Source organism: Sinohyriopsis cumingii, chromosome 1, assembly GCF_028554795.1.
Source record: "Sinohyriopsis cumingii isolate HCF-2022 chromosome 1, ASM2855479v2, whole genome shotgun sequence".
NCBI lineage: Eukaryota > Metazoa > Mollusca > Bivalvia > Unionida > Unionidae > Sinohyriopsis > Sinohyriopsis cumingii.
The window spans coordinates 174,573,287-174,645,375 of record NC_142961.1 but is presented as its reverse complement, the minus strand read 5'-3'; the positions used below and the strand labels follow the sequence as shown (position 1 = coordinate 174,645,375).

Sequence of the window (72,089 nt, the reverse complement as noted above, 5' to 3'; positions counted from 1 at the left end):
GACTGTTACTTCTGCTTGGTTCCTCCTCTTTCCGGCGGAATAACGAAGCGAAAGAAGTCGAGAATAGTCTACCCAAACATTCCGTCTGCATTGAGACCAGTTCCACATGGTGAGGGACTTCCTATTCCAGAACCTCCAGCAGAATATTCTCTTGATTCATCTGACGAAGACAAAGGTGAGTCGACCTGTTCTTCTCCTGGTCCATCAGCATGCAGTGATCCAGATTTTCACTGTGGTGCATCATCAACCCCACACAGAATAACACAGGAAGAACTAAATGACCTGATTCGTATTTGGACTTATCAAAGAACAAGGCAGAATTGCTAGGATCAAGACTCCAACAATGGAATCTTCTAGAAGAAGATGTCACAATTACTGCTTATCGAAAGCGCCACCAGCAATTGGAGCCTTTCTTCAGAAAGGAAAGTAATCTGATATTCTGTTCCGATATTGAGGGCCTCATGAATGCTTTAAAAATCACTCATGACCCACAAGAATGGAGACTATTTGTGGACTCTTCGAAACTGAGTCTCAAGGCTGTGCTTTTGCACAATGGAAACATTCTTCCATCTATTCCAGTAGCGTATGCTGTCCACATGAAAGAGACATGATAACTTAAGGCAGCTACTGAATTCCATTGAGTATAACAAGTACAGCTGGCACCTCTGTGGTGATTTGAAGGTAGTTGCCCTTTTAATGGGACTGCAGCAAGGATATACAAAATACATGTGTTTCTTATGCGAGTGGGATAGCCGAGCAAGGGAAATGCACTACATGAGGAAGGAATGGACTCACAGGCAGAATGTAGCCATTGGAGAGAAGAATATCCAACACCCAGCTCTGGTTGAGGCTCAGAAAATCTTGCTACCACCCCTTCACATCAAACTAGGTTTGATGAAGAACTTCGTGAAAGCCATTGACCGGACTTTGCCAGCATTCCGATACCTGCATGAAAAATTCCCTCGACTCAGCGAAGCAAAGATTAAAGAGGGAGTTTTTGTGGGTCCTCAGATTCGAGAGCTTTTCAAAGATGACCGGTTCAACAACTTGCTGGAAGGTGACGCGAAACAAGCATGGAATGCTTTTCGCCTAGTTTCTACAAACTTCCTCGGAATAGTTAGGGCAGAAAACTATAAGGAACTAGTAGAAGACATGTTGATGAAGCATAAGAAACTTGGCTGCAATATGTCTCTAATGATTCACTTCCTTCATTCCCATTTGGATTTCTTTCCTAGCAACTGTGGTATTGTTAGTGATGAACACGGCGAACGTTTTCATCAAGATATCGCAACAATGGAACAAAGATACCAGGGAAAATGGTCCACTACAATGCTGGCTGACTACTGCTGGACACTCCTCAGAGATGCTCCCGAACAGCTGTACAAGAGACAGGCGAAGAAATCTAAGATGTAGTCAATGACTTGATTTTTTATAGGTAGGCTATTACAGTTGACCTTTTACTATTGGAATGCATTTCGTTATGTAAACATTAATTTCTTGCAGATTACAAAAAAACTAGAGCCAATTTTTCAATTTGACTGTCATATTCGTGTTCAGCACATAAAAATTGATAAGAATTGACTAATTTTATTTCAGTAACATGACTTTTGTAAAAATTTGTTGTCCAGTGATACTAGCCATTTGAATATCAAAAAGTAGCCATTTGAATATTGAATCATATCCATTTGAATATCAAAAAGTAGCCATTTGAATATTGAATAATATCCATTTGAATAGTGAATACTAACCATTTGAACATTGAATAGTAGCCATTTGAATAGTGAATAATATCTATTGAATATTGAAAAATAGCCATTTTCTGCTCCATCCTGAATTTTTTTCATACCATGTTTGTCAAATTAGTTGAAGTTTGCTCAGTGGAATCTTTGCTTGTACTGATGGTAGGAACTTTAGAACTAAGGTCAAATGGTACCTTGGAACTAACATCAAATGGGACCTTGGAACTAAAGTCAAATGGGACCTTGGAACTAAAGTCAAATGGGACCTTGGAACTAGAGTTAAATGGGACCTTGGAACTAAAGTCAAATGGAACCTTGGAACTAAAGTCAAATGGGACCTTGGAACTAGAGTCAAATGGGACCTTGGAACTAAAGTCAAATGGGACCTTGGAGCTAAAGTCAAATGGGACCTTGGAACTAAAGTCAAATGGGACCTTGGAACTAAAGTCAAATGGGACCTTGGAACTAAAGTCAAATGGAACCTTGGAACTAAAGTCAAATGGGACCTTGGAACTAAAGTCAAATGGGACCTTGGAACTAAAGTCAAATGGAACCTTGGAACTAAAGTCAAATGGGACCTTGGAACTAGAGTCAAATGGGACCTTGGAACTAAAGTCAAATGGAACCTTGGAGCTAAAGTCAAATGGGACCTTGGAACTAAAGTCAAATGGGACCTTGGAACTAAAGTCAAATGGGACCTTGGAGCTAAAGTCAAATGGGACCTTGGAACTAAAGTCAAATGGGACCTTGGAACTAAAGTCAGATAAGACTTTGGAACTAAAGTCAAATGGGACTTTAAAACTAAGGTCAAATGCTTAGATATTTTAAACAGAATTTCCCTACCTTGATCATCTGGCACTTGGAGCTAATTCTGTGGTATTTCTTTATCAATCTCCCTCTCCCCAAATAATACTGTATTCTGCAACATGTTTTCTACTTGTTTCAAGTGATTTAACATGGTCTAAAATTGATATGTTAATAAGCTAGCTATTCTTGACTTTCATGTCTCACCTGTTTAAGCAGAAAGTTAGGGTCATCATTGTGATTTGTAAACAGTGTTAAAGTTTTGAGTTGAATTTTTTGAACATAACACATATTTTAGATTTAATACTTTGGTATAATATTTAGTTATTATACTCTGGTATAATATTATCAAAGGTCTAAGTTTGTAAGGAGATACTAGGAATTCATGTCTTACCTCTTTAAGCATAAATTATGTTTCAGTATTGTAAATAATCTTAATGTTTAGTGTTGTTATAAGGTAAACATCTTCAAAGCCAATCGCCTTATTCAGTTGAAACTTTATGATAATAGTACTGTATGTCTCAAGATTACATGCAGATATGCAAGGAGTTCCTGTTTTGCCAGTCTCACCTACTTAAGCATTTTAGTCAATCATATTAATGTTTAAGTTTATAAAAGTCATATGCAGAAGTAATAAACTGACAAGGACACAGGTGAGATGGCCAGGATCTGCTAAGTGAGCTGAAATTGTATTTGACGTTAGTTCCTATCATCAGTCCATTTTATACACTATAGTTAGCCAAAATCTGGGATATCACTGATTCCAGACATACCTATAAAAGACAAAGGAAATGTTCTTCCCTTGGCTCTTATTCCTATGAATTCCTATTGGGTATGGGGTCCAACACCTCAAATGAAATGGTTCTTTATACTTTTTTGGACTCTTGAACACTGTACATGGAGTAGAGCTGATGCTGCAACTCATGAATTGCCATCATCCTCTCATCAGGTGGCATCATATAGGAATGCTGAAGGTATTTTGTTATATAAACTGTCCAGGAAAGACCACCATTCTTGTCTTCCTCTAGGAGTTCCTAGTACACAGAGCCACTACTCACCAAGTGGAGTTATGGGCTGTGGCTGCGAGTGTTCCTGTGTCATTTTCACTCCTAATGAACATAGTGAGGTCCATCCTTTTCTTTGTGCATAACACACTAAAAACAATTATGTACTGTCTGTCATCGACTCAGAAGTAAGTCATTGTGCAAGAAGCTTATTTGATGTCACCTTATACTGAGCCTACTATGTCTCTTAAGATGGAATGAAATCTGCTCCTTTGACATGGCAGTAACCTTGGTTTTTACTGCCTCTCACCCATGGAATTGTGTCCAAAACCATCAGGTGCAAAATCTAAGAAGATTTTCTCCAGCTCGGAGAAAATCTCAGACATACAAACCAGATCAGATCTGCTGCTACTTACTCATTCGTTGGCATTGAGAAATTCATCAGGTTTTCTGCTCCCTCTATAAGCTGAGACCTATGGTCTCTGTTTCAAGCTACTGGGTACATTCCCTTAAGTAATCTCTTAAATCTCTCCAATCAGATGCCAGATTGTCTCAAGTGACTATTTCTACTGGAGCCTGGACACTACTTCCAATCAAAATTATCAAAGCTATCGAACAGAACAGTTATATCTTGGTTACCATGGTTCCTCAGGCCAACCTATTCCCAGTTACTTCATTAAGTATGCTAAAGGAAGCCTCGATGAACCCAGCTACAAAACCTTTTGACATGCTTTTTCTGTGTCTATGACTTCGTTTGGCAGGACTTTTGTATATCCATTGTGATGCTGTTTTGGAGTCCTCTAAGGTCTTACTCAGTAATAGATAAGACCTTCTCTGTGCTGCTCCTTTGGAAGCCAAGACCCTCCTTAGAGGACTCATTCCTATTGGTGGCTTCCCAAGATCTAAAGGATCATTAGCACAGATACATTACAACTTCTCCTGGCCCATCACAATCATGCAGGAAGCATGGGAATGGGAATTGCCCTCAAAGGCCCTGTGCTAAGTTCTTTAAAGAAATGAATCCCTTGTCCAATCTGTAACCTCAGGTTAAACACCCTCCTTGATCATTGGCATGTTCTTTTAAGACTCCAATGGAGGAAGTTCACTAATTCTCCTTCCTTGGAGGTGGGGGAAGCCTATTTGACTTGGACCCTCTGCTGCTTTGCACTCCACTCCTCTTCTATGTCTAGTCCTCTTTTCTGATTATATTAGGACTCAACACGTGCATTTGTGGATAAATCAAGAAAGGTTTGTGACTGGGATCCAATAACATGCACCCAAACCCCACTCTTATCTGTCTGCAGATGCTTCAGTTTCCAGTTGGGGTGCTCATTTTTATTCCACATCAACATTCTAGAAATGAAGGCTGTATTTTTAGCTCTGCAAGGGTACATAAGCAGAGTTATGGGTAGATAGATCAAAAGATGTTGATACATCAAAGTCTCCTCCAACGAATCATTCATCATAGCACATCTCCAGTGTCAAAAAGGCACACATGACCCTTTTCTTTGTGAGGTCTGGAACATCCTCTGCTAGGCAATCTTGGCAATCCAAGTTTGCCACACTCAGAACAAGAAAAATGTATTAGCAGACAGTCTGTTCAACACAGGCAAATTAGTCCCCATGGAATGGTGTCTACTCTCTGTAACTGAGTCACTTAAAACACCATGAGGAAACATCTAATGGATTTGATTGTGACCTCGCTAAACAACTGATTTCCCTTTGATATTTCTCCAGTCATAGACCAGAGGGCATAGGCAGTGGATATATTCAGTTTCTCATGGGATCGTCTTTTTCCATACATCATCCCACTGTTCTCACTCCTGCCACAGGTTCTACAAAATACCAGCAAAATCCACTGCTGATATCATTCTGATAGTCCCATTGTGGCTCCAACAATTGTAGTTCAATGCTTCTAGACCCGCTGATAGATCAATCCAGGTCACTACCTCATAGGTGGGATCTTCTGTAGCAACATGGGAGTTCCCTCCTATAACAGAGATCTCATATACTTGGCTTATCTCAAGCAGCCTATGTTCCAGAACAATTTTTCTAACTAGGTTATAGATAGCATCATACTGGCCAAGAGAAAATTTAAGTTCAAGGTCAGGTGGAGAATTAGTGCAGTAGGTCATCTCTCTGAGTTGAGTCCATGAATTCCTTTTGTTTCATCTGAGAACACATGATGCTCAGTTTTGACAATCACTGGCTAAATTGCTGCCATTTCCAACACTTAAATTCTCTTGGGTCATGACAATTGGTTCAGATTTGCAAATTGCTAATCTTGTTAAGTATTTTGAACTGCAGAAACCTGTTATCCACTCTTTGATGCCCAGGTGAAATCTAGTTTGAGATTTGTGGTATTTAATGATACTCCTATGAAGCATTGAATGAGGCTTCCTTCCAGGACAGTACACTGAAGATTGTAGTTTTACTTGCCTTGACATCTGTGAGAAGACTGAAGTTTTACTTGCCTTGACCTCTGTGAGAAGATTGAGAAAGCTTCATGCCTTGTCTATCAACATTTAACATCTCTGGTTCAATTGGAACTTTTAATCCATTTCTCTTCTTTGCCAGCTGAGATATTTTTGTAAAAAGTCAGTTACCTTCAGTAATTCATTCCTTGTCCAAATCCCCAGTCTCAAAGAATATTTGCTGGGGATGACCAATATAGGCTTTTATGCCCTGTTAAGGCACTATGTGTCTACCTCAATGTCTCAAAAAGGAAAAGAAAGGGTTGAATAAAGCCTTTTGTTTCATCATAATGGCTGCATTGATATTTTGTCACTGTCATTAAAACAGCTTACTGAAAGAGACCTTTCTTTTATGAAACTATAAGCCCATGAGGTTTGAGCCATCACTGCCTCATGTATAGCCCATGAGGTCTGAGACATCACTGCCTCATGGCTTGCTTAAATCATTCTTGCCAGGAGGATGTCACCAAGGCAGCATTTTGGTGACAATGCCTTTACAAAGAAAGACTACATATACACTTTGGCAAAACAGAGTTCGGGAATTTTTTTTCTCTGGGACCCATAGTTGTTGTACAACTTGTAGCCTGTTGTTACACCAACACATAGTAAAGTGCATTTCTCCCCCCCCCCCCGAGTGTTCATTCTATTTTTTCTGTTTTGATAATTTTCACACATCAACCAAATGTAGATATTTTGGAAGTAAAACTACTTAATTGTGTATTTCCATACTTACTTTTCATTATTACTGATTGCCTTATTCCCACCTTGCTATGATGGCCTCATGTAATCATGGTCCATGAAAAAGATGACAATTTTGCACATGGGCATGTGAGGTGCATGGATGGACTGTAAGTCCTGTTGACAATTCTCCACTCTGTGGGAGGATGTACTGTATTAACATCAAATAGATGAGTTGCTTCATCATGAAATAGAGGAAGCTACACAATATAAATAGGTAAGTATTATTTGAAATTAGTTCCCCTCCTCCCAAAAATTACACTTACCTGTGACATTCACAATGTTTGTTGCATAAGAAGGCAATCATAGGGAAAAGATTAAATGAAAACAAATGATCAGATGACTGATGCAAAAATTCATTCACTAATATATATTCTTAAAAGTTTACCACTTTGGATGAATCTCAGTTTTTGTTTTGACTGGAATAAAGTTCTTCCAGTTTTGTTTTATCCATTTTATTTTGTCAAGAAGTTTAATCCATCTTGAAAAACCTGTGCTTCACTGTTTTACAGTTTGCACCAACAACTTCATGGGACAATTTAACAGAAATTCTGCATGATATTGAAAATAGGAATACTGGTTTATTTGTAAAGCTGGAATTTCTGAACAGGAATTCTGGTTTATTTTTTAAGCTGGAATTTCTGAACAGGAATCCTGGTTTATTTTTTAAGCTGGAATTTCTGAACAGGAATCCTGGTTTATTTGTATATCTGGAATTTCTGAACAGGAATCCTGGTTTATTTGTAAAGCTGAAATTTCTGAACAGGAATCCTAGTTTATTTGTAAAGCTGGAATTTCTGAACAGGAATCCTGCTAAACTGATTTCAGTATTTTGCCTTTTTTCTGGTTTTATTCCAGCCAGACTGTTGGTGAAAAACAGTTCAGCAGAAATCATCATACTTTTCTGTATAAGGAATTTTTTTCCAGGTGAAAAATGCATATTTTCTAGCAGGATTCCTTGTCAAGTACAGCTGAATTTTCTATGCAATGGTTCAAGTAGTTTCTTTACAAAATTAAAGCTGTTGCTAACTTTGCATTTCAAGTAAACAGACAAAAATGAAAATAATGATTTAAAAAAGCTCACATTCCCAGTATTCATTCAGGAAACAGGAAAAAATTAGCCTTCCTTATTCAGAAAGTGGGATAATTTAGACATAAAAATGAGTCAAAATATATCCTTACCTGTTTTTTGTTTATTCAAGAAAATTTAAATGCATGTCAGTACTAGCTTCTCCTGTCACAGGCTTTCTGTATTGGTGTTTTAATTCCTCATGTTGATTAACCTTTCTACTCTAGAATCTAGACTTTATGTTGGACACTCAAGTTTTTATTTTTTTAGTGCTCTACATTTAGTAAGTCAGCTAGAGGGTGTACTTGATTCAATCAGTCTAAAATTCACAAATCATCATTATTTTTGAGGTCTTTATTATGTGCTCTTTGGCCTACCTGATATATACTGATCCATGCACAAGACGCAAATAAAGAAAGAAAAGAAAAAGGAAATAAGACTGTTAAAAAAAATCAGAATTTACTGAAAATTGTTAAATCTACATTAAAAATATTTAAAAAAATAAACAAGCACAATAGGTTACAATAGAATTATACATTTACACTAGGTTACAGTATAAGGATGCACTTGCAATAGGTACAGTAAGATGATACACTTAAAGTAGGTTACAGTATGATGATACACTTATAGCAGGTTACAGTAGGATGATGTACTTATAGTAGGTTACGATAGTACAATACACTTACAGTAGGTTTTTTAGAGCAATACACTTACAGTAGATTGCAATAGGATAATACACTTATGGTAGGTTACAATAGGATGATACACACATAGTAGGTTACAGTAGAATGATACAGTAGGTTACAATAGGATGATACACTTATAGTAGGTTACGATAGTACAATACACTTACAGTAGGTTTTTTAGGGCAATACACTTACAGTAGATTACAGTAGGATAATAGACTTATGGTAGGTTACAATAGGATGATACACTTATAGCAGGTTACAATAGTACAATACACTTACTTGGGTTTTTTTAGGGCAATACACTTACAGTAGATTACAATAGGATAATAGACTTATGGTAGGTTACAATAGGATGATACACACATAGTAGGTTACAGTAGAATGATACAGTAGGTTACAATAGGATGATACACTTATAGTAGGTTACGATAGTACAATACACTTACAGTAGTTTTTTTAGGCCAGTACACTTACAGTAGCTTACATCAGGATAATACACTTGTGGTAGGTTACTGTAGGATGATACAGTAGGTTACAATAGGATGATACACATATAGTAGGTTACAGTAGGATGATACAATTATAGTTACAGTAGAATGATACAGTAGGTTAAAATATGATACATTTATAGTATGTAGTCAATTACAATAGGATAATACACTTATAGTAGGTTACAGTAGGATGATACAGTAGGTTACAATATGATGATACACTTATAGTAGGTTACAGTAGGATGATACACTTACAGTAATTTACAATAGAACAATACACTTGCAGTAGGTTTTTTGGGGCAATACACTTAGTCAATTATAATAGTAAGCAATACACTTAGTCAATTATAATAGTATGATACACTTACAGTAGGTTACAGTAGGATGATACAGTAAGTTACAATGTCATGATACATTTATAGTAGGTGCCATTAGGATGATACTCTTAAAGTAGGTCATAGTAGGATGATGCACACAGTAGGTTACAATAGGATTATACACCTTTTTTTACAGTAGGTTACATTAGGATCATACACTCACAGTAGGGTACAATAGGATGATACACTCACAGTAGCTTACAATACACTTAACAGTCCACCCCATGTGCTGGTACCTTGTAGTAGTGTGGAGGCTTAAGGATGCAAATAGGTAAAATGCAAAATTGTTGTCCAGCATCATAAATGTAGTGGTTGATATTCCATGTTCAGATACTGAGAATATTCTTTTTTGATGCAAAATAACCACAATAATTCAAATATCTGCATCAGTGACATAAGTACTTGTTTTGGCTTGGTGTTTATGGTATATCAACACAAATAGGCTAAATAGAGTTGAAGCAGTTAGGGTAAGTGTCTTTCTCAAGGACAATCCATAGCAGCTGACATGGATTGATCTCATGGCAGGATTTGAATATGTATAATTCAGTATCGAGTTAGGCACACTAACCAATGAACCATCATAGCTCCAGTCATGAAAGTGAAGGAAGCAGAATGCTTCCAAATGGAGTTTGACCATAGCTTCTCAATATATAGTATGAATTCCAGTGAATGTCTCTATCCAAGAATTGTATCAGAGCACTTTTGTATTTACAGAGAAAATAATCACTTGAATTCAGTAATTTGAAGAAAATAAAATTACAAATTAACAAGTCATCACAATTACAAGATTATATAGTTCTCTACTTGACCTAAGGTCACAATTAGTATTTTCTCAAAAAAACAATTACCTAATGGAAAATAACCTTCTAGAATGATCCTGATGTTTACAAAATCAAAACTGTAACCTGTAAAATTCACTTAGGAAAGTGAAAGTCCAAAACCCTGACCCAAATAAACATTTTTACTTCTTTTGTTAAGAAAGATCCTGATATTAAGCCCATACACATATAATAGTTTAGCTATTTATTAGTTGTTTACATAAAATGAAATTTTAAAAAAGTCAATCAGGTCAAGCAAAAATGAACTAAATTTTGGACAAGGTCAAGTCCAGCATACAATATTACATTACAATACCATGTGATGAAATAAAAATATTTTAAAAACTAACAAACAAACAATTAAATACACTTAACACCAGAAAGGAGACGGACAGTGTGAGAGGGCATGCTTAAGTAGATTGACACCTTGTCGAGATGATGTCGTCAAAGATCAGCAACATTGAACAAACAGAATGATAAAAAATATTCATTAGACATTAGTCATGATACCTTTTCATGTTTTTCACATGTGCTTAATGTGGAGTAATGTGACCCAAGATCGAATTAAGTGGCATGTTCCTAGATGCTTTCATTCAGCCTTGGGCATGAAAAATAAAGTACAAGTTCATAGTAGTGATAAATTCAAATGGCCCCCATATGATGCAGATTGATCATTTTAAGAGATTTCTTTCACATTTACTGGCATCTGATTTTTCATGACTTTTTGGGAAATACAAGTATTTCCTTAAAAGTACAAGCTGCATATTGGCTGCTTATGATTGAGGTCACTGTGACTGAAAAAGTAAAAGACCTTTGTGGATGGCTAACACTTGAAATAAAGGAAAATTCCATTGAGTTTGGGGTCAAACAGTCAAAGATTAAGGTCATTATGACAGGAAAGAGAAATTGGTTTCCATACAAAACATTTCAGTTATCCACATAGAGAAGTATTAAACACAGGGCTGGTGTACATACAGTTCGCAATGCTCTTTTTCTTTCCCTGGTGGAACAATGACCTCAGATATTGAGATTATTGGTGTGGGATGCTCTTCTTTGAAGAATTAAATGGGTTTTATTTTAATCCAGGATTTTCAGATTCTAGATTTTTATAAATTGTTATATTGCATGTCTTAATCTCATTAAAGCCCACTGATGTCTGAAATTAGTTTGAAACTAGCTTTATCTTCATCTTCAACATGCAAAATTGCAGTTTAAACTAGAACTGCTAGGTAGTTGCAATATTAAATAAAAAGTATGCTGAACTGAAGTATTAGAGAGGTCACCATTGTAAGCAATACATTATTTAGGATGTGTTCATCTATGAAACTTGGTTTTTCCTCAATTAAACAAAACCCTCTGAAATATTAATATTTTTATCATTATTTGAATTTAGATTTTATGAAAGAATTTGAAAAGAACTTGGTTTCATGTTTCATGTCATAGGAACTCCAGTGTATTATTTATTGCTAATTAGATGAAATAAAGTGCCCTTCCCAATGACACACCACAGTAGCCATCCAGAGCTGGTCTGATGGCAGGATTCAAACCTGCTGCCTTTCAGTCATGAGTCTGATGGTGGGATTCAAGCCTTTTGGTCACAAGTCTGGCATGCTAACTACTGCATCACTGTGGCTCCTTAAAAATGAAAGTTCAACATGATGGCAGTGTATATGGGAAATTTTGTGGTGCTAGGTTAAAGTATATACTTGCTGGATCTGGCTGTAAACAACACATACCAGTCTGGCATTGCATTATACAGATGAAGATCCTTGCGGTTTGTTCTAATGATTTCTCCTAACAAACTTCATAGACTCAGATCTGCTGGTACATTATGCATGTGCAGATCTGTATCTATGAAATCTGCAGTTGGATTCAACTTATACCTGAGTGTCACAGGATGAAGCCAGGTTGGGACTGGATTAGGGAAGACACCAAAAGCAACTGCGTTTGCAAGATGTTTATTTATGAATGCAAAATAAATATTAGCAAATCTGACACCATTATAAACAAAAAGATAAGGAAAATTATAAAGTTCCTAAGATGGAACTATCAACAACAATTAACTCAACGAGAAAAAACTCAAACATGAATTTAACAAATGGAATTTCAAAACAAACGTGAATAAATTCCTATCACCGATCATCAAAATAAAAGTGATCTACACCCCAATATTAAAGAAAGTCTTGAATGTATCATTCATACAACAATATTGAAATGCAGGTAAATTTGAATATCATTCATATAACATTATTGAAAAGAATGTAAATTTGAACCTATCGATCATAAACCAATATTGAAATAGGAATGAATGAAATTGTGAACCTATCAATCGTAAACAGATATTAAAATATGTGTAATTATGAATGTACCATTCATAAAACTATGTTGGAAAAGGAGTGAATGAAATTATGAACCTATCGATCGTAAACCGATATTGAAATAGTGTAATTATGAACCTATCGATCGTAAACCGATATTGAAAAAAGAATGAATGAAATTATGAACCTATCGATCATAAAATGATATTGAAAAAAGAATGAATGAAATTATGAACCTATCAATCATAAACCGATATTGAAAAAAGAATGAATGAAATTATGAACCCATCGATCGTTCACATAATGATAGAGCAATAGGAATGAGTGAAATTATGAATCTATCAATCGTTCATATAACGATAGGAATGAATGAAATTATGAACCTATCGATCGTTCACATAACGATATTGCAATAGGAATGAATGAAATTATAAGGTGCAGTAGTGGAAATAACATGGAACACTATATATAACTATCGTGGTGCCCATTTGACATCCAAGATGTAACCATGGTTCCACGCACTCTAGTCAATGGCCAGAGAAGCACCCATGCATGGTCCACTCCTCTCAGTCTGTTGAAGGATCCCTCGAAAGCCCTCACATCGCAAACCCGATGGTCACGAAGCCCTGGTCCCCCGCATCGAGAAAACCAGTCCACTCTTCCGATCCAACGTCACCATAACACAGCATATATGTCATACAAAAACCCACAGATTACTGTGACTCCACATCGAACGATGTATAAGGTATGGCAGGCATGTATAAAGCAGCTCTACAGCTGGTGACTCCACATCAAATGATGTATAAGGCATGGCAGGCATGTATAAGGCAGCTCTACAGCTGGTGACTCCATATCAAACCATATTCAAGGCATGGCATAAGGCAGCTCTACAGCTGGTGATTTGCTTCCATAAAGGGGTAAGCTTCCTGACAAGACTTGGCATAATGTAATTTGGTTATAGAGAATTTGCTTTATATGTACACTAGCTGTGACAGATATGCGCAGCTAGGTACTTAGGTTTCCCGCTGCAGGCAATTTGCACATGCAGGGGTCTGAGTTTTGTTCAGGATTTCGAAATAACTAGAGCCGAAAAAAAGTACACCACCCGAGTACATTTTTGACAACATATACATATTGATATAACTCGTACACAATTCTGTGACACTGAGTATATTTGGTACATGTAGTATACAGTGTGATAGATTACCCTAAACATTTTCTTAATCATATTAAAATGACTTCTTACTTTCTTGTTGATAGATTTGTTGCTAGAATACTTTGTTAATGTATATAGAAAAAGTTCTTGACAAGACATGGAGAGACTTTTAAACTTACAATAAAAGGATAGAATATATTATTCATGACAATCAAAATTTACTGACCAAACCCCATTCCAAATAATAAAAGGGAATAGAAATTATTAATAAAAATGATTATGGTAATGCCATTTCAGTAGATAAAGTTCTAAACAGAATTACACTACAATACATTACAGTAATGGCATTTCAATATAAAAAGTTCTAAATGGAATTGGACTAAAATACAGTTCAGTAATGCCATTTCAATATACAAAGTTTTAAATGGAATTACACTGTAATACATTTAAGTAATATCATTTCAGTGCATAAAGTTCTAAATATAATAACACAGTAATATAGTACATGGTCGGATCAGGTGGTGTTTCCAGGGTTTCCAAATCCCCCTCAGGCTACCCCACCCTCCAACAAATAAAATGTACACACACACACACACACACAGACATAGTCACTTGTCACTTGAAATTGGACCATTGTTTTATTTTTGCACACATTTATTGGGTATTATGCACACTTTGAATAAATAGACACATAGACTTTTGCTTTGGTGCCCTTTCGAGGAAAGTCGGGGTCTTTCGAAATCCTCCCCCCATGGCTTGGCCTGATCTGTCCAAGTCATACAATAATGCCAGTTCTGCATATGAAGTTCTAAAGGAAATTGCACTGCAACTAATGCAATAATATCATTTAAGTATTTAAAGTTTTGAAAGGAATTGTATGTTACAGTAATGCCAATTCAGTATATAAAGTGTTGAAAGGAATTGCACATTACAGTAATGCCAATTCATTATATAAAGATTTGAAAGGAATTACACTGCAACTGATACAATAATGTCATTTGAGTATATAAAGTTCTGAATGGAAGTACATAATATAATACAGTAATGTTATTTCAGTTCACATGTATAAAGTTCTAAATGGAATTACACTACAATAAAGTAGTGCTATTTCAGTATATAAAATTTGAATTGGAATTAAAACTACAATAAAGTAGTGCTATTTCAGTATATAAAATTTGAATTGGAATTGAACTACAATATCTGCAAGGAACAGCTCAGGTTAAATCTGGTCATAAACGATGTTCTGTTCAAGTTGGAAATATTTCACTTGAGACCTAATACACACAACTACAAGAAATGTTTTACATTTCCAGGTATGTATTAATATCGTAAGATGGGAAATAATCTTAGGGGTTCCATGTTCAAGGTAAAAGTATGATAGTTAATTGCTATTAATGGGACTTTGTAGATAATTAGGACACCAAAGTGTCCTCTTTATTGTTTTTGACTGAGTACTTTGTTTCCTTTAATTTAGTAGCTATGGGTAGCTTGGGGCTATTTTTAGTTCTTGAAGTAGACGAGAGTATGGGGGGGGGTGTCCACTCAAAAAGCCACTTTTTTAGAAATTTTTATTTTAAATGTTAGGAGCTATAATTAGGGATAATATGTAAGGAAAAAAGAGTTTCAAACATCATGTATTTCACAGATCTTTTGAGTTGTCAGTGTTGTGTAAAGTGCCTCAGAAACTTTTGTAAAAACATCAGAAACTCTTGTAAAAACATAAGAAACTCCTGTAAGAGGGCAGATACATCAGAATGCATTATATCCCATGTGTTAAACTCCAAGTAACTGCTGACCAGTCCTAGAGTTTTATGACATAGTATGGTGTCCTGGGAGGGTATTACTATAAAAATTAGGTCATAGTATTTACAGACCTGATGTCTGATATGTTGTCTTCACATCCAAAGCTGCCTGCTGTTGCCCATCTCCAGAAGGAAGATTACTGAGGCATTAACTATACCTCTGAAAGTTGACACAGTGGTCATGACCCCAACAGTAGTATAGTCTTTTGACTTTCACAGAGTAAAATCAGGTTTCTGGGGGTGAATAAGGATCATAGGTTCTGAAGCAAGAACAATGATTTGAAGGAAAGAAAAGAACAAAATATTCCATGCTATTTTATATCTACAGGTCATTGAGCAGAAGAGCATATGGGATGGATGACATGTTGTCCATCATTCATAGTCCTTATGCTCATTAGCACAAGTTTGTTATGGCTACTCCTTCTAAACTTCTTAGAGGATTACCATAAAACTTACACACACACACACACACACACACCTACACACACACACACACACACACACACACACATGCACACACACACCTACACACACACACACACACAGACACACAGAGACACACAGACACACAGACACACACTTGCACATTAATCCCAAGGTCTAGCTTGTCCTTAAAAAATGGTGTTGCTTGTATATTAGTAATGCATACCATGTACGTTAGTAATACTTACCATGTATATTGGTAATACTTACCATGTACATTAGTAATACTTACCATGCATATTAGTAAAACTTACCATATATATTGGTAATACTTACCATGTACATTAGTAATACTTACCATGCATATTAGTAATACTTACCTTTATATGGGACTGGTTCAGAACGACAGGTGGAGTCAGACAAGGCTGTGTGCTCTCTCCCACACTATTCAACATCTTTCTGGAGAGAATCATGGCAGACATGCTTGATAAGCATACAGGGACAGTCAGCATCGGAGGCAGAACAATCACCAACTTATGTTTTGCTGATGACATTGATGGACTAGCAGGAAATGAGTAAGAATTAGCTAGCTTAGTAGAGAGCCTTGACAAAACATATGCAGCCTATGGCATGGAAATTAGTGCAGAGAAGACCAAAATGATGACCAACAACATCAAGGGCATCAGCACTGACATCAGCATCGAAGGTACAAACCTAGAAACAGTCCTCAGCTTCAAGTATTTAGGGGCAACTGTAACAGATGAAGGATCGAAGCCTGAAATACACTCCAGGATTGCACAGACAGCAGCAGTACTGACAAAACTGAAGCCCATCTGGAAGGACAAGAACATCGCACTCAGCTCAAAAGTCAGAATGATGTACTCACTGGTGATCTCCATATTTCTCTGTGCCTGTGAATCATGGACCATAACAGTGGAACTTTGAGAAAAGGATACGGGCTACAGAGATGAAATGTTTACAAAAGATCCTCGGTGTCACATACAAAGACCATATCACCAATGAAGAAATATGGCAAAGGATCAGACAAGCCATTGGGCCTCATGATGACTCCTGATCTTAGTGAAAAAATGGAAACTGCAGTGGTATGGGTATGTTTCACGATCATCAGGACTTGCCAAGACAATCCTACAAGGCACTGTACAAGGAAGAAGAAAGAGATGCAGGCAAAGAAAGAGGTGGGAAGATAACATTCGAGAGTGGACAGGCTTGACAATGAGCAACTCACTGAGAAAGATGGAAAATCGAGAGGAATGGAAGAAGCTGGTTGTTAGGTCTTGTGCGGTGCCCCAACGGTCTTCCAGACTATGGGACTGATGATGATGATGACTATGTATATTAGTAATACTTACCATGTACATTATTAATACTTACCATGTATATTATTAATACTTACCATGTATATTATTAATACTTACCATGTACATTATTAATACTTACCATGTACATTATTAATACTTACCATGTATATTGGTAATACTTACCATGTACATTAGTAATACTTACCATGTACATTATTAATACTTACCATGTACATTATTAATACTTACCATGTATATTGGTAATACTTACCATATATATTAGTAATACTTACCATGTACATTATTAATACTTACCATGTACATTATTAATACTTATCATGTATATTGGTAATACTGACCACGTACATTATTAATACTTACCATGTATATTGGTAATACTTACTATGTATATTAGTAATACTTACCATGTATATTATTAATACTTACCATGTACATTATTAATACTTACCATGTACATTATTAATACTTACCATGTACATTATTAATACTTACCATGTATATTGGTAATACTTACCATGTACATTAGTAATACTTACCATGTACATTATTAATACTTACCATGTACATTATTAATACTTACCATGTACATTATTAATACTTATCATGTATATTAGTAATACTTACCATGTATATTGGTAATGCTTACTATGTATATTAGTAATACTTACCATGTACATTATTAATACTTACCATGTATATTATTAATACTTACCATGTATATTATTAATACTTACCATGTATATTAGTAATACTTACCATATATATTGGTAATACTTACCATGTACATTATTAATACTTACCATGTATATTGGTAATACTTACCATGTATATTATTAATACTTACCATGTACATTAATAATACTTACCATGTATATTGGTAATATGTACCATGTATATTAGTAATACTTACCATGGATATTAGTAATACTTACCATGTATATTGGTAATACTTACCATGTATGTTAATAATACTTACCATGTATATTAGTAATACATATTGTTTATATTAGTAATAATTACCATGTACATTAGTAATACTTACCAAGTATGTTAGTGATACTTACCATGTATGTTAGTAATACATACCATGTACATTAGTAATACTTACCATGTACATTATTAATACTTACCATGTATGTTAGTAATACTTACCATGTACATTAGTAATACGTACCATGTATGTTAGTAATACTTACCATGTACATTAGTAATACTTACCATGTATGTTAGTTTCCAGACTATGAAGTCAGATTAAGGATCATATTTGACATAAATATCTGTCTGTTCTGGAACTCAGTGATCTAGCTATACATCTTTGCTTATGTTACATTTGCATCTGGGGGTTCCACCTAATCCAGGTTGAGGTCTGTCAGTTTTTATCATTCATTGTTAACTATTAAGATCTGAAAACATTATTGGTTTTTATACAATGCCATACTCAGGGTCATAGTACATGTATTTCTTTATGCATGTGGAGTGACAACAATTTAGTACTTGTGATTTATATGTATACATCAACGTATATTCTGGCCAATAATTCTGAACTTACAGTAAAATAAGATCAGGCACTCAAGGGGATGGAAGATATTTAGAATCCCTTGAAGTATAGATTGAACTAGACTAGACATTGAAGAGGTCATGTAATCACTTGCTAACAGCACTGACCTAATGGATGATAAAAAGCACCACCTTTTTTGTGCCTTTGACAACTATAGAAAGTTTTTTTTGTGTTATACTAAAGATTTTAATGAGTAGACCTTTTATTGAGTATCAGAAAGATAATTGCAGTGTTCTTTCATTAGTCTGAATTAACAGGTTTATTCTTCTAATGTATTTATTCCATGTCAGAATTGCAACTATTTATTGTCAGTTGTTTTCTAATCCTGGCAGTGTTCATCTAGCATTTGGATTAGTGAGGTTTTTTTTAAATGAAACTAGATGTATGAAACTTGACTGTAATTGTTCCTCATTTTTGTATGTGAAATTTTAAGAGAATACTGATGTCTGTATGGGCCCAACAATTTCATTGGTTTGAGGGGATTTTCTTTTGACACAGGATAGTTATTTTTTCCTGTATGACAATTAGATAATTTGTAAACTAATACTATGGACATCATCAGTTACTTTATTTTTCAAGTCAGAGCAAGAGTTTATCTAAAGATATTTGGGGGGCCTTAACAAATTGTTCCCTCACCCCCCAAAAAAGAAAATCAGTAACACCTACTTCAGAAAATAATATGGTCGTTTCTTAACAGTTTATGATAAAGGTGTTAAATACTGCATTAAAAATCATGGCAGGAAAAAGGGTTCAAGGTGCAAATAAAAGACAGGTGTTCTATAACTGGCCAATGAATCAGCCATCAATCAACTAGTTGAAGAAACATATAACCTGTTTACTTGTTCTATTGGCACCTATATGTGTATCAAGAACAACTTTTATTTGAAAGGTGAAAGGTTATAGCTAAATTAATGCTTTGGAAATCTTTGAAATTTTATTTTATTCTTCTTGGCACTGAAAGTAAGAAGATTTTAATGCTCCCCCTTTGCGGTGCTTGCTATGGTCAGTAGGGACATCTTAATACTCCCCCCCTTTGCAGTGCTTGCTATGGTCAGTAGGGACATCTGAATGGGATTTTGTCTTAGTCCATCTTAAGATTACAACAAAAATAATGTAGACAAATGAAATTTTGCTTGCATTTTGGTATCCTGTAATGATGACTTTATTAGATTTCCAGGCATTGCAGCAATTTTTCAATTTTTACACATTATAAAACAATTAAGCCAAACCCACCCACATCCACTTGATTTAGACAAAATGAAATTCAGAAGACATGTATTTGTATTCAAATTATCTTAGATTTTCATGCTGTTGGAACAAGTTTTCAATTTCTGATACATTTTTAACTAAAGCCTTGTTATAAAGATTGAATAAAAACCAGTTAAGTTGGACATTGAAATTTAGCAGATTCCTTCATATGTAGAGCTAAATGACTTTGTCAGCTTTCAGTGCTATTATAGTAGTTTTTCAGTGTTTTTCTACATTCTGAAGCTTTGACTTTTTGGGTTGCATTGAGGGCTAACATAATTTACAAAAATAAATCTTATGTTGATTTTTCTGCAACTGAACTTACTTCTTAGGTCATGTTAATTTAAAGAGCTTCATGGCAATTTAAAGAGCTACCTGTTAATTTAAAGAGCTTCATGGTAATTTAAAGTGCTTCATGGTAATTTAAAGAACTTCATGGTAATTTAAAGCGCTACATGTTAATTTAAAGAGCTTCATGGCAATTTAAACCATGTTTAGTCTTTATAATCCACTCGGATGTGAGGTAAAAAGACTAATTTGTTGCAACTAAGATGTGATATTGTAATGCTGGACAAAGACTTAACCATGATTTGTTACAAGTAAGATGTGATATTGTAATGCTGGACAAAGACTTAACCATGATTTGTTACAAGTAAGATGTGATATTGTAATGCTGGACAAAGACTTAACCATGATTTGTTACAAGTAAGATGTGATATTGTAATGCTGAACAAAGACTATGTTCAGCACTTTATATAAAATAAAAGAGAAAATGCTTCACCAAAGATGGACACTAGTCTTTACTCCATCTTCATTCTTGAGAACACACATAAAAAATGCTACAGTCTTTGGTCATAGACCTTTTTGTTGCCTATTGAGCTTTTTCTAAAAATCAATTATGGTTTTAAAAATATTTGGAATGGCATTACTTTGGTCAAACATGAGAATGTGTAATGGTCAAACACTGGAATGTGTAATGGTCAAAAATTGGAATGTTGGGAAGGTCATTACTTTAGTCAAACACTGGAATGTAGTCTATGTTATTACTTGGGTCAAACACTGGAATGTTGGGTTGGTCATTACTTTGGTTAAACACTGGAATGTGTAATGGTCACAAATTGGAATGTTGGGAAGGTCATTACTTTAGTCAAACACTGGAATGTAGGGTATGTTATTACTTTGGTCAAACATTGGAATGTTGGGTTGGTCATTACTTTGGTCAAACACTGGAATGTTTAATGGTCAAAAACTGGAATTTTGGGTAGGTCATTACTTTGGTCAAACATTGGAATGTGTAATGGTCAAAAACTGGAATGTTGGATAGATCATTACTTTGGTGAAACACTGGAATGTAGGGCAGGGCATTGCTGTGGTCAAATACTGGAATATAGGGTAAGGCAATGCTTAGGTCAAACACTCAAATGTAGAATAGTGCATTACATAGAACTTTTAATCTACAAGAGAAAAATGAAAATGGGAATGTAACATTCTCTGTCCAATAATACAATGAATGCTTGCTAAAGAAAGGATCTATGCAGAATTGTAAAGAATAAAATCTTTTAATTTAAATGGAATGTCCCACACAGAATATATTATGCTCAGTTAGAAGAATATTTCCATTGGGAGATTTAATATGACATCAAGAACGTGTGACAGTCTGAACAGAATGCCCCCTATGTATAACTTAAACATAGGATCTTACACAGCAGGTATTTCACTTGACACTTAATTTCTTTATCACCATTCTTTATAATTCTTATCATTGTGGTGAAGTAGTCTTTAATGTGTTTGTTTTTCTTGTTACAATAATCCATCCAAATCTACCGTCGATCCTGAATAATGACTATCTCTAAATTATGGTTTTTGTATCTAAATTCAGATTCCTGTGCTTGGCTGAAAGTGGTTTGTGTATGAATTGACAACACGAACACCAAGTAAATATGAATCTCCATTATCTTGTGTAACCACTATTGCCCATAAGGATAGCACTTGCAGATGTCTTGAGAGAATTTATGGCATGTTTGTCTTTATCAAATGCATTCTAGAGTGTTTTTCAAAACAGCAGAGAACATACTTGAAATATCAAAGAGTATGGCTTGTTTGACTTAGCACTAGATTGACTCTTGTTGTTTTGTCTGTTTCTCTTGTTGTTCCTCATTAGTAGCTATGGTGAGAATAATCCAAGTCAAATACCCAAGAATTAGTCTACCTGTCTACCCTTGCAACGTAATACACTCCTTTGATACTTAAAGAATTAGTCCACCTGTCTACTTTGGCATTGTAATACACTCTTTTTATACTTCAAGAATTAGTTCACATGTCTACCCTTGAATTATAATACACATCTTTTATACTTAAAGAATTAGTCCACCTGTCTATCCTTGCAATGTAATACACTTGTTTTATACTTAAATAATTAGTTCAGCTGTCTACCCATGAATTGTAATACACTAATTTTATACTTAAATAGTGAATCCACCTGTCTAACTTTTCATTATAATTCACTCCTTTTATATGTAAAAAATTAGCGTACCTGCTACCCTTAAATTGTAATACACTCCTTTTTTACTTAAAGAATTAGTTCACCTGTCTACCCTTAAATTGTAATACACTAGTTTTATACATAAATAATTAGTTCACCTGTCTACCCTTGCATTGGAATACACTAGTTTTATGTTTAAATAATTAGTCCACCTGTCTACCATTACTAGTATAAAGGTATTTCATGTGTCAGTATGCATGTGTTGTTGACTGGTATACAGGTATTGCATATGTCAGTATGTATGTGTTGTATACTGGGATAAAGATATTGCATATGTCAGTAGTCATGTGTTGCATAATGGTATGAATTTATTGCACATATCAGTAGGCATGTGTTGTTTACTGGTATATATGTATTACATATGTCAGTATACATGTGTTTTTCTAGTATAATTACTTGAATTCACTCTTTTGAGTCTATGAAAGTTTTCACTTTGGCAGAGAAAACCAGAAGTAAATTTATTGTGTGTGAAAGTTTTGTTACATGAATTAAATTTAAACTATGAATTAATGTGGAATAATTTTTGTTTTGGTCAGCATAAAGATGAAATATATTTTACAGTGGTTTTGGCTATGGTCCTAAAATTCAACTCCAAATGCATTTTGTTCTGGACACTGCTAATAGTTGCACTACTGTGAAGGTGACTTGAAAAAGTAAGGCCATAAGCTGAATCAATACTGATCAATATATACTAAGAGATGATGTCATATGGTGTCATGATGTCATATGGTGTCTTGATGTCATATGGTGTCATGATGTCATATGGTGTCTTGATGTCATATGGTGTCATGATGTCATATGGTATATCTGTAATGTCTGTTTATCGAGGTGAACTAAAAAATATTAACCATTCTGTGAAATTAAATGTGTTGGCAGATTGATATGCAGACTAATCCAGTATTTGAAAGAGCCACTGATATATCAAATAGGAACTCTCATAAAACAAAATCTAGGCTTTCACACACGAGAATAAATTATGCAATGGTTCTAAGTTCAATATATCACAATATTCATTAGGGCTGGTAACCAGTCTCTCATTTGTCCCTGTCAGTGAAAGAAGAGTTTTCTGAGTCAACATTTAATTCTGTCATTCTAGTGACATTTCAGGTTTGTTTGTGTTTCAATAAAGATTTACCTCTAAGAATGATAAGTCAACTTGTGAGAAGATTAGTTACAAATTCTGGAATCCTTTTCAATTTTGTTGCTATACATTACCACATTTTGCATTGCTGACATATGGCTAATACTGCTAGAAATCAAGATTCAAAATGGTGGACCATGCCAATATCAGTTTTGCATAAATAACTGTCTAAATTGGCAAAATGGTATTGGAGAATGATTGTCTAAATATAGCAACAGAATGTCATGAACAAGGTTATTTTTCAAAAATGGAATGATCAGTTGTTTTTAAATTGATGTACAAAAATATGTGCATAACTTGTTTGATCAAGAGCTGGATTTATGGGTTTTGAATGAAATGCCATTGCTTTCATTCTATAGACACTTGAGAGAAAGCGCATGTATTGGAATAAAAAAAATAGTCAGAATGGGAGAGGTTTAAGCTTAAATTATGGTATCATTTTCAAAGCTGCTGCAATGCAGTGTCTTTTTCTATAAAATTTGTTTTGTAAAGTATTTTGGTGATGAAGTTGGACTAAAATGATGGACTTGCTGACTAGATCTGATTCCTTGACCAAACTATACTCTGATACTCATACTCTTTGGAGAGTAACACAGTGGAGATCGGTCAGGGAACCAGACTACTACTGACTTTGTTTTTCTTTCACCTTTATTACGTCTTTCTGCAAATATTAGAAATGAATTGGTTGGTGCTGCAATGTATTATAGAGAAATAACAATTTTGAAACATTGGCATATTCTATAGATGGATAAAAGGGCTCACCAAATATACAATCAATTTCAACTTTTATCAGAGATTGCTTTAAATGGGTCTTTACCACTGTTGGTTCACAAACTCAAACTGAATCATATTTCCATATATGATGTGTACAAATCAATCTTCTGTATAATTTTCTTGCACACATGGATTTATGTGTAGAAAGTCTCTAGTGTACATATGGATTTTTATATGCATAATGTTACTTGACATACTTGTGGATTTATGTGTAGATTGTCATTTTGTGTACAAATGGATTTAAAAGTAGAAAATTGCTTGGGGGTTTATGTGTAGAATGTCACTGTTGTACATATAGAATTTTTTTAAGGTTACTTTATACATATGGATTTATGTGTAGAATGTCACTGGTGTAGATATAGATTTTTATGTAGAAGGTTACTTTATACATATGGATTTATGTGTAGAATGTCACTGTTGTACATATAGATTTTTTTAAGGTTACTTTATACATATGAATTTATGTGTAGAATGTCACTGTTGTACATATAGAATTTTTTAAGGTTACTTTATACAAATGGATTTATGTGTAGAACGTCACTGGTGTAGATATAGATTTTTGTGTAGAAGGTTACTTTGTACATATGGAGTTATGTGTAGAATGTCACTGGTGTTCATATAGATTTTTGTGTAGAAGGTAACTTTATACATATGGATTTATATGTAGGATGTCACAGGTGTACATATAGATTTTTGTGTAGAAGGTTACTTTATACATATTGATTTATGTGTAGAATGTCACTGGTGTACATATAGATTTTTATGTAGAAGGTTACTTTGTACATATGCATTTATGTATAGAAAGTTTCTTGGGTACATATGGATATGTGTATACAAAAAGCATAAGAATTCTTCATTTCAGACTGCATAATTCATACATCTAAATTAAAATATAAAATATAAAAGTATTGTCAACATAAAAGGTATCGTATGTACAAATATACTGACACAGCTACAACTACAGAATGTATCAGGCAATGTTAAGAATAAATTTATGTAAGACATTTAAAAGTAATTTGTTCAAACTATCTATAATCCAACTATTTAAATGAATATCTAAGTTCCATAAAGATTTCAAGATACAATTCTTACTGCCAGATATTCTTGTCATTGTTGAAAGCACCTACTTTATACATTGTAGTTTACATACATGGCACTGAAGACTATTATTATTACCAATAACTAGTTTTTTATGTGTAAAAAGTTACTAGGGTCCACATGAATTTATTTGTAGAAAGTTACTGGGGTCCACATGAATTTGTGTGTAGAAAGTTACTAGGGTCCACATGAATTTATGTGTAGAAAGTCACTTTGTATAGATATGGATACATGTGTAGAAAGTCATTTTGTGTACATATGGATTCATGTGTAGAAAGTCACTTGGGTACATATGGATTTATGTTTAGAAAGTCACTTTGTTTATGTATGGATTTATATATAGAAATTACTTGGATACATTTGGATTTATGTGTAGAAAGTCACTTTGTTTGCATATGAATTTATGTGTAGAAAGTTAATAGGGTCCACATGAATTTATGTGTAGAAAGTCACTTTGTTTGCATATGGATTTATGTGTAGAAAGTCATTTTGTGTACATATGGTTTTATGTGTAGAAAGTTACTAGGGTTCACATGAATTTATGTGTAGAAAGTCACTTTGTTTGCATATGGATTTATGTGTAAAAAGTCATTTTATGTACATATGGATTTATGTGTAGAAAGTTACTAGGTGCCACATGAATTTATGTGTAGAAGTCACTTTGTTTGCATATGGATTTATGTGTAGAAAGTCATTTTGTGTACATATGGTTTTATGTGTAGAAAGTTACTAGGGTTCACATGAATTTATGTGTAGAAAGTCACTTTGTTTGCATATGGATTTATGTGTAGAAAGTCATTTTCTGTACATACGGATTTATGTGTAGAAAGTTACTAGGGTCCATGTGAATTTATATGTAGAAAGTTACTAGGGTCCACATGAATTTATGGGTAGGAAGTTACTAGGGTCCACATGAATTTATTTGTAGAAAGTTACTAGGGTCCACATGAATTTATGTGTAGAAAGTTACTAGGGTCAAATATGAATTTATGTGTAGAAAGTTACTAGGGTCCACATGAATTTATGTGTAGAAAGTTACTAGGGTCAAATATGAATTTATGTGTAGAAAGTTACTAGGGTCCACATGAATTTATGTGTAGAAAGTTACTAGGGTCAAATATGAATTTATGTGTAGAAAGTTACTAGGGTCCACATGAATTTATGTGTAGAAAGTCACTTTGTTAGCATATGGATTTATGTGTAAAAAGTAATTTTGTGTAAATATGGATGAATGTGTAGAAAGCTACTAGGGTCCACATGAATTTATGTGTAGAAAGTCACTTTGTTTGCATATGGATTTTTTTCTAGAAAGTCATTTTGTGTACATATGGTTTTATGTGTAGAAAGTTACTAGGGTTCACATAAATTTATGTGTAGAAAGTCACTTTGTTTGCATATGGATTTATATGTAGAAAGTCATTTTGTGTACATATGGATTTATGTGTAGAAAGTTACTAGGGTCCACGTGAATTTATATGTAGAAAGTTACTAGGGTCCACATGGATTTATGTGTAGAAGTTACTATGGTCCACATGAATTTATGTGTAGAAAGTTACTAGGGTCCACATGAACTCATGGGTAGGAAGTTACTAGGGTCCACATGAATTTATTTGTAGAAAGTTACTAGGGTCCACATGAATTTATTTGTAGAAAGTTACTAGGGTCCACATGAATTTATGTGTAGAAAGTTACTAGGGTCAAATATGAATTTATGTGTAGAAAGTTACTAGGGTCCACATGAATTTATGTGTAGAAAGTCACTTTGTTTGCATATGGATTTTTTTCTAGAAAGTCATTTTGTGTACATATGGTTTTATGTGTAGAAAGTGACCTGGGTACATATGGATTTGTGTTTAAAAAGTCAATTTATTTATGTATGGATTTATGTATAGAAAGTTGCTTGGATACATTTGGATTTATGTCTAGAAAGTACCTTTGTTTACATATGGATTTATGTTTAGAAAGTCACTTTGTTTACATGTTGATTTAGGTATAAAAAGTCACTTAGATACATTTGGATTTATGTGTAGAAAGTCATTTTATTTGCCTATGGATTTATGTATAGAAAGTCACTTGGATACATTTGGATTTATGTGTAGAAAGTCATTTTATTTGCAAATGGATTTATGTATAGAAAGTCACTTGGAAACAGTTGGATTTATGTGTAAAAAGTCACTTTAATTACATATGGAATTATATATATAAAGTCACTCTGTGGTCACATGGATTTATGTGTATAAAGTTGCTTGGATACATTTGGATTGATGAGTAGAAAGTCACTTTGTGTGCATATGGATTTATGTGTAAAAAATCACTTTGTTTAAATATGGATTTATGTGTAGAATATCATCTTGTGTACATGTGTAGAAGTCACTTGGGTACACATAAACTTATGTGTATAAAGTCACTGTGTACATGTGGATTTATGTGTAGAAAGTCACTTGGGTACAAATGGATTTATGTGAAGAAAGTCACTTTGTTTCCATATGGATTTATGTGTAGAATGTCACTTGAGTACATGTAGATTTATGTATAAAAAGTTACTTTGTGTACATATAGATTTATGTGTAGTAAGTCACTGTGTACATATAGATTTATGTGTGAGTATGTGATTTATATTTTTAATGTAGCTTTAGCAATTTTTCAGTTGTATCACTATGATGTCTGCAGAGTGGCAATTTATAGTGATGTCTTATAATACTGGGGCATCATGCCACAGACATGAGGCACCATATCCCACTCAGTTACATTATCCTGACACTGGGCTGACCAGACCTAACACTAACTTCTTAATGCTGAGTGCCTAGTTAGGCATCTGTTCCTATGATTTTTATAGGTCTTTGATATGACTCAGCCAGGGTTAGGTCCATAACCTTCTTTATGTGATGTGGATACTCTAATCATGTGGGTCACCAAGCAGTCCACATTTATGTGTCAAAAGTTACTTGGGTATGTATGGATTTATGTGCAGAAAGTCATTTTGTGTTATATCAATCTACGTGTAGAAAGTCACTTGCGTGCATATGGATTTATGTGCAGAAAGTCACTTTGTGTACATATAGGTTTATGTGTGTATGGATTTTTGTGAAAAAAGTGACTTTGTAGTAATTATCTTCAATTTTATTGATAATTATTATGAAGTAAGCTTGATAAGTGGATATAATATTTCACTAAGCTGTAGATATTTCTATTCAATAAATATGAATAAGACCCATCACCACTTTTCTACTAAATGTCTAAATTTTGTGTATATGAAGCCATGACATATTTAAAAAAATGTCTGACAGTTTTAGTTTTGACTCTATAATAGTATAAACATTATTTTGTAAAGCAGAGGTAGTTGTATGAAACTAAAGTATATAATGAAATTACTGAAGTCTTCATATGAACTAAATTACTGAAGTCTTCATATGAACTAAATTACTGAAGTCTTCATATGAACTAAATTACTGAAATCTTCATATGAACTAAATTACTGAAGTCTTCATATGAACTAAATTATTGAAGTCTTCATATGAACTAAATTATTGAAGCCTTCATATGAACTAAATTATTGAAGCCTTCATATGAACTAAATTATTGAAGTCTTCATATGAACTAAATTATTGAAGTTTTCAAATGAATTATTGAAGTCTTCAAATGAGTTATTGAAGTTTTCAAATGAACTATTGAAGTCTTCAAAGAAACAAAATTATTGAAGTTATATGAACTAAAATATTGAACTTTTCATATGAACTAAAATATTGAAGTCTTATGAACTAAATTAATGAAGTCTTCATAAAAACCAAGTTATTGAAGTCTTCAAATTAACTAAATTATTGAAGCTTTCAAAGAAACTAAATTATTGAAGTTATCAAATGAACTAAATTATTGAAGTTATCATGAACTAAAATATTGAAGTTATCAAATGAACTAAATTATTGAAGTTATCATGAACTAAAATATTGAAGTTATCAAATGAACTAAATTATTGAAGTTATCAAATGAACTAAATTATTGAAGTTATCATGAACTAAAATATTGAAGTCTTCATATGAACTAAATTATTGAAGTCTTATGAACTAAATTAAGTCCTCAAATAAACTAAATTAGTGAAGTCTTCAAATGAATTAAGTTTTAGAAGTCTTCAAATAAACTAAATTAGTGAAGTCTTCATATGAAGTTCTATGACTACAAGGGCTGTGTAATATATGGAATCTTGTGTACAAGTTCTATGACTTCTAAGGCTATGTAAGTCTCTGGTATGTTGTGTACAGGTTCTATGACTACTAAGGCTATGTAAATCTTGTGTAAGTCTCTGGTATGTTGTGTACAAGTTCTATAACTACTAAGGTTAAGTAAAACTGTGGTATATTGTTTGCAAGCTCTTCGACTACAAGGGCTGTGTTTGTTATGGACAGTACATGATACTAGGTTATTTAAAGTATAAAATCCATACATATTTATGCAATTTTTCACATTGAGATCCATAACAACAAAACTTGAAAACTGTTTTTGACATTTCAAGACATTTATATTGTTGTGTTTCAATCTCTAACTTCTGTATACATATTCTCATTATGACCCTCTCTTCAAAGTCTGTGCCATTTAGTGATCATGGTTGTCAATCCATCCGTCTGTCAGCAGTTTGGTTTCACAAGCTAACTTAACTGGGATAAACTAAATTTCAGATAAATTTGGTATGCATCTTTATGCTGAGGAGAACTTGCAGAAGTTGATTTTCAGTATTCCTCATTGAGAGGGTTTATGGCCCAGATTACAAGTCTCCCTGACTTTGGTTTCTGCAGCAAGGAATTGTTGAATTTAACCAAATTCAACATGCTACTTTATATTGTTGCTATTCACAGCCCACCATCTCATCATTTACAGATATTATTGTCCCAGAATGCCCATCCTCCTGACTCTAGTTTCAATAGCATAACTTGACCAAGAGTTTATTTCAATCTTATTTAGCATTCAACTTTATATTATTGAGAAATCAAAAAAGTTTGCATTTCAATGTTCTATGTCATTTCAGTGTTCTGTATCAGTGTTCTCTGTCATCAGTTCTTTGCTCTGTTTCAGTGGTCTGCTTGAATGTTCTATGTCATTTTAGTGTTCTGTGTCATCATTTCATTGTTCTGTTTCAGTGTTCTGTGTGATCATTTCAGTGCTGTAATTCAGTGTTCTGTATCAGTGTTCTCTGTCATCAGTTCTTTGCTCTGTTTCAGTGGTCTGTTTGAATGTTCTATGTCATTTTAGTGTTCTGTGTCATCATTTCATTGTTCTGTTTCAGTGTTCTGTGTGATCATTTCAGTGCTGTAATTCAGTGTTCTGTGTCATCCTTTCAGTGTTCTGTATCAGTGTTCTCTGTCATCGGTTCTTTGCTCTGTTTCAGTGGTCTGTTTGAATGTTCTATGTCATTTTAGTGTTCTGTGCCATGATTTCATTTTTCTGTTTCAGTGTTCTGTGTGATGATTTCAGTGTTGTAATTCAGTGTTCTGTGTCATCCTTTCAGTGTTCTGTATCAGTGTTCTCTGTCATCAGTTCTTTGCTCTGTTCCAGTGTTCTGTTTGAATGTTCTATGTCATTTTAGTGTTCTGTGTCAACATTTCATTGCTCTGTTTCAGTGTTCTGTGTGATCATTTCAGTGCTGTAATTCAGTATTCTCTGTCATCATTTCATGGTATGTTTCAGAGTTCTGTATCATCATTTCATGTTATGTTTCAGTGTTTCAGTGTTAAGTTTCATCATGTCAGTGTTCTAATTCAGTGTTCTGTGTCATCATTTCATGTTATGTTTGAGAGTTTGGTGTCATCATTTCATGTTATGTTTCAGTTTTCTGTGCTATCATTTATAAAACTTTAGTGCCTGTGAGTGTCTGCATACTTCATTTTCTTCAGTATAACAAATATTTTTATTTCTGTGGAATTGAGCATGCATATTTATACTGATTAGACTTTAAATGTCCTATGATTTAAATGAAGTTGCTTTTGATGCTGTATCATTTAAATGAAGTTGCTTTTAATGTCTTATGATTTCAGTTTTGACACAGACTGCCCATCTTCCTAACTTCATTATTAGCAGCAGAACTTTATTAAGGATTCATGGATTTAGTATTGGGTATTGCATAAAATTTCATGATTGATCATAATTTTCTTATAACTGATCCCTGATCAACTTGTAATCTATTTGACTGCTGATTTTTTATTTTTTTATTTTTTCTCCTAATACATGTAATTTCATTAGTCTGAAGCAGCTGGAAATTGACAGAACTGACTTACACCATGACTGATGACAGAACTGACTTTCACCATGACTGATGACAGAACCGACTTTCACCATGACTGATGACAAAATGGATTTTCACCATGACTGATGACAGAATGGACTTTCACCATGACTGATGACAGAACTGACTTTCACTATGACTGATGACAGAATGGACTTTCACCATGACTGATGACAGAACCGACTTGCACCATGACTGATGACAGAACTGACTTTCACCATGACTGATGACAGAACTGACTTTCACCATGACTGATGACAGAATGGACTTTCACCATGACTGATGACAGAATGGATTTTCACCATGACTGATGCCAGAATGGACTTTCACGATGACTGATGACAGATATTATGATATAGTTGTTTACTACTTTATTGAATGTGACTGATGCTCAGCAGACATTTACTGGTAATTCGAATGGCATTTGTTGGATTTGGCATGCAGCTTTATACTTCAGACATTTAATAGAGAATCCTTAATAAAGATCATATACATATAGTACCATATATACTCACTTGTAAGTTGAGTCAAACTGCAAACAACAAAGATCCAGATTTGCCATGTCATATTGCATCTGCAGATAATGATAATAATAATAATAATGAGGACTTTGTATAGCGCCTAATCTTTAGAAGCTCTAAGCGCTTTACAATATTAGACAACACCTATAAGATAAAAAACATATAATGATATGATTACAAAAACAAACACCATGAAATTAGAAAACATTAAAAAACATGGTGATAATATTTAAGGTAGGAAACATTATTAGGTCTTTAAGTTTGCTCTTGCAGTCGAAATAAGTGAGTTTTGAGAGCCCTTTTGAATGTGATCACTGTGTCTTTGTGTCTAAGTTTAGTGGGCAATTCATTCCACCTTGCTGGGCCCTGGTATGCAAAAGAACGCTGTCCATATGACTTTGTTTTCATAGTGGGAATAATGAGTATACGATTTTCAGAAGAGGAGCGTAAGTATCTTGCTGGTGTGTACACATGGGTGAGGTCAGATAGGTATGTTGGACTAGAATCCAACAATGAAATGTAGCACAGAGAACAAATTTTGTGTTTGATTCTGGATCGAATGGATAGCCAGTTTAGAGTACAGAGCAGCGTGAAGGTGTGCTCTGATCATGGTACTCTAAGTATGATCTGAGCAGCTGTGTTTTGAACTTTTTGAAGTTTCTGGAGCAGATATTGAGATGAACCAGACAGAATTGAGTTACAATAGTCCAGTCTTGAAAGTACTAATGAACACAAAAGTGTTTTAGTGGCATCAGGTGAAAGATATTTGCGAATTGAGCTGATGCGTCTCAACTCAAGATATGCAGCCTTGCGTATGTTCATGACATGTTGGTGCAATGTGAGAGTACTGTCCAGAGTAACAGCCAGGTTGCATACTGATTGTGTGAATTTAATGTTGGTACTGCTGATATTTATTGTTTGAGGTAAAGGATGTGAATGAGAAAGTCTTTGTGTTGTGATCAGAATGGCCTCAGTTTTATCATCATTCATCTGCAGCTTGTTACATGTCATCCATGATTTCACCTCAGAAATGCACCTCTCTACACCTTGGATGGTAGCATCAACTTCAGTTGGGTGGCTAGATTTGTATATTTGGGTGTTATCAGCGTACAATTGGTGAGACACTTGATGATGATCTATGACACTTGAGAGCGACTGAGTGTAATGAATGAAGACAACAGGTCCAAGAACAGACCCCTGTGGAACACCACAACATAGATCAACTGGGCTGGGGCGTATTCCATTTGCAGATACAATTTGTGTCCTGTTGACCAAGTAGGACTTGAACCACAGTAAGGCTGTATCATGAATGCCAAATACATGCTGGAGATGGTGAAGTAATACATCATGGTCTATTGTGTCAAATGCTGCAGACAAATCAAGGAGGGTGAGGACTGTAATCTTTCTGCCATCCAATGTAGAGAATGTCATTAACTACTTTTAGAAGAGTAGTTTCAGTACTGTGGCAAGGGCAATATGCAGATTGTACATTGCTAAAAAGACTGTTTGAATTTAGATGATATACAAGCTGGGATAGAACAACCTTTTCTAAGATTTTTTATATGAATGGGAGATTAGAAACTGAGTGGTAGTTCTTTAAATCGTTATGGTCAAGTGTTGGTTTCTTCAGCATCGTTATAGTCTAGTGTTGGTTTCTTAAGCATCGTTATAGTCTAGTGTTGGTTTCTTCAGCAGAGGCTTTACAATGGCAGTTTTGAAAAATGATGGGAATTCCACGGATGAGAGAGAGGTATTAATAACATCAGTTAGTGAAGGCAATACTGGATCTAAGCACTCAAGCAGCAGTGATGTTGGAATTGGATCAAGTTCACATGACTTTGGTGCACTCTTCATCAAGATTGAAGAGATCAGGGTCTGTGTTATATGCTCTACTAATTACTCCTAACAAACTGCACACACCCAGATCTGCTTGTGCATTATTCAACAGCAGATCTGGGTCTGTGCAGTTTGCAGTTGGACTTGTCTTATAAGCGAGTATATATGGTATTTATTGTAGGAATAAAGGGCTGTCTACCTATCTTTATATCCAGTTTCATCATTATTTTCAACATCAGAATTAACAACATAGTGAAATGCCTTAATCTAGAAACAGATTGCTCATTATGGCAAAGTCTGTGACCAATTTTTATGCACACTATTGAATGCCTACTAGAGATTTGCTTAATTAGAATTTAGAAAAGGTCAGAAAGAAAATGGGTTCAAATTTTCAAAATCTAGAACTCTTTGTTATACATGTACATCTTTGCTGATAACCAAGAATTCATAATGACCCAAAAATCTTCCTTGACACTTCTCTTATCCCTGTTGTCGAGGAGGAGACCACAATTTTAGGGCTTAAGTTAACCCTAAAATTGTTTGTGTTCTAAATACACCACTCCCTCGATAACTCGCGCACATAGGGGTCCAGAAACATCGACCACACTATAAGTGAGGCGCAAGTTATCGAAGGACCTATAAAATAAGCCCAAAACCAATAAAGTGATTGACGACATAACGGAGAAATAAGGGGGGGGGTAAGCAGATTATACTGTTGAATACTCACTTTATAATCGTTCTGAGATTAACTGTTAATAAATATCTCTTCATAACGGTGTACTTTATTATTTCCTCATAGGACAACATTAATTTCAGGATAAATTACAGTATATTGAGGCAATCATCGAAAACATTATTCCACGTGGTTTCCGTTCACTTAACATGTGTACCACTTCACACATTGTGTACTACGTCACTAATTTTTATGTTGAATTGGATACATTCTAGTTTTATTGTTTGATCCAAATTAGACGTTTTTTTATATACAAAGGATGGACTGTTTTCGAGAAACAGTGTCGATCGAACGATAGATAGATAGATAGCTTTGAATGCAATAGAAGTAAAGTGGAAAAAAAACAAAACAAGGGTTAATCAGTACTAACATATTTAATTGGTCCACAAATTTAAAACAACGTAAATTAGAACAAGTTAATACTTGCCGTTTGTGCCACGCTTGACAAATATCAATTCACTTTTTGAAAAAATCAGTTATTTTTTTTTGTGTGTGTTACTCCTTGGTTTCTCTGCTGCCGAGCAAAATCCCTCAGATTTCTCAACTGCATGAGCTTTACGTAGTCAACATTTTGGGTCTCCAGCCACCTTATGGCAATATCAAAATATTTGATTGCTTCCTGTGCAGAGGGGTGGGGGGTGCAACATCTGCATCTGCATCACTTTCAACACTTGTGTTACTCCAGTTAGAATCATCTTCTGCTGCAAATTTGTTCGCTATAGAAATAATTATAGTTTCATGTGACATGTATTTGGCTGTGGGGCAATCATTGTCAGCACAAATCCACTCCTCCATATCATCAAGAGAAATGCCCATCTCAGGACCATGAGTCTCTATGAATTTCTCCCAAACAGCCTCGGCATTAATGACATCAGTTTCACTGAAACATTCGAAGTCACTATCATCATCGTTGTCTCTGTTACTGTTTTGCTTTACATCAAAGGCAGCTCCAAGACCCTTAATCCAGCACCTGAGGTCTCTTGTAATCGATTTTTTTTATTTTATGCAACAAACACTTCCCCAAGTTGTTGATCAAAACAAAGCCAGCATGTACATATAATTAGGTTCTCACAGAAGTACTCACGGGTTTCGATGTGATGGTCGATTGACTCTTTTCATGTTTTCAATGAACAGAATATGTTGTAATTATAATGTTTACACTGAAACGGAATTAAAGGATTAGAATGTGACTTTCACACAGGAAGACGTTTAATTGGTGTTTATTTCATTCTCTGTTGCCACTTGTTAGCATTTACCAGAAGTTTTCATTGATCGCTATTTCACCAGACTGTTTATTTACAGTATACTGACAACTATTTATCATAAAAACTTACATAATATATGATATCTTTAAACAGAGATCTCGCTAGGATTTTAAAAGTGGGTCTTTCTGCCTCTGAATTCAATCACTAAATATCAGTACATTTTCTCACTCGGCTGCTAGTCAAAGCCTTTGAACTAGCCGCCTAGCTGTTGCAACATGTTTTTTTTTTTTTAAATGTACTCTTATAAAATGGCAACAGTATATCAAAGAGTCTTTCAGTCACTCAATTCTGTCATTGTAAATATCAGCACAGTTAACTATCAACACATTTTCCCACAAAGCAGGTGGCTGAAACAGGACCGGCAAATCTTTGAATTTTCCCGCGCACCTATTACATGCATATGGAGGACTCCCGCCTCAGTGTTTTTCTGCGTCCCAGATCAAAAATTGGCATCCAAATACATGTAATTAAGCATTTTCGAGATCTCTGAAATTAATTCTTCTTTAGAACTTGCAAATTTCAAAATATGGATTATATTTTTACGGGCATTAATCACCATTTTCGATGATAAAATGAGCAATGCATCAAGGTTTAATTTATCAATTCTTATTGTAATTTTTTCATGTTCAGCATATTTTAAAGATATTTTGAATACATTTTCTCTGGAAAAAATCGGAAGCCAAGACAGACACCGCGTTATAAGCGGGATCGCGAGTTATCCGGGCACGAGTTATCGAGGGAGCGGTGTACTGATATATACTCCCTTATAAGTTGAGTCAAACTGCAAACAACAAAGATCATGATCTGCCATAGCATAATGTGCATGAAGATCAAGGTCTGTGTTGCTTGTTGTACTGATTACTCTTAACAGAAAGCACAGACCCAGATCTGCCAGTGTAATAGATACCTCAGGGACAAATGTCAATGCCCTGGGTTTAATAGTAAGTTGTGGGAAACACAACTTGGGAATCAGATCTTGCTTTGCTTATAATGGTCTTTGTTTAAAAAAATGACTGTTTCAGTACTCAAGTAAGATCTAAACTTGACTGTTTCAGTTGTGTATGGATCAGACTCAAGTAAGATCTAACTTGACTGTTTCAGTTGGGTATGGATCAGACTCAAGGAAGATCTAAACTTGACTGTTTCAGTTGTGTATGGATCAGGCTCAAGTAAGATCTAACTTGACTATGGTTCACTTAAGTATGGACCATGACTCAAGTAAGATCTAATTTGACTGTTTCAGTTGTGTATGGATCAGACTCAAGTAAGATCTAACTTGACTGTTTCAGTTGTGTATGGATCAGACTCGAGTAAGATCTAACTTGACTGTTTCAGTTGGGTATGGATCATACTCAAGTAAGATCTAACTTGACTGTTTCAGTTGGGTATGGATCATACTCAAGTAAGATCTAACTTGACTGTTTCAGTTGTGTATGGATCAGACTCAAGTAAGATCTAACTTGACTGTTTCAGTTGGGTATGGATCATACTAAAGTAAGATCTAACTTGACTGTTTCAGTTGTGTATGCATCAGACTCAAGTAAGATCTAAACTTGACTGTTTCAGTTGTGTATGGATCAGACTCAAGTAAGATCTAACTTGACTGTTTCAATTGTGTATGGATCATACTCAAGTAAGATCTAACTTGACTGTTTCAGTTGGGTATGGCCCATGACTCAAGTAAGATCTAATTTGACTGTTTCAGCTGCGTATGGATCAGACTCAAGTAAGATCTAACTTGACTGTTTCAGTTGTGTATGGATCAGGAGTCAAGTAAGATCTAAACTTGACTGTTTCAGTTGTGTATGGATCAGACTCAAGGAAGATCTAACTTGACTATGGTTCACTTAAGTATGGCCCATGACTCAAGTAAGATCTAATTTGACTGTTTCAGCTGTGTATGGATCAGACTCAAGGAAGATCTGACTTGACTATGGTTCACTTAAGTATGGACCATGACTCAAGTAAGATCTAACTTGACTGTTTCAGTTGGGTATGGATCATACTCAAGTAAGATCTAACTTGACTGTTTCAGTTGTGTATGGATCAGACTCAAGTAAGATCTAACTTGACTGTTTCAGTTGGGTATGGATCATACTAAAGTAAGATCTAACTTGACTGTTTCAGTTGTGTATGCATCAGACTCAAGTAAGATCTAAACTTGACTGTTTCAGTTGTGTATGGATCAGACTCAAGTAAGATCTAACTTGACTGTTTCAATTGTGTATGGATCATACTCAAGTAAGATCTAACTTGACTGTTTCAGTTGGGTATGGCCCATGACTCAAGTAAGATCTAATTTGACTGTTTCAGCTGCGTATGGATCAGACTCAAGTAAGATCTAACTTGACTGTTTCAGTTGTGTATGGATCAGGAGTCAAGTAAGATCTAAACTTGACTGTTTCAGTTGTGTATGGATCAGACTCAAGGAAGATCTAACTTGACTATGGTTCACTTAAGTATGGCCCATGACTCAAGTAAGATCTAATTTGACTGTTTCAGCTGTGTATGGATCAGACTCAAGGAAGATCTGACTTGACTATGGTTCACTTAAGTATGGACCATGACTCAAGGAAGATCTAATTTGACTGGCTGAGTTGTATATGGAACAGTAATTGAGTAAGGTCTAACTTGACTGGCTCAGTTGTGTAAGGATCAGGACTAAAGTAAGATCTAATTTGACTATGGCTCAGTTTTCGATATCAGCTTGCAAATCATACCTGAAGATACTTGATTCAATTCACAGTCAGGGACTATGTCTTTGTCTGGGGATATTTATAATTTCCCTGTCAGAAAGCTTTCATGTTGAGGCAAACAAACCACCACTTTATCTCAGGTGAACAAAGCTGACTCTTTGGTATACTACCAAAATACATGTATCCATCCAATTCCATATATGACGTCTTTGGTATAATACCAAAATACATGTATCCATCCAATTCCATATAGGATGTCCTTGGTATAATACCAAAATACATGTATCCATCAAATTCCATATAGGATGTCTTTGGTATACTACTGAAATATATGTATCCATCCAATTCCATATATGATATCTTTGGTATAATACCAAAATACATGTATCCGTCCAATTCCATATAGGATGTCTTTGGTATACTACCAAAATACATGTATCAATCTAATTCCATATATGATGTCTTTGGTATACTACCAAAATACATGTATCCATCAAATTCCATATATGATGTCTTTGGTATACTACCAAACTACATGTATCCATCAAATTCCATATATGATGTCTTTGGTATACTACCAAACTACATGTATCCATCAAATTCCATATATGATATCTTTGGTATACTACCATAATACATGTATCCATCAAATTCTATATATGATGTCTTTGATATGCTACTGAAATACATGTATCCATCCAATTCCATATAGGATGTCTTTGATATGCTACTGAAATACATGTATCCATCCAATTCCATATATGATGTCTTTGGTATACTACCAAAATACATGTATCCATCAAATTCTATATATGATGTCTTTGATATGTTACTGAAATACATGTATCCATCCAATTCCATATATGATGTCTTTGGTATACTACCAAACTACATGTATCCATCAAATTCTATATATGATGTCTTTGGTATACTACCAAACTACATGTATCCATCAAATTCCATATATGATGTCTTTGGCATACTACTGAAATACATGTATCCATCAAATTCCATATAGGATGTCTTTTGTATAATACCAAACTACATGTATCCATCAAATTCCATATAGGATGTCTTTGGTATAATACCAAAATACATGTATCCATCCAATTCCATATATGATGTCCTTGGTATAATACCAAAATACATGTATCCATCAAATTCCATATATGATGTCTTTGGTATACTACTGAAATATATTTATCCATCCAATTCCATATATGATGTCTTTGGTATACTACCAAAATACATGTATCCATCCAATTCCATATATGATGTCTTTGGTATAATACCAAAATTCATGTATCCATCAAATTCCATATATGATGTCTTTGTTATACTACCAAAATACATGTATCCATCAAATTCCATATGTGATACATGTATCTTTAGGCCCAATTTTGGATGTGAACTCAGTCAAGATGTTTTATGATGATGTACCCCAAGTGAAATTCTTAGACATTTTAAAGGAATGTGGTCTATATAGTTCATCTGGACCTAATATTCTTAGACATTTTAAAGGAATGTGGTCTATATAGTTCATCTGGACCTAATATTCTTAGACATTTTAAAGGAATGTGGTCTGTATAGTTCATCTGGACCTAATATTTTTAGACATTTTAAAGGAATGTGGTCTATATAGTTCATCTGGACCTAATATTCTTAGACATTTTAAAGGAATCTGGTCTATATAATTCATCTGGACCTAATATTTTTAGACATTTTAAAGGAATCTGGTCTATATAGTTCATCTGGACCTAATATTTTTAGACATTTTAAAGGAATGTGGTCTATACAGTTCATCTGGACCTAATATTTTTAGACATTTTAAAGGAATGTGGTCTATATAGTTCATCTGGACCTAATATTTTTAGACATTTTAAAGGAATGTGGTCTATACAGTTCATCTGGACCTAATATTTTTAGACATTTTAAAGGAATGTGGTCTATACAGTTCATCTGGACCTAATATTTTTAGACATTTTAAAGGAATGTGGTCTATATAGTTCATCTGGACCTAATATTTTTAGACATTTTAAAGGAATGTGGTCTATATAGTTCATTTGGACCTAATATTCTTAGACATTTTAAAGGAATGTGGTCTGTATAGTTAATCTGGACCTAATATTTTTAGACATTTTAAAGGAATGTGGTCTGTATACTGGACCTAAAATTCTTAGACATTTTAAAGGAATGTGGTCTGTATAGTTTATCTGGACCTAAAATTCTTAGACATTTTAAAGGAATGTGGTCTATATAGTTCATCTGGACCTAATATTTTTGCATATGGTTATTGTTTACCTTTCTCTTTTATTTTATATGCAGAATTTGAACATCTTTACCTTTATATTTTTACTGAAGGACTATGTTTAGTTTTATTTGAAATGGTTTTTGTTTGCAAATTTTGTTAAAAATAATAATAATAATAATAATAATAATAATAATAATAATAATAATAATAATAATAATAATAATAATAATAATAATAATAACAGTGCCTTTATTTTCAAGGGTAGCCATTTTGTTGAAAATTTTTTATCTCCCATTGAGACCTCTATTATATACAAGTTTTGACAATAGATATTGTCTCATTAATACAAGCTTGAAGAAAGGAAAAGAAAATATGAAGGAATACAGTTATTAGTCATACTGATGCATCATGTAGTCATTTTTATATTGTGACAAATCCATTTTTTTACTGTGATGAATCCATTTTTGTACTGTGATGAATTTTGTTTTTTCTACAGTGATGAATCCATATATTTGTACTGTGATGAATCCATATTTGTACTGTGATGAATCCATTTTTATACTGTGATGAATTTTTTTTCTACAGTGATGAATCCATATATTTGTACTGTGATGAATCCATATTTGTACTGTGATAAATCCATATTTGTACTGTGATGAATCCATATTTGTACTGTGATGAATAGATCCATGATAACGCTTCTGTCACAGATTGGTCTATATCAGAGGCCCAGAATATGCAAATCCTTTCTTATTTCTATTTGAGGTTTTGGAATTTGGACATTTTTAGTTGAAACAGATGCTAATAAGGGTGAATATGGATCAACTTGTGGCTTGACAATATGCTGGCAATATTAAGGTCCTTCTTGACTTGAAATCTTGCACATATGTTTATATTTTCTCAAAAATATTCTTTCCTTAATTGTGAGTATTCTTGGTTGATCCATTGTGTGATTGACATCTGTATAATTTTCACAAAGAATAATCCTGAAAACTTGTTACTGAAGTTGGTATGGCTTTATTAGGTAGATTTGGCAGCAGAATCCTCATCTAATGTTAAACAAATCAAATAAAGGTTGAACATAAACTTTGTAAAACATACCTGGTGTGAAATGTAGAGAAATTTATTGAATTTTTGATAGCAACCAGTGTTTAGAACTTAACCTTTAACTGTCACTTTATAGTCAATATTGTGCTGATGTGTCATTAAACCATATACATACATGTATATTATACTGATGAAACCTTGAATGGGTGTGATTTCCAGCATTACACATTCTCATTTAGAGGACTTATTGCTCCTGATTGTTGTAATGTTGATATCTGAAGTATGCTTTTGTTTTGAGTTAGGATTTAAACTAAATCTAACATTCAGGTGTTATTTTGGAAGGAGACCGTGAATAAGTTTGAGTTTCATTTTTGACTGCATCATTGAGAGGATTTATGGCTCCTGACTATCCATCCTCTAAACTTTGGTTTCTGTAACATAATTTTGACATGGATTTGTTGATTTCTTCTAAATTTTGTATAATAACAATAATGATAATAATAATAATAATAATAATAATAACAATAATGACCTTATTTAAAGACGGTAACACAATTAGCTAAAAACTAATCTACCCTGAGGCCCTCATACCTCAGATGAGTTTTACTTGCAGTTTCTTATATCATAATATCGGTGGAGTTATGATGTGTTTTTTTTTACCAAGATGGGGTTAATTCCTTAATATTGGTGGAATTGTGAACTTTTATCCCAAGCTGAGATTTAATTCTTTAATATTGGTGAAATTGTGACCTTTTATCCCAAGCTGTGGTTTAATTCATTTGCAGCAATAGATTTATAAAAATAAATTGTCAGCATTATATTATTGAACTCTTGCATGAATTTGATTGCCAGCATTTTACATCCTTTTTTTGTGAAAGAATTACTCCCAATTATTGGTTGCACCCCTTTTGTAACCATGAATCTCCTCTATTTAAGACCCTCTATACAAAATTTTAGCAAGCTGTGCCCTTTCAAAGCACCTATTGCTCACTGACCCTTTCAGAATTTGGTCTAATCCTGACCCATGCTCATTTAGATAGAAACATTTTCATTTTACACACTTGTTAAAAAGATGTTCAAATTTTTTGTGAGTGGTTTCTCATATATTTCCACTTGAAATTACTATATACTTCCTGTATATTAGTCCAGAATGTGGGACAATACTCACATGATGACCCACAAACTGTAACATTATTAATTATTAAACTAGGGTTTACTGGCACTTTTAACACATTATTGGCTATATCATGCTAAAAAATGGGATTTAATTGCCTTTCCCAAGGGCACAGCAGGGCAGAAGACTCAAGCTGGAATGGGTAGATACTGAATCTGACTCTACCAGCTGAGCTACTGTGACTGGTTCCTAAGCAATGTTTATTGACACATCAGAAAGGTCTATAATTAGTTTTTGTTGAAATGTGGCAAATGTTGCCCATTTACAACTTTGGTCAAGTAAAGTGAACATGCTTAAGGTTTAATTTGCTAGGGCCCCACTCAGAAACCAAAGTCAATCATGTCTGCCCAGCTAGCTGTCCATCCATTCCATCCAAAAAATTTGGTTTCTGCAAGATATACATCATTTCTAATTTGCAGGAGTTACAGCCCTTGATTACCTAACTACATAACATTGTTTTCCACAAAATAAGTTTGCTAAGATTTGTTGCATTTAAAAAACAATTGCAATGGTTCTTTCTATTTCTAAGATCTTAAGCGAGTTTGATATGCAGCATTCAGTGATATCACATACAGTAGTTGTGTCCTCTGATTGTCCATCCTCCTAACATTTGTTTCCACAACATTGCTTTGCTAAGAATTGTTTTGATGTCATCCAGATTTGGCATGCAGCTTTATGTTGATTCATCCTTAATTTCTAGCATTATGACACATTATTGCAGGAGTGATTGCCCTTGATTGCCTATGCTTTTCACTTTGATTTTGTAATATAACTTTGTTAGAATTGTTGGATATTAACCAAATACAATAATGCTGCAATACTGAGATAAAATCTTGAATGAGTTTGATTACCAGTGTTCCGTAACAGAATGTGTACATGTTGTATCCCCAGCTGTCCATCTTTCTGATATTGGTTTTTACAGGATTTCTTTATCAAGGGTTGTTGGATTTCAAACCATATTTGGCATACAGTTTGATATTAACGAAACCTTACATGAGTTGAATTTCCAGTGATGTATAATATCATTTAGTAGAGTTATGGGTCCTGATTTACCGTCCACTTAAATTTTGTTCATCAGAATAACATTATTAAGGACTTTTGGATTTCAACCAAATTTAGCATTATCTTCATATTGATGAGACCTAGACAGAGTTTGATTTCTAACGTTCCATGACATCTTTTATAGGTATTATGGACGAGCATTATTTTACCATGGATTGTCAGATTTCAACTAAATTTGACAGATTGTCAGATTTCAACCAAGTTTGACGCAGATTTATATATTGATAAGACCATAAATGATTTTAATTTACTATTATACAGGTTAGAGCATTTGCACTTTACGGAGATTCGAACCCAGGTCTGTGGGTAAAATGTACCCATCGCCTTGCTACACACACCAGCCCATATTCCTTCATGACCAAACACACATCACCAAAAAATGATGCTACTTAATCAGTGTTATATGCACTTGTGTGTAGCAGACATGCTCGCATGATAACCATTTACCTGCGGACCTGGGTTCAAATCTCTGTAGCTCTGTAGAGTATGAATTAAACATTCTCTAACCTGAATGATAGTATTATATATATATATACTGTAATATTGATTAATTACCAGCTTCAGTTAATAAGAAGCTCATAAATTAGAATCAGTGTCATTTGTGAACTTTATCCTACTTCCATCTCTTCACTATTGTTTGTTTGACAGTACATCAGTATCATGGAAACTTTTATTTAGTTCGCAAATGAAATTAGCTAATTTCAAAGTTATTGATCAGTTAATACTGAATCTAATGAAACACCTGCAAAATAATGTATAGGTCATGTTTTAATTATTTCCATGCACTATGGTATGCAAGCACACCTGCATTAGTCATGCTATTTATCAACAAAAGCCTTCAAATTAATCAACAATTGCATGAGCATGTAATGAGAGCTCTAATCATAAATACCATATATACTCACTTATAAGCCAAGTCCAACTGCAAAACAACATAGAACCATTACACAATATACCAGCAGCAGGTCATGGTCTATGTTGTTTGTTCTACTGGGTACGCTTAACAAACTGCACAGACCTGGATCTGCTGGCACATTATGCAATGGCAGATCTGGTTCTATGTATTTTGCTTTTGGATCTGACTTGTAAGTATATACACAGTACCTACCAGTATCTTTAATTATAGGTAGGATTAAAACTGCTTGTGCATATTCCCATTGTTACTGGGAAATCAGCTGAACTTGAGTAAAACAAGGATTGACCCACATTGGGAATAAAAGCATACTTGAATAGACTTCTGTACAGTATTTCTCCCAAATACTGTAAGTATAAAGATGAAGGGGGCATGGGGCATGCATTGTAAATTTTTTAAAGGATTGGAGGGGGTTCTTATCAGAGCAATTTTTATTTTAAAATAAATATTTACTCATATTTGGTATAAGACAGGGAATGGGTTTATTATGGGAACATTACAAACAATTTATTTATTATTTATTTTGAATAGACCTACATTCTGTTTTATCAATCTCTCTAGTTGGAAATAAAGGAAAAATAATTACTATTTAGTTTGTTACAACTCAGTATCTTTGTTCCTGTGTTTGTTCCTATTGAAAATCATGCAAAAATCTTTTACCTAGCCGGTGCTTTCCTGTCTAATGCCTGTTAGATGACACTTTCTAGTCAGCAGGGACATTGCATATGACAAAAACATACAAAACTTGATGTTATGCACATGCTGTATACAGGAAAGAGAGGTGATGTTGATTTGAAGGTCAACATGATCAAGGTCATATTGTCTTTGATTTTGTATACGGTGATGAATATGATCTTTGAACAAAAAAGATAACATTGATTTGTATGGCTTCGAGGTCTGATGCAATGTGACATCTCTATTATCTTGAAGACTCAATTTTACAAAAATAATTTGCTCCCAAAGGCTAACATTCATGAATGGACAAAATTAGACACTGTTATGACTTATGGTCGCTGAGTAAATGAAAAAGCAAAACCATCAAGTTTTGTAAAATTCAACAAAATAATTTATTTCCTTAGAATATAAAGTGAAAATTTAAATGAAACTTACAGCATTTTTTAATTAAATCACAAATAATCCTAAAAGTTCAATCACATGTCCAAAAGTATAGAGTGTTCCAAACAAATCTGAAATGTGCTGATGTACCAATAGTCTTGAATATGCTGATGTACCAATAGTCTTGAATATGCTGATATAGCCATAGTTTTGATTTATCAGAGTGATATAATCCAGAATGTCTTTGAATGAATTCACAATAATCCCAAAATAGTGTTTTAGTCCAAAATATCAATGAGCACTTTGCATTTCCAATGAATAATTTCAATTAATAATTCCTCACAAATTATATTAGAACGCAACTAAAAGTGATTCCACAAAGACTGATATTAAAATAAGAATGGCTATAATGTCTCCTCAACTCCATGGTAGATCAAAAGGTCATCTAATAATCCAAGGGTTAGATACTCCAGCCCAGGCTGACTGCCTACATGTGTCCTTGTGAAAGAACTTTAATGTAACACCCATTTGCTTGGTAGGTAATGGTCAATATGTGTTAAAATTATACCAACCATCTCTAGTCATTGGTAGGTAATGGTCAATATGTGTTAAATTATCCCAACCATCTCTATTCCTTGGTAGGATATGGTACATATGTGTTAAAATTATTAGTGCTTTTAAACCAACCAACCATCTCCATTCCTTGTTAGGATATGGTCATTATGTGTTAAGATTATTTGTGCATTTAAACCAACCAACCATCTCTATTCCTCATGAAAATAAACAATAGAACTATTACCCCTAATTAAAGCATCAACTAAAACTTCTGCAAAGCCTATGAAGGACAGATAAATAATTGGAAAAGTGTGTTCTTATGTATAATCAATTTATTTTGCATGCTTGACCTTTATCCATGACTGAGGATATAGAGTCTAGGTGTGGACCTGTTTTTGTCTTGTTCGTAAGTTATAAATAGGATTTTTATTGATGTCTGAGTTCAAGGTCTATTTTTTAAAGAAATTTAGATTGTTCTGGAAGCAAACGTTTGACCCATAACATTGGTCATTTTCTTAGATTTTTAAATAAGGTACAGATAATGCATGTGTGTGTTTTGGGACTTTTAACATAGTTTTAGTCGGATCACTATGTCTGTAGTGTGACAGTTTATAGTGATGTCTAGCAATGACGCATCATGCCACAGACATCTAGCATCATGTCCCACCCAGTCACATTATCCTGACACCAGGCCGACCAGTCCTAACACTAACCTCTTAATGCTGAGCACCAAGCAAGGCAGCTGCTAGTACCATTTTTATGTCTTTGGTATGATTTGACCGAGGCTCAAACCTGTGACCTCCCACATTTGAAGCAGTTTTATTGCATATAAAATACCTCAGTATAAGGTAGTCCCTTGCATAAAGTGGATATAGTAATGGATTCCATTTCATTATTTAACAGTAATATTGCATATAAAATACCTCAGGATAAAGTGCCATCACCTATAAGGCAGTTGACTTTTATGGTTTACATTAATAGTAATATTGTGATTGAGTACTGTAGTTACTTCAAAGATATGAAGGAGTACTGTAATTACTTAAAAGACATGAAGGAGTACTGTAAATGCTATAAAGTCATCAAGTACTGTAATTACTAAAAAGACACAAAGGAGTAATGTAATTACTATAATGACATGAGGGAGTATAGTCATTACTATAAAGACACAAAGTAGTACTGTAAATGCTGTAAAGACATGGAGTGCTATAATTGCTATAAAGACATAGAGTACTGAAATTACTATAAAGACATGAAGGAGTACTGTAATTACTAACAAGACATGGAGAACTGTAATTACTATAAAGACATGAAGGAGTACTGTAATTGTTATAAAGACATGGAGAACTGTAATTTCTATGAAGACACCAGGGAGTACTATAATTACTGTGCAGACATTCTGCCAGGTCTAAAACATCTGATGGAACATTTCCAAGTGCCTGAGTCAACTATTTTTGCAGCAACAAAATACTGTTTGATTTGATCACCTAGTAATATCATCCATACAAGTCTTGGTCACAAATATTTACTATTTTTACATAATGACCAAACCTGATCACATGCTAAACATGAAATCGAATAAATGTTGGCTACACACATTCTAGCTAGAACAACTCATCCCATGCATTTAGTGTTGGCTGCAACACTGTTAACAGTCTGTTTAAGAAGAAGAAGAGAAAAAAAACATTACTCATATCAGATGACAGAAGGTTGATGCCACATGGAAGAAAAAAATAGATAAACATTTGATTGTATGGAAAGACATATAAACAACAATTTTCCTTTATTGTGAAAGATTTATAATTAAACATTCTCAACATAGCCTGTAAGTAGTAAAGAAGTTAGTGGACACATCATATCTTTGAAATAGTGCAAATTTTATAGAGCTGAATTTTATTGCTGTGTGGAGAAAATCCATTATGAACATGATTGTAGTTTATGCCAAACAGTATCATGTACCTATTTTGGAAGAAAAGCAAGCATGCTGAATTATTCCTAAAGGCAATCAAACTATCACAAAAGCAATCAAACTATCACATTGAAATGGGATTTTCTACCTACAGACCAGCCATAAGTAGATTGAAAAATGGAATGATTTTATTGTTGTATTATTTATCATACGATTTATATAGCACTTTATAGACAAGGTGGATATATACCCTAGACACTTGTTATTTTGTATGTATACCCTAGAACAGGGTCTCAAACATGCAACCCATGGGCAGCATGTGGCCTGCAAAATGATTAGCATCAAAAAGTGTCATAAGAGATAACACAGGTGGTACAGCCGTTGGACCATCAAAAATACCCTCATGCGGCCCTCAGGGTGGTTTGAGTTTGAGACCCCTGCCCTAGAGTACCTGAAGATTATCTCCAGTATGGTGCTATTTAGTCTGTTGTTAGCAGCACATCAGCATATTAATTGCTATATAGTTAAAATTAAAGTTACAAAAGAATCAGTCTGGATACTGATGCATATTACAGTGCTTTTAATTCTAGATTTGTATTCATATGCTTTTTATTGTAGAATATAGAAAGTACATCAGCTTCATCATGCATGCATATATATATATATATATATATATATATATATATATATATATATATATATATATATATATATATATATATATATATATATATATATATATATATATAAATAGAGAGAGAGAGAGAGAGAGAGAGAGAGAGTGATACAGACAGACATACAGTAGAGGAAAGTATCATCAGTCCATGGTTAAACAATTGACAAATTCACAGTAACCTTACACTGCAGTATTGTGGCAAAAATTCTTGTGAGATCAGTCATCCTAACTTTTGTATCAAAAAGGCATGAGACATATCTACTGGATACAGAATCAATCACAAATTGTAAGTGTACATTAGAGTCATGATTCCAGACAGTAGAATCCACTTGGTAAACTGAACATATGATAAATGAAGTGAATTAAAATCTGTATGGAATCTGGGAAGATAAATTAATTTAAATAAATATTTGGAAAAATGTGGGCATGACCAATGGTGATAATAGTATACATATCCTGACCTTCTGCCAGAAAACTGACAAATTATGAATACAAACTTATGAGACAGCACTTTTTAAAAGTAGTTGTGGCAATTATAAACACAGCATAGTTGCCCTCACAGTGTCTTCTTGTTTGGCTAATATTTACGAGATTATGGGAAAACAAAACCATTATAACTGCAGTTACGTGTTAGTACTTCATCAGGTATTCTGTTATTCAGCTGTATTCTTTTGAGAGAGATTTTATGATGAGAAATGATGAAACTTGCATGCAAAAGTGTTTTTTTATCAATTATTTTTTTATTTCACATATTTTAAGATTGTTTTATTACAGTACAGCCTTGTCTGTCAACTTACCCATTAACCTATTCATGCCTGATCTTGGCTACAGCCTGACAAACTCCATATGCCAATCAATGACAACTTTGGGTCACTAAAATGGAAAATTAAATGATACTTACTAAGTTTGATGATAATTTCATAGAACCATAAGGATAATACAGTTTCAATTAAATTATCATCAAACTTCAACTTGGTAAGCATCATTTAATTTCACTGAACCTTTCATACCCTAAGGGACCCCATTAGATGTTTAGAGTGTATCCTGTGACAGAAGTATAGTAGGTAAAAATGGCAAATCACTACACATTGTAAATTGTGAGAATTTTATATGCAAATTCAACTGAACAGCCAAATGCATATACTAAATTTAAAATCATTAGGTTGGAGCTCATTCAAAGAGTTTTTCACCAAATGTCAAGTGAAATGTGATAAGTTTATCATAATATTTCAGGAACGCAGAGTCTTTGCTCCAACCAGCTGTTTTTAATGTTGAAGCCACAGGTACCTTGTCTGATAAAGCATCACTAGTAAATGTCATTTTGTACCATGTAATGTAGAATCTTGGTATTGATCCAAGCGGTTTGCAAGGTGGATTTTTGCGACCTTGAATTAGTGTCCCTGCTCACACCTGAAAATGGGCCTGGAAACTAACAAACAGTTTGGTTTCATTATTCTAAATAAATCAAAATATCTACATGAGTGACTTTACAAATGTATTGTGCATAAGCTGCCATGTGAATATTACCCAAATAATTTCCTGTACAGGATTGCCTGAGATCATCTATTATTTACATCTAAATGTCTGAGATCTAAGAAATGAACAGTTTGTCATTTTGGCCAGAAAGCAATGCTAGAAACAAAACCAATTTGTATCATGGAAAATTTCAAGGGAGGGCAATTCTAAGTATTCAACACAGTATCAACATTCTATGCGACTATATACTTGGGTAAATTACTTCTATTGCTAAACACTCATCCCATAAACATTTAATCAGTAAGTGTTGCAAATGATTTGAACCATTTGATAAAAGTAGAACTGTGATACTAGCAGATATGGTTGTATTGCTAGCACCATAACCTTATCCATTATGAAAGAGGATAGCAAAGAATTCCAAAACAAAATGTACAAATTAGCAACATGGATAGATCTGGTTTTGGTCATAAATGCACAGCAATCAATTTAGGTTCATTATTATAACTCTCTTGACAGTCTCTAATTTGAGCATAAAATATCAGAGATATGATATATTATTCAGATAAAATTGAAAGAGCTTGTGTCTGCCACCCTGGAAGCAAAAAGCAATGTAATACATCTTGTCAAGCTAATTGTTATATTGATATGTCATACTCTAGCAAGATCAATTGGCCATCATTAATTCAGGGAGTGGTTAGATTTAATTAGAAGAACTATATAGTACATAATTAATTGACCCAGTCTGTAATTAAATGTAAAGGGATTCTTGCTTAATATAGTGTATGCTTGAATATAATTGTATTTAAAGGCATTGATTGCCTTCAAACCCACTCATCTCTACCACTCTCTTCCACTCTCTCTTCCTTTATCCCTCTCTTACTCTGTCAATCTCTGTCTTCCTGTCTCTCTCTTCATTCTCTCTCTTCCCACTGTCTTCCTCTCTGTATCTGTATTTTTCTCTCTCTCTTCATCTTTGTCTCTGCTCTGTCTTCCTCTTTGTCTTTCTCTCTTCAGATTTCTGTCTTCCTCTCTCTCTTCCTATTTTTGTCTTTCTGTTTTTGCCTTGTGGGAGGTTCCAACCCCAGCTTATTCATACCAAAGATTGATAAAAATGGTGAAAGCAGTTGCTTCGCTTGGCACTCAGCATTAAGAAGTTAGTCTTCCTCTCTCTTTTATTCTCTCTCTTCCCCCTCTCTCATCCCCTATGCCTTTCTCTCTTTCATCTTTACTTCCTCTGTCTCCTCTCTTTCTTCATCTATCTTCATATCTGTCTTCTTCTCTTTCATCCTCTCTCTCTTCCTATATCACTCCTTTCACCTGTCTTCCTCTTTCTGTCCTCTCTGTCTTCCTCTCTTCATCTCTCTTCTTGTCTGTCTTTCTGTCTTCTTTTTATCTCTTCCACTATTTTTCTCTGTCTTCTTCCCCTCTCCCTCTCTTTCTCTTCTTTTATTTCTGTTTCCCTCGAACTTTTCCTTTAACCTGCTCTCTTTCTCATTCTCTCTCTCTCTCCATTTTCATTGTCTCTCTAGTGCTCTCATATATACTCCCCTCTTTCTCTCTGCAGTACACAGAGCACATAATTATAAATTGTAAACATTCTTTTCTTGTATTTATGTTCTAAAATTGAATTGTTATATTCTCCTTTTCATAGGTAAATACACTGGAAGACATCAAGGCCATGGCAACACATATGAGAAATGCCAGGAAGGGTATTACTGACAGGGGATGAAACAAGATGCAACAAAATATGTCAATGACTGCAATAAATTTAGTAGAGTGAATCTAGGGCTAATGCAAGCAGTACCTCCTCTGAATCCTATACCAGTGCCATCAAAAGTGTGGAGTTTAGTTGGAACCAGTATTATTGGTCCTCTTCCAATGACAGATAACAGGAACAAATATATTGTTGCGGCCTCATACCATTTTTCCAAGTGGTCTGAGACTGAAGGTATCCTAAACAAAAGTGCTTATGAAGTAACAAAATTTCAACTTAATATCATATGTTGCCTTGGTCCTATGGACTCACTCATAATTGATCAGGGAAAAGAGTTCACAAATAAGCTTATTGATAACCTAACAAGTGAGTTAGATACAGACCATACGATTTCCTCAGCATACCATTGAAAAACCTATGGGCAGAAAGAATGTGACAAAAGGACCCTGAAAGAAATATCAACCAATGACCAAACAACAAAAATTGGGACATCTGGCTGCCCAGTACACTGTTTGCATACAGGACAAGTGTGCAAGCATCTACCAATGTCACACCTTTTGAGATTATGTATGGGAGGAAGACTTGTATTATTTTCACACCTTGCCAAAGCAGAGATTGCAATAAGTTCTCTCATGATGAATTGACAAACATTAACAAACACAGGAGTTTCTAGCTCAAAGTGTAACAGAAAACATTAAAAATGCACAGATCTGCCAGAAGCCAAATTTCGAAAAAAGAAATAAATTCTTTAAAACCTTTCAAAAGGGAGCTCTTGTTCTTATGAAGAATGCCAATAAAATAAGAAGATTTGGTTGCAAACTGGCACCATGATGGGTGGACCCTTACATAGCAAAAGATGTTCTGTAACAAAGGACATGGTAAGAATGCAGAATGAACCTAGTGGCAAACTGCAATTGAACATCTATCATTGTAGCCATGTGAAACTTTATACAAGGAGATCAGCTATGGCAAGAAGCCAGCACCACCAAAGATTCCACCAAAGATGCCACCAATGCCAAGAAAATATTGAAAGAACTACTGAAAAGACATGCCAAAAAACAACATCAGAATTCAACTCCTCCAACAATAAGTAATAGAAGTAATGGTAATCCACCTGAAGTTCTTAAAAGACAAAACGATTAAACAATTAAAAAGATTGACAACAAGACTACCAAAGAGACCCCAGGTACACAAGGAAAACAAAAACATTCATAATATCAGAAAAAATCCATCTTCCATCCACCTATAAATTGTAAAATTGAAAAAGAACACAAAGACTGCTGCAGAGAAATGCAAATCACCTTTATGAAGCAACCAAAGTATAATTTACACAAGACATCCTCAACCTCAACAAAATTGCAAATTGCACAAGGTGGTGGCAATTGTAAATTTAGAGCTGTAAGCTTTGCAATTTCAGGAAGTGAAGAGAGCTACAACTATTGCCATATTAGTATTGTCAGGCATATGCATTCCACAAAGGTTGCTAAAAGCTTAGAAACTACTTCAACAACAATGTAAATAAATATTTACAGTACAGTAACATGGAGTCAATTATTGTGTGGGCAACTGAAGCTGAGATTATGAGTGCAGCATCATTGTTATCCACAGACATTTATCTGTATAGTGCTGGTGGATCAAATTCCAAAGGAGTTAATATTATTGGTTAAGGTACCCACCATCCTTTCCTTGGACACTTTCACTTGTCTGGAATTTATTTACAAAACCTTGCAAATGACCATTTTAATGTAGTATTAGGTTGCTAAGTGGAAGCATAAACATTATTTAAAACTTGTACCTTGTGTGCTGTAAGTGATTTTTGAAAGGTTGTTAGTCTGAAATTGTAATCGGCAGTAATGTTTGGCTTGTTTGAAATAAAAACTATGTGAAATTTTGTTAAGTGAACCATTATATGTATTATATTTCACATGTGGGCCTTATGCAGTTTAGGAAAGAGTCCATTAATGAAAGAAACCAGTTGGTTGTAGTGGGGAATGAATAAGCTAGCAGAGTCTTCCCCACCCCAACCAAACGTTAAATGACCCATTACATGTATGATATTTCACTTGTAGGCCTTAAGTGTATTACAGTGAGCCCATTAATAAAAAAAAAATTATGTAGCTGATTCTGTCCCCCCCCCCATGGACCGCTCCAGCGGCCTAGTGGTTAGAGCATTTGCCACGGATGTGGGAGGTCATGGGTTTGATCCCCAGCTGAGTCATACCAAAGGCTTACAAAAATGGTACTAACAACTGCCTTGCTTGGTGCTCAGCATTAAGAGGTTAGTGTTAGGTTTGGTTGGTCTGGTGTCAGGATAATGTGACTGGGTTGGACATCATGCTACATGTCTGCGGCATGATGCCCCAGTGCTAGACATCACTATAAACTGCCACATTGCAGACATCATAGCGATATGACTGAAAAATTGTTAAAGCTATGTTAAAAATCCAAATCACATCACCACCACCCCACATGTTAAGTGACCCATTACATATATATTTCACACATGGGCATTAAGCTTGTTACCAAAGAGTCCATTACTGGAAAGAAACTAATTGCATGTGGAGGTGGGAGTGGGAGGAAACTAAATAGTTGTAGGAAGTGGGAAAGAAAACACTAGAGGGGGAAACAATCAGCTAGCCAATTGTTTCCCCACAGAAAGAATCAGCTAGCTGATCCTTTCCCCAGGGAAACTTTTAGCAGTGGGGTAAGAATAAGTATGTCACTCCAGGTTCACTGGCAACCATATTTCCAATCAATCAAGTGAAATCCTGAATGTGGAAAGAAAGTTGGCTAGCAGTCAGATACCAAGCTATCAGCCTTTTCTTGTGTAAGGCATACAGTCATGTAAACAGACTTTAACAATGCAGCTCCCAAACACAATCACTTTGTTTAATGAGTACCAAGTTATGCATCAAACTGCAGTCTTCCACATCATTTACACAGTTAACGAATGTTTCTGCCTGAAGGAAATTCATCATTGTACACAACATTACAATGGCCTACTGAAACTCATCAATATACATTACATTACAATGGCCAACTGAAACTCATCAGTATACATTACATTAACATGGCCAACTGAAACTCATCAATATACATTACATTACAATGGCCAACTGAAACTCATCAATATACATTACATTAACATGGCCAACTGAAACTCATCAATATACACTACATTACAATGGCCACCTGAAACTCATCAATATACACTACATTACAATGGCCACCTGAAACTCATCAATATACATTACATTATAATGGCCAACTGAAACTCATCAATATACACTACATTACAATGGCCACCTGAAACTCATCAATATACATTACATTACAATGGCCAACTGAAACTCATCAATATACATTACATTACAATGGCCACCTGAAACTCATCAATATACATTACATTATAATGGCCAACTGAAACTCATCAATATACACTACATTACAATGGCCACCTGAAACTCATCAATATACACTACATTACAATGGCCAACTGAAACTCATCAATATACACTATATTGCAATGGCCTACTCATCAATGTACATTACATAAGAAAGGTCAACTTCACTCCAGTGTGCAAAAATTGGCTTTAGTAACCATGTGAATACATGAAGAGCAGAGGACAACCAGTTTGGAAGGCACATGAATTCATAAACTGTTTATTATCCCAACATAATCTTATGTAATATCAATGAAAAGCATGCATAGGAATGGAATGGTTATATATGCCTCCTTTAAGTAAATGGATGGAAAATATCAGTCTATCTTGTTTTGCTTTCATTAGCTTGATGGCAGAATGTTTTTAAATCTCCATCTGAAAGTGATTTTTATCCACATTGACTCAAGTGTTTATGGTCAAGGATTAATATGTATGTACCATCCTTTTTGGTTTTAGAAATATGCCAAAGAGAAAATATTTTGTTGGCAAGTTGGAGCAGGGCCTGACAACCTTTTCCCCCAAATAATCTTCAAACACTTCCTCAGAGTCGCTGAAGTTATTTTGGGGGTGAAAGTTTTCATTTGAAACTAGTTACGTCCAGTTTTATAGTCCTGGAAAGTATTTAAAATCCAAATGTCAGAATTTTCTTTCTTTTCTTTCTGGAAACAACACTTTTGCCAGCAATGAAATTGGCAGGAGTGTTAATAGGACTGAAAGGAAGATCCCTATTTGGCTGGGAGGTAAGGACAAACATATCCATAAAAGGAAGATCCCTATTTAGCTGGGAGGTAAGGACAAACACATCCATAAAAGGAAGATCCCTATTTAGCTGGGAGGTAAGGACAAACACATCCAGAAAAGGAAGATCCCTATTTAGCTGGGAGGTAAGGACAAACACATCCATAAAAGGAAGATCCCTATTTAGCTGGGAGGTAAGGACAAACACATCCAGAAAAGGAAGATCCCTATTTAGCTGGGAGGTAAGGACAAACACATCCAGAAAAGGAAGATCCCTATTTAGCTGGGAGGTAAGAATAAACATGTCCATAAAAGCACTTAAAGAAAATGTATCATTGGTGGCAGCCTCAACTGCCTAGCTGAGCCATGTCCCCATTTGATATGTTTCTCTTTGACCATGGTCCTCTTTAAAATGGCAAATTTTATTGTTGGAGCATGAGCTGGACTGTGTCCTAAAAGACATAAAGCATGTCTATAAACTGTTGGTGAGAAGGCCAAGTACCACATTAAGACAGTTATAGAGGCCTGAAACTCTTTATTTGCAAGAAAAGGCTCCATTAAGAGAAATATGAGTGGAATGATCATATACCCCTGAACTGTTTGTACTTGGATGTCAGGAAACCAATTATAGGCTGAAATTTTTTACCAGTTCCAAAATTTTCTTTGGCACTGTTAAATTTTTCTTTTTCTTTGGTGCATGAACTGCACATGGCCAGAATTCACAATAGTAACCAGTTTGTAAGAAACAGCAGGCCATGAGTTGATAGAACTGTGACAATTCTGCCACAAAATTAACTGAAGACCCATCAGAAAGTTCGTTTGCAGTGTTTTTCTACAAATAGATCTTCTAACATGTTTGAGACTGCTCCGGTAGCCTAGTGGTTAGAGCATCCACCTCGGATGCAGAAGGTCGTGGGTTTGATCCCCGGTCAAGTCATACCAAAGACTTAACAAAATGGTAGTAACAGCTGCCTCGCTTGGTGCTCAGCATTAACACGTTAGTGTTAGGACTAGTTGGCCTGTCAAGTGTCAGGATAATGTGACTGGGTGGGACATCTTGCTACATGTCTGCGGCGTGATGCCCCAGTGCTAAACATCACTATAAACTGTCACACTGCATACATCATAGTGATATGACTGAAAATTTTTTAAAACTATGTTAAAAATCCAAATCACACACACTCTAACATGTTTGAAAAATCTACTTTTGCATGCGCTTTGAAGAGAATGTTACAGCCAATATTTGACTTCAAAGTGAAGCCACATGTTTGAGTGCTTTTGTAGGAAAAAAAGTTTATTGTTACCACAACTGTTCATTTACAGTGCACTGTTTTTTATATATCTTGTTTCTAAGCAACCGTGTTTGTGTCACTTGACTCGAGACAAGATGGAAAAAATAACCCTGTTTATTGAAACTACTTTTCAGCAACCCCATAAACTTCAAGAATGTGATGAATCTCAATGTCACAAGCCATATTAGTACTTGATATACTTGCAGTGGGTTGCCATATCAGTACTAGATATACTTTCAGTGGGTTGCCATATCAGTACTAGATATACTTGCAGTGGGTGGCCATATCAGTACTAGATATACTTTCAGTGGGTTTCCTACAAGAATGTGATGAATCTCAATGTCACAAGCCATATCAGTACTTGATATACTTGCAGTGGGTTGCCATATCAGTACTAGATATACTTTCAGTGGGTTGCCATATCAGTACTAGATATACTTTCAGTGGGTTGCCATATCAGTACTAGATATATTTTCAGTGGGTTTCCTACAAGAACGTGATGAATCTCAATGTCACAAGCTATATCAGTACTAGATATACTTTTAGTGGGTTGCCATATCAGTACTAGATATACTTTTAGTGGGTTGCCATATCAGTACTAGATATACTTGCAGTGGGTTGCCATATCAGTACTAGATATACTTGCAGTGGGTTGCCATATCAGTACTAGATATACTTGCAGTGGGTTGCCATATCAGTACTAGATATACTTGCAGTGGGTTTCCTACAAGAACATGATGAATCTCAATGTCACAAGCCATGTCACTACTAGATATACTTTCAGTGGGTTGCCATATCAGTACTAGATATACTTTCAGTGGGTTGCCATATCAGTACTAGATATACTTTCAGTGGGTTTCCTACAAGAACATGATGAATCTCAATGTCACAAGCTATATCAGTACTAGATATACTTTTAGTGGGTTGCCATATCAGTACTAGATATACTTTTAGTGGGTTGCCATATCAGTACTAGATATACTTGCAGTGGGTTGCCATATCAGTATTAGATATACTTGCAGTGGGTTGCCATATCAATACTAGATATACTTGCAGTAGGTTTCCTACAAGAACGTGATGAATCTCAATGTCACAAGCTATATCAGTACTAGATATACTTGCAGTGGGTTGCCATATCAGTACTAGATATATTTGCAGTAGGTTTCCTACAAGAACGTGATGAATCTCAATGTCACAAGCCATTTCACTCCTAGATATACTTGCAGTGGGTTGCCATATCAGTACTAGATATACTTGCAGTGGGTTGCCATATCAGTACTAGATATACTTGCAGTGGGTTGCCATATCAGTACTAGATATACTTGCAGTGGGTTGCCATATCAATACTAGATATACTTGCAGTGGGTTGCCATATCAGTACTAGATATACTTGCAGTGGGTTGCCATGTCAATACTAGATATACTTGCAGTGGGTTGCCATATCAGTACTAGATATACTTGCAGTGGGTTTCCTACAAGAATGTGATGAATCTCAATGTCACAAGCCATATCAGTACTAGATATACTTGCAGTGGGTTGCCATATCAGTACTAGATGTACTTGCAGTGGGTTGCCATATCAGTACTAGATATACTTTCAGTGGGTTTCCTACAAGAACATGATGAATCTCAATGTCACAAGCTATATCAGTACTAGATATACTTTTAGTGGGTTGCCATATCAGTACTAGATATACTTTTAGTGGGTTGCCATATCAATACTAGATATACTTGCAGTGGGTTTCCTACAAGAACGTGATGAATCTCAATGTCACAAGCTATATCAGTACTAGATATACTTGCAGTGGGTTGCCATATCAGTACTAGATATATTTGCAGTAGGTTTCCTACAAGAACGTGATGAATCTCAATGTCACAAGCCATATCACTCCTAGATATACTTGCAGTGGGTTGCCATATCAGTACTAGATATACTTGCAGTGGGTTTCCTACAAGAATGTGATAAATCTCAATGTCACAAGCCATATCAGTACTAGATATATTTGCAGTGGGTTGCCATATCAGTACTAGATATACTTGCAGTGGGTTGCCATATCAGTACTAGATATAGTTGCAGTGGGTTGCCATATCAGTACTAGATATACTTGCAGTGGGTTGCCATATCAATACTAGATATACTTGCAGTGGGTTGCCATATCAGTACTAGATATACTTGCAGTGGGTTGCCATGTCAATACTAGATATACTTGCAGTGGGTTGCCATATCAGTACTAGATATACTTGCAGTGGGTTTCCTACAAGAATGTGATGAATCTCAATGTCACAAGCCATATCAGTACTAGATATACTTTTGGTGGGTTGCCATATCAGTACTAGATATACTTGCAGTGGGTTGCCATATCAGTACTAGATATACTTGCAGTGGTTTGCCATGTCAATGCTAGATATACTTGCAGTGGGTTTGCTACAAGAACGTGATGAATCTCAATGTCACAAGCCATATCAGTACTAGATATACTTGCAGTGGGTTGCCATGTCAATACTAGATATACTGGCAGTGGGTTTCCTACAAGAATGAACCCATTTATTGATCTCATATTATGTAGCTCTAGGTGAAGAGGGCAAAAAAAAGCCCTGTGAATCTAACTGACTGCTAATGTAACTGACTGCTCTGCATTGCCATGAGCTCCATTATAATGCTTGATCAAGGTCATCATGAACCATGTTTATACTAGATGTAGTTGCAGTGGTTCCATCCTTTTGCTCATCTGTAACCGTGCTCTCTAAGCCAATTTCTTGCAAAAATCCAAGTGCGACAGGTGGATGAGTTTTCGTTTTTCATTTAGCATATCACCCACTATTATGGTAGCAGTGCTGACCATTGCACTGAAAAATTGCTATAAGAAGGAATCACTGTATGCTTAGTGCAATATAAAGGAAGCAATCACTGTATGCTTAGTGGAATATAAAGGAAGGAATCACTGTACACATAGTGCAGTATAATGGAAGGAATCAATGTACGCTTAGTGCAGTATAAAGGAAGGAATCAATGTACACTTACTGCAGTATAAAGGAAGGAATCAATGTACACTTAGTGCAGTATAAAGGAAGGAATCATTGTACACTTAGTGCAGTATAAAGGAAGGAATCAATGTACACTTAGTGCAGTATAATGGAAGGAATCATTGTACACTTAGTGCAGTATAATGGAAGGAATCAATGTACACTTAGTGCAGTATAAAGGAAGGAATCAATGTACACTTACTGCAGTATTAAGGAAGGAATCAATGTATGCTTAGTGCAGTATAAAGGAAGGAATCAATGTACACTTAGTGCAGTATAAAGGAAGGAATCAATGTACACTTAGTGCAGTATAAAGGAAGAAATCAATGTACACTTAGTGCAGTATAAAGAAATGAATCAATGTACACTTAGTGCAGTATAAAGGAAGGAATCAATGTACACTTAGTGCAGTATAATGGAAGGAATCAATGTACACTTAGTGCAGTATAAAGGAAGGAATCAATGTACGCTTAGTGCAGTATAAAGGAAGGAATTGCTGTATGCTTAGTGCAGTATAATGGAAGGAATCAATGTACACTTAGTGCAGTATAAAGGAAGGAATCAATGTACGCTTAGTGCAGTATTAAGGAAGGAATCAATGTACACTTAATGCAGTATAAAGGAAGGAATCAATGTACACTTAATGCAGTATTAAGGAAGGAATCAATGTATGCTTAGTGCAGTATAAAGGAAGGAATCAATGTACACTTAATGCAGTATAAAGGAAGGAATCAATGTACGCTTAGTACAGTATAAAGGAAGAAATCAATGTATGCTTAGTGCAGTATAAAGGAAGGAATCAATGTACACTTAGTGCGGCATAAAGAATGGAATCAATGTACACTTAATGCAGTATAAAGGAAGGAATCAATGTATGCTTAGTGCAGTATAAAGGAAGGAATCAATGTACACTTAGTGCAGTATAAAGGAAACCATTAATCTGAATCGGATCATTTAGAAAACATGCAGGAACACCCTGAACTGAGGCAATAAAACTATAAAAATTCATTAGTAGCTTAAACCATGAGCTAACCATCACTTTGGACTTGGGTGCTGACCAGTCACTTGATATATACATTATTTCTTTGGGGCTCTTAAGGTATGAAAAGTTCAATGAAATGGTCTGAACTGGGATCAGAGTCCATTCACAATATGAAAGGTTAAGTTTTCCACCAACCTTTAACAAATGGTTGAAATCTACTATAATTATTAATTAAGAATTAATTATGAATTTTCTTATGCAGTGGCCTACAAGAAATGTAAGCCTTTAGAAAAACATTTGCTATGTCAGAATTTAATTATATTTTAGTTGTCTTTACCAAATCTCTCCACAGCAATGCTTAGGTTCCTCATTTTGAAGGTTCTTTGAAATGATTCACATGAGATATTTCAATGGAAATGTTTTGTTAAGATTATTTCTATGGCAGGTTATAATAAATAATAATAACAATATTGTCCTTTTCATGGAGGGTAACTGAATTAGTGGAGTACAATTAATCTCAAATGGGTAAGTATTTTAAGTATTTTCAATTAATAAACGGTCTGCATATATATTACAAATAAAAACTAGGAAAGCTATTGGGTTTTACTAAATATATAGATTATTATTTCACACATTCTGAAATGCAACAGCAAAGACGGCCTGTTTGATTTCCTTTGCAATGCATCAGTGAACAGAGTCTGTTTGATTTCTTTTGGAAAGCAGTTCCAAACTAATGAACCCAGTTTTGAAAACTCTTCTTGAATATAGCTTTCAGCTAAGGAATTTGAAAATTTCTAGCAGTAATTGAAGAGTTGGTATATTGATCAATTATGTATAATAATGTCATGTATAACTTCTTTAATTTAGAAGAGTCATGCTTGAAAATGAAACATTGCCTTTTAGCCACTCAGTGCATTCCAACCATATTTGAAATGCCTTTTAAAGGAAAATAAAGGATCAACAAATATTTTTCTTGCTGATAGAAAATAAAGAATTTCCTTCATTGACAAAATAATTGAACAATTAAGATTTTTTAAGATATTGACAACTATAAACTATCTTCAGATTACTATTTATGTTTGATATGTCTATACACTTTTGATATTTTCAAATTGATATGTCATCAAAATTTTGATATTTTTCAAATTGATGTCATCACAATTTTGATATTTTCAAATTTATATGTCTACATACTTTTAATATTTTAAAATTGATATGTCATCACACTTTTGATATTTTTCAAATTGATATGTCATCACAATTTTGATATTTTTCAAATTGATGTCATCACAATTTTGATATTTTAATATTTATATGTCTACATACTTTTGATATTTTAAAATTGATTTGTCATCACACTTTTGGTATTTTTCAAATTGATATGTCATCACAATTTTGATATTTTTAAATTTATATGTATATACACTTTTGATATTTTCAAATTGATTAGACTTTAAACAGAATTTTATAAAGAAATACCTGACTAGAACTGATGTATCTTAATACAACTTTTGATTTAATAAAGATATTTGGATAAATTCTTATACAAACTTGTATATGTTGAAGATTTATCACACACAGATGTCATAAAAATATATATTTTTTGGAACAGTGACTTTGCAGCAGGTTGACTGAAAGACATGCACAATGCATGTGCTCCATATTTTTTATAAGGTTGGGTGGGTGGAGAGCTTTTTGGGGGTTGCTGTATGAATTATGTTCAATATGGTAGGTTTGGTAGTTGTAACCATTATTTATTTAATCAGGAGAAACTTAGAAAATATGTAACTTCTGTCATAGCATTTTTCATTGTAAAATAAGACCTTAGAGCAATGTGAGTAAAGAAACACCAAGGATTTCAGTTAGTCTTTAAATAAAGGGAGATAATCTAATGCATGAGTTATGCCAATGTAATTCAAAACTTTGTATGCTTGAGAACATGAAAACTATCAATATGTAGAAAGTTAAATGAAAATCAAAGATTGTCATTGTTATGGTAACTCATAATTCGTGATTAAGGACAGTTTTTCATTTGTGCATTCATTTATTAGAGAATTACAAGGAACTGGGACAAGCACACACAAATTATCAAAGAGCTTACATTTTTATGAGCTTGGATTTTTGAGAATTTAAATAATCATGAGGTGGCAATTTTCTAAAAATTAAACAAATTTAAACATCAAATTTAACTGCAATGACACCTTTACCATGTGACACTTTATGATGTCAGGCCTTGTACTGCAATGATACCTTTACTGTGCAACTGACACTATTTTGTGCTGGGTCTTTTGCTGCAATGACACCTTTCAATGACTTTTATGAAAACCCAGCTAGGATACTCCCCCCCAAAAAAGTTTTTGCAACAATAGCTATTATGACTGACAAAATAACACTGGAAAATAAATGTGACATTAATCATTAGTTTTTACCAGGATTAAAGCAGGTGTGCAGTTCAGTCTGCACTCATGTGTTTAATGTAACATTTTCTCCATTCATAACAGTGTGTTCAGTATCACACACTTGGAAAAGGAGGTAATTTGAAACTTTAATAGTTGAAAGAATTCTGATAATATATGTGAGACTATGCTATTCCTTGAACTAGTTCAGTTATCAAGGTTTTACCAAAATAGAAGAGTATAGAACAAGACTATATACTGACACCTGCTCACTGCTTACATCCACCATTACAGCAAGAAGATATGACCAAGATACACTGATTTGGCAAAAATATGTTTCTTTGATTTTTCAGAAGAATTTTGTTGTTAGTTTTAATACCAAGCAGTATGAAAAATGTATCAATGAAGTCCTTGAATATTTGTCTATCTTTAAAACATGAATTAAGCATTGCTCACATTCCACTGCAAATTTCTGCTCAACTTTCTCTAATTGGTTGTACATGGGTTATCATCATAAAGGGAGGATTTGTCTTTCAAGAAATTTGTTCCATAATTTTATACCTTTGTTTCATGTCGGATATTGTTACATATAGATTACAAATCAATACTGATTTCATCTTTATTTGTATTTCTTTTATCCCTGCTCTTTTAAGATCTGCTAAAACTTTTTTTCTTAATCAGTGGTATTTGTAAAAATGACTGGTGCCAAAATTACATTTCAAGCTGGATTCTGCTTAGATAATAAAGGGTTTAGAGGGTTGACTGGTTATCACATTTTTAAAATATCAGAATTGTTTTTAGATAATAAAGGGTTTGGAAGGATGGCTGGTTATCACATTTCGAAAATAGCAGAATTATTTTTGGAATAGAAACTTGAGAAAAAGATAAAAGTAAGTTAAAACTGTAATTTTCATTAATAAGAGATATAGAGAAGAGATAAATTAATTTGTTACTGGTTTTTTAATAGCTTAGTCATAAAATAAAGTAATCATACTACATTAAGATGAAAAGATACTGTGGTGTATAACAGTTTATCATTAAAGTTGTTTTGATTTCATAATATTGCTTAATAGATTTTTAGTGGGGTTTTAGATTAATATAATTATAATGCATAAAAGTAATTTCAAAAAATCCCATTTGGAAAGCTGGAAGAAAACGGACAGGCAGACACTAGTCTTGTAATTGCAGTTAGGATATATCATTTCTCTGGTGTGCATCAAAAGGTCAATGAATCTAAATTTTGGAACAACTTTAGATTACCACATGTACTCACTTATAAGTCGAGTCAAATTGCAAACAGCTAGTACATCAGGGTCTGTGTGGTTTTTTGTCTTACTGATTACTCTTAACACAATACACAGACCCAGATTTACTAGCACCTTATGCAACAGCAGATCTGGGACTGGTTTTTTGTGTTTTTTGATTTCTGTTAACAAACTGCATAGACACAGATCTGGGTCTGTTTTTTTGTTCTATTGATTTCTTTTAACAAACAGCATAGAACACAGATATGGGATTGGTTTTTGTGTGTTCTATTGATTTCTTCTAACAAACTGCATAGACAATGATCTGGGACTGTTTTTTGTGTGTTGTATTGATTTCTTCTAACAAACTGCATAGACACAGATCTGGGACTGGGTGTTTTGTATTATATTCATTTCTTTGAACAAACTGCATAGAACACAGATATGGGATTGGTTTTTTGTTGTTGTTGTGTTCGATTGATTTCTTCTAACAAACTGCATAGACACAGATCTGGGACTGTTTTTTTGTGTGTTGTATTGATTTCTTTTAACAAACTGCATAGACACAGATCTGGGACTGTTGAGACACAGATCTGCTAGCACATTATGCAACAGCACATTGGTGCCTGTGTGGTTTTTGGACTAATAAGCAATTATGTACAGTAATCTTGTCTCTTTATCAAAAGAGCTAAAAGGTTGATAATAACAAGGTAACCATTCAAATGGTTTAATATAAATAAGCCTGCCACTTGTATTTTTTTCATTTTATGAAGTTAATGTTGGTGATTATTTCAAGACATCATTATTCTACCCTGTTTCTTCTGACTTTATTTCAAAGATATTCCAATTTGCTTTTTCTTATGCTTACTTGACTTTGAAATATAATTTTCGAAATACTCAAATTTAATTCACTTTTACAGACCCATGCAATCATGTGCTTTTTTCCATTCTTTTCAAATATTGGAGAAGTTATAAAAAGGTGGCACACTTACAAATTAAATGCATTTCATGTAGCTATTACAAGAGTTAATTATGTTCCACCAATTTTTATATGTCTTGATTTCAGAGACGGACATTCCCTGTATAGTGTACTGTCTCCAGTTAGGATATTCTTTGTCTTACTGCTTATCTTCATTGAAAATTGTTTAAGGATGTTTATCCCATGTATCAATACTTATGATATTTTTGCTTTTTATTATTTTCTGATATTAAAATGATGTTTAATGACTCCAAGTATTTAAATAAAAGTTTTTATGACTCACAATAATCAAATGATATTTAATGAATCCCACTTTTAAAATGATGTTTAATGAATCCCAATTAGCAAGACATTTAATACACTTGATTAATCATATGATAATTGCATGCAATACTATTCCCCTTAATCTCCAAAACAACAATGTGAAATGAAAGATAACTGTACATTCTTTGGTTCTTTCAAAACATCTGCATAGTGTGTGATTCTGACCTTGACCTTTCTGACAATGCCATGGCTTACAATAGACATTTTCTAAAATAAATATTTATGCTGCAGTTCATCATATTTTTGAATAATATTTTAAAAAGTTGTCATCTTTGCCACCCAGAACTCCAACTACATAGAAGTAAATGGGTGTTCCCAACACCTTTCCACCCAGAACTCCAACTAGATAGAGGTAAATGGTGTTCCCAACACCTTTCCACCCAGAACTCCAACTAGATAGAAGTAAATGGGTGTTCCCAACACCTTTGCCACCCAGAACTCCAACTAGATAGAAGTAAATGGGTGTTCCCAACACCTTTCCACTCAGAAGTCCAACTAGATAGAAGTAAATGGAGTTCCCAACACCTTTCCACTCATAACTCCAACTAGATAGAAGTAAATGGTGTTCCCAACACCTTTGCCACTCAGAAGTCCAACTAGATAGAAGTAAATGGAGTTCCCAACACCTTTCCACTCAGAACTCCAACTAGATAGAAGTAAATGGTGTTCCCAACACCTTTCCACCCAGAACTCCAACTAGATAGAAGTAAATGGGTGTTCCCAACACCTTTGCCACCCAGAACTCCAACTAGATAGAAGTAAATGGGTGTTCCCAACACCTTTCCACTCAGAAGTCCAACTAGATAGAAGTAAATGGAGTTCCCAACACCTTTCCACTCAGAACTCCAACTAGATAGAAGTAAATGGTGTTCCCAACACCTTTGCCGCCCAGAACTCCAACTAGATAGAAGTAAATGGGTGTTCCCAACACCTTTCCACTCAGAACTCCAACTAGATAGAAGTAAATGGGTGTTCCCAACACCTTTCCACTCAGAACTCCAACTAGATAGAAGTAAATGGGTGTTCCCAACACCTTTCCACTCAGAACTCCAACTAGATAGAGGTAAATGGAGTTCCCAACACCTTTGCCACCCAGAACTCCAACTAGATAGAAGTAAATGGGTGTTCCCAGCACCTTTCCACTCAGAACTCCAACTAGATAGAAGTAAATGGAGTTCCCAACACCTTTCCACTCAGAACTCCAACTAGATAGAGGTAAATGGAGTTCCCAACACATTTGCATCTCAGAACTCCAACTAGATAGAAGTAAATGGGTGTTCCCAACACCTTTCCACTCAGAACTCCAACTAGATAGAGGTAAATGGAGTTCCCAACACCTTTCCACTCAGAACTCCAACTAGATAGAGGTAAATGGTGTTCCCAGCACCTTTGCCACTCAGAACTCCAACTAGATAGAGGTAAATGGAGTTCCCAACACATTTTCCACTCAGAACTCCAACTAGATAGAAGTAAATGGGTGTTCCCAACACCTTTCCACTCAGAACTCCAACTAGATAGAGGTAAATGGAGTTCCCAACACCTTTCCACTCAGAACTCCAACTAGATAGAGGTAAATGGAGTTCCCAACACCTTTGCCACTCAGAACTCCAACTAGATAGAGGTAAATGGTGTTCCCAGCACCTTTGCCACTCAGAACTCCAACTAGATAGAAGTAAATGGGTGTTTCCAACACTTTTGCCACTCAGAACTCCAACTAGATAGAAGTAAATGGTGTTCCCAACACCTTTGCCACTCAGAACTCCAACTAGATAAAATAAATGGACATGCACTGCACCTTTGTTCCTACTGCACTTTTCTCTGTCCTTGTGACATTTTGAATTTGAACCAGCTTCAGTACCATAATGTCATCACTGCATTTTTTAAACTGCTGTCATGGTAACCAATCTATTTGCTATAAATTTCATCAAATTTAATCTTAACCAAAAATACTTTGTATATTCTAGATGTTTAAGACAATTTGAATCAATTTGTTTAAAAATGTAAAAACAAACTGTACAGCAAACAATATTTTTAAAATTTAACATGTTCAGTATTGACACTATACTGAAAGCAAAACCCTTTATGCCTACAGTAGGTGGAAATCAGACAATCTAATTAAATTTAGGTTTGCTTAATCATAAATTCATTGTACGGTCATAGTTTTTCAGTTAGGAAGTTTTAATCTTCATTTTCAATCAAGTCTGCATTGAATTTGATCACATTTCCCTTTTTAGTGCTCATCCTCAAATATGGATGGGAGTTAAGGTGATGGAAAGTATCAATGTACTACTGGTCAGATCATTACTGTCCTTAGACATTATGATGATAAGTATCAATGTACTACTGGTCAGAAAATTACTGTCCTTTGACATTATGATGGAAGTATCAATGCACTACTGGTCAGAAAATTACTGTCCTTTGACATTATGATGGAAAGTATCAATGTACTACTGGTCAGATAATTACTGTCCTTAGACATTATGATGGAAAGTATCAATGTACTACTGGTCAGATCATTACTGTCCTTAGACATTATGATGGAAAGTATCAATGTACTACTGGTCAGATCATTACTGTCCTTTGACATGATGGAAGTATCAATGCACTACTGGTCAGATAATTACTATCCTTTGACATTATGATGGAAAGTATCAATGTACTACTGGTCAGAAAATGACTGTCCTTTGACATTATGATGGAAAGTATCAATGTACTACTGGTCAGATCATTACTATCCTTAGACATTATGATGGAAAGTATCAATGTACTACTGGTCAGATAATTACTGTCCTTAGACATTATGATGGAAAGTACCAATGTACTACTGGTCAGAAAATTACTGTCCTTGGACATTATGATGGAAAATATCAATGCACTACTGGTCAGATAATTACTATACTTTGACATTATGATGGAAAGTATCAATGCACTACTGGTCAGATCATTACTGTCCTTCAACATTATGATGGAAAGTATCAATGTACTACTGGTCAGATCATTACTGTCCTTTGACATTATGATGGAAAGTATCAATGTACTACTGGTCAGAAAATTACTGTCCTTAGACATTATGATGAAAAGTATCAATGTACTAATGGTCAGATCATTACTGTCCTTAGACATTATGATGGAAAGTATCAATGTACTACTGGTCAGATAATTACTGTCCTTAGACATTATGATGGAAAGTATCAATGTACTACTGGTCAGATAATTACTATCCTTTGACATTATGATGGAAAGTATCAATGTACTACTGGTCAGATAATTACTATCCTTTGACATTATGATGGAAAGTATCAATGTACTACTGGTCAGATAATTACTATCCTTTGACATTATGATGGAAAGTATCAATGTACTACTGGTCAGATAATTACTATCCTTTGACATTATGATAGAAAGTATCAATGTACTACTGGTCAGATCATTACTGTCATTCGACATTATGATGGAAAGTATCAACGTACTACTGGTCAGATCATTACTATCCTTCAACATTATGATGGAAAGTATCAATGTACAATGGTCAGATGATTGCTGTCCTTAGACATTATGATGGAAAGTATCAATGTACTACTGGTCAGATCATTACTATCCTTCAACATTATGATGGAAAGTATCAATGCACAATAGTCAGATGATTACTGTCCTTAGACATTAGGATCGAAAGTATCAATGTACAATGGTCAGATGATTACTGTCCTTTTCATGAAAAACAGGGAACATAGTATCCATGTGCCTATCCATCTTTCCATTAGTTGCAAATTTATTTCTGCACTTTAACTTTAAATTGATTTAAAATTAATGGATGAAACCAGGTATACTCATGCATAATCATTAAAAGATGTGTATTGTACCTAACTGGAGGTCATATCTTCAAGGTCAAGGTCAGTATGTGACAATTTCTATTATATTTTCATGTTTGCACTCAACTTTCAAGCCATTTGAAACTGAATGTTAAACATGGTATATTTAACTCCTTATTGACATTGAGATGCTTTCTTTAAGGTCAATGAAATGGGCCAGTAACTTAAGTTGTTTTGCCTTCAAACTATCCTTTCCATTCTATAATGGGGCCTCAGGTGGCTGAGGGGTTTAAGGCACTCCTTTACAGATCACTGACATCTCACATCTGTCCATGTGGGTTCAAGTCTCGGGTTTGGCTGATGTGGGTATTTAAGAAAGTTTGCCAGTAGCTTCCTGTGGGTTGGTAGCTGCTACATATAACCTATCATGTGCTGAAAAATGTGTTAAAACCATAACAACAAGACAACCATTTTACAACAGTAGAGCCATCTGAGACTATAGGATGACACTTGCTGCATTTGTCATTTACCACATAGGGTGGTCTTATCTTCAAGTTCAAAGTAACAGACCAATACCTATGGTATCAGAAGCATTTTGCCATCTGCTCCATAATGTATGAACTGTTTAAAGTAAATGAATGATGTCTTAAAATCAGTCTGATATTCGAGGTTGAATCATGATGTATTTTTTGTTTCTTTTTGATGGCCTCATGTTTATCAGTCAAGGTTTTGTCTTAAGGTCAAGGATATTGATCCATTTTTTCCCCTTTTTTGCAGTTTTGATTGAATCCCTTTGAGATGGAAACATGAAACTTGGTTCTTTCTTTGTCTGCCTATTAATAATTCTGTTACATGGATCAAGGTCAAATTTAATTAGTGTATACTTTTGGTGACCTCACTAATGTTGTTACATGGATCAAAGTCAAATTTAATCAGTGTTATACTTTTGGTGACCTTGCTACAGTTGTTACATGGATCAAAGTCAAATTTAATCAGTGTTATACTTTTGGTGACCCCGCTAATGTTGTTACATGGATCAAAGTCAAATTTAATCAGTGTTATACTTTTGGTGACTTTGCTACAGTTGTTACATGGATCAAAGTC

At 34.5% G+C, this 72,089-nt stretch overlaps 1 long non-coding RNA gene across 1 annotated transcript; it reads left to right on the top strand.

The window, feature by feature from the left end:
• The first annotated feature begins 35,217 nt into the window (after positions 1 to 35,217).
• On the top strand, positions 35,218 to 54,647 carry LOC149808412 (uncharacterized). The gene is made up of 2 exons (XR_016419813.1): positions 35,218 to 35,291; positions 52,693 to 54,647. It is a non-coding gene; the product is annotated as an uncharacterized LOC149808412 (long non-coding RNA).
• The last annotated feature ends 17,442 nt before the right edge of the window (positions 54,648 to 72,089 follow it).